Below are 72,089 nucleotides of genomic sequence, written 5' to 3'. Positions count from 1 at the left end.
TGTATATCAGTCGGTCTAATTTTGTTAAAGTCTTCTTAATTGTATCCATTTCACTACTTATTGAACGATTGCAATTAATATTAATAAATTATATAGAATATAACATCGTGTGCTTTCACCAGAAGCATTTTCTGTACTAAATGATTTTTTGTAATTTCTAGTGAAGTTACATCATTTTTTTAGTTTTATTTTTCTTGTAATTTCATAAATTGTTATGAATATTAGTAAAAAGGACATCATATTCGATTTTTTTCAGAATAACTTTATAATTTACTACTTCTTTCCATATTCATTTACCGCAGCTGTGTATGTGCGCGAGCAGTTTATGTAAATTATATTATCCAATTAATTAAATCCCCTTTTGCAATTTAACTAAATAATTTAATAAACACAATTTAATTTCACTGAATTTGAATAACAGTAAATTATTAAAATCGATACCGCCGAAAATAAATATTCAATGTACAAAACGTTACTTTAAAACAATAACGTTTAAGAATTTTATTACCTGCACCTATATTGTAAAACTTTAACGAATATGTACGGCAACGTGCATTTTTACACCTACTTCAAAGAAAACCTGGAATAATTGCCACAGTTTAATAGGGCACTGAACGGCTAAAATGTACACGAAGTTTAAGGACCCAGATTGGTAGATTATAATCCATTAAATACATTACATCCTTATAGGATAGCAACATCAGGGTTTTTTCTTACTATCATTGATTAGTTTTTAAGCCCTACGTTTATAAATTTTAAGTACATAATTTTAGCTTAAAAATTAATTGAAAAACCAAAACAATATTTTAATATTATTCCATAAAAGAAAACTTTCTTTCTTCACCGAAAAAAAAAATTAAAAATGACATTTTTTTAATGACAATTCTTACAAAGTTTTATATTAAAAACATATATTATAAAATTTTTTATCACAAAAATATTTAAAATTAATGTAACACTAAATGTAGAAAGTTATGGTTTTTTATCACCTTTTTTGTAAAGAGGAATAACTTCAGACACATTAGTACGGTCAATGAACTTAACTGACTAATAATTATTTATAACTTATTAGAAGGGTTAAAGTAGTGAAGAGGAAAAAAAATTCTACGTTCTTCTTAATGAATCAGTAAGAAAAAGTCATTTTTATCGTGGAATTTAGAAATAAATTTCTTTAGCTTCTATTAAAATATTCTCTTCTTAATCATTTTTAACAGATGTAATAAGAAACTTGTTTAATTGATCGAAATATATGGATAACCTATTGTCTATTTTTCAATGTCATACATATATATTAAGAAAATTAATTAAATATTTAAACCTCTCATTCCATTAAGAAGATGTATTTTTCTAGCTTAATGTAACATAACTGAAATCAATGACTGAATGTTCGCGTGTGTATATATGTGTATGGCGTGTGGATTGCGTGTGTGTATGGTGTATCTCTCCCTCGCTCTCACTCAAACTCTCTCTCTCTCTCTCACTCTCTCACTCACTCTCTCTCACTCTCTCTCCCTCGCTTGCTCACTCTCTCTCTTTCTCATTTACGATGTAATGCTTAATTTGATTGAGAATAATGCTAAATAAAATTTATTACTATCATCGATCAGCATTTCACAGTTTATTATTTTCATGTGTATTAATCATCCATTCTATAAAATACGTGCTAGTTTGCTCATAGAAAATAGGATAATTAGCTGGTTATACATTTTATTGTTTAAAAATTAAATTAATTTTTATTTAAAATTAATATTCAGACAAATACGTTTATTAAAATTGTAGCTGAATCTAAGTTAGCTTTTTCTATGGATTTCTTTAGAAGAGACAGTCACTTATTTAACTTGTTGTTGTATTGTTGATAATTACTGAAGATAATTATTAGTAGTTAATATCATCCGGTCGTCATTTACCTTTATATGTCTTAACCCGTTATCATTTCCTTTACTTAATAAAGTATTACCTTTAATGGAGCTCCTGGATACTCCGCGGAGTTTATTCCTAAATTATCGTTATTTAGTATTTTTCATACCTAATATTCTGTTCATCGACTTTTTGCAATTATAGTTTAATTCTTTCTATTTTTAAATAAGGCGAATCAATTCTATTAGGTGTGCAGGAAGCTTTTTAATTACAATTAGCTTTTCAAACCTTAAATGGCAAATTATTTTTCATTTAAGCGTGAGCGGGACTCTCATAACAATAAGTTTTCAAAATTTTATTCTGTATCTAATCGGTTATATGCGTTTCACTTTTTGGAAAAAACATTGAAACGATACTTCTACTATCACACTCCGAACCAAGTAATATAAAATTATTTAGTGACATATTTTATTCTGATATTTTATATAAAGTTTAAAATTTTTGGATTTGAAAATCGCAATAGTTTTTCTCTTGTTACGCAACTAATGTAATACCTATCTCGACCGGTGATCGATACTGTAGTTCCATCGGTACTGTAGAACAGAAATTGGATTTTATTTCCTTAATTTCTGATTCATTTTTGTGTACTTTCGGTCGATAAATCAACGCGCAGATATTTTCAATACTTGTTATTTTGGAGGATTAATTAATAAAACGTAAATTAATATATAAATAAGTTATAAATCAATACTCACAGCGCAGTTGATATCTTGTAGATTTAAAAACATAATTATCATGAAGATTAGTTTATTGAATATACTCAGGATGAAAATGGGCGGTATTTCGACGTAGGACATGATATGCATTATATCTTGCAGAAACAGTTGTACGAAAAATAATGTGTGTGAACCTACACAGTTGCAAATCAGATCGGCAGCTTTAGTCAGTTGAACGTATGCTATTCGGTACTTTTCTAGACATTTTGTTCTGATAATAATCGGACACCTGTTATTCGTTCTTGAACAGAATTCTTCAACTTGATTTTTTACAATTTTTGCTCGGATATTCAATTCGTATCCTAAGTACAGTTGATACAAAGGTAGCACATATATCATTAAATTGAGTATTATACATTTATATATCTGCAGAATACCAGAACAGTATTTCAAAAGTCTGTGTTCACCGCTTAGTAACTCGAATATCACCACCCAGAATTGATACGGGCAGAAGACCAACGTAATCAATTGCCATACTTCGTTTCGTAATTTCTTGATCGGTTTTAGATTCTTTTTAATCACTGCAGGAAAGTTATCTATCAAGATATCAGTTGATTCTATCGTTTCAATTATCGATCGGCAACGTTTTTCTGTATTTTTTACTATAGTAATCACGTTGAAAGTAGTCGATAAATTGTAAAATAATGACAAACAAATGCCAACAATCTGTTTTAGATTGCTGATAGCGTTCTGTTCCTTTAAACTATTCCAAGCGACCGTGAGCAATGAAATTATCAATATTACTTTTGAAATGATGCTCGTTTTATACAAAACCGTTTTTGATTTTGTAAGTATTTTTTCGTTTGGTATTACCGCTAATAATTTAAACAGCATGTTTGTTTTCACATCATCGTAGAACATATTTTTATGTTCAGTGTATATCAGTCGGTCTAATTTTGTTAAAGTCTTCTTAATTGTATCCATTTCACTTATTGAACGACTGGGATTAAAATGAATAAATTACATAAAATATAACATCGTGTGCCTTCACCAGAAGCCTCCTCTGTACTAAATGATTTCTTGTAATTTCTAGTGAAGTTACATCATTTTTTAAATTTATTTGTCTTGTAATTATATATATTATTATGATAATTAGTAAAAAGGCCATCTTATTCGATTTTATTCAGAATAAGTATAATTTTCTACATATTCATTTACCGCACTTGTGTGTGTGTGTGTGTGTGTGTGTGTGTGCGCGCGCGCGCGCGCGTTTGTGTATTTATGTGAGCGTGTCCCTATATTTGTTCAGTTGTTTCTATATGCAAATTATATAACTCAATTAATGTAATACCCTGTTGCGATTTAAACAAAATAACTTAATAAATACAATTTAATTTCAGGGAACTAGATTAAAAGTATTGCTTTGCTTGGCATTTCTCCCGCCACAACCCTATTCGGTCGCTCTAAAGTCTAATACCGAATATGTGTGCCACAAACGGCTACTGAGCCTCGAAACAGTTAAGCGACAACTCCTAACTAGCTCCTGGAGCTAACCTAATTGCGTGAGTGAACTAAGCGTGGTGTCACACACTACTCGCTTTGTGTGTCCCACCGCTTACTTTTCATATATTACTAAAAAAAAAAAAAAAAAAAAAAAAAAGGTAGGCGCACCCCATCATACGACACTCAATAAATTAATTTACATCGTCAAGACAGTTATTCGTTGCCGCGCCTAGGTTACTGAATACCAGCAAGTACCTGTCCACATATTAAAGTGCTTGTGGCTTTATTGGATGGTGCCTAGCCATCACTGTTGGTTACTTTCACACTGCAGCAGGGTAGGAGTCATTTTCCCCGAAAAACTACTGATACCGATTGAACAACACAACGGCATCAAGGAACACCCACACGGTTCGACAATGGGGTTCTCTTCACATTGACTCGACTCGCCGCTTATGAGTGGCCAATTTTCTTCTTGATCTCTAAGTTCCAGGGTGGCTTGTATTCTGGTTTCCCCATGAGCTGGGCAGTCGAAAATCATGTGTTCGTTAGACTGGACCTCCCTGCAGACGCAAAATTCATCAGCTGCCAGGCGGAACGGGACAATGAGTCATGCTTTTTCGTGCGTTCTGTCGGCGTTCATCGATTTATAAGACGTTGTCACGTCAAAAATTGAAGTAGAAACGGGCTGGTCGTCTTGCAATATTGGAAGATAGGAGGTGGACAAGAGAGGATATACGTTTAGTAAAGTTTTCTATGGGAAAAGAAATGAGACAAAAGGAACTGTGGGAATATGTTTTGATTGAGGCGAGAAGATTATGTCAGTGTAAATTAGATTTAGAAAGAAGAGTGTGGAATATTTCGGCAAACTTCCGATATAGCTCAACACAATTATTTAACGTACGATGAAGTGCAAAATAAATTATCTATTTTAACTTAGGCGCTAAAAATTATTTTAAAAATATAGTAATAATTAAATGTCAGAAAGTTTTACTTAATTTTTTTTTTTATTTATTAAAAATAATGATGTAAAATAAAAGTTTAGTAATTAAAAATTCTTAAAAACGTTTAGCTTCTTCAATAAAGTACTTTATAAGAAATAACACTTCCAGGTATTTTCCCTTTTGAGAATGCTATATTGCTTATAAAGAAAAGTTATTTTTATAAATTTATACAGTATTTAATAAAATATGGAAATAAAATAAATTATATTCTCAGTTAATGTGCACCAACTGAGTAATGGAAATACATATTTCAAAAATAATACATAGTTTAGTAAAATAATTCTAATGTTAAAAAATGTTAAAAATATATAAACGAAATTAAATGTACATAAATTAAAGTATATATGAAGATTTAAAAGAAGAAATAAAGGAATATTCGTACTTTTTCTTGCGTTAATTTCTTCCAGGAAAGTTTAGCTATTTACGAGATCCCAGAATAAGAAGTATGTTATAATCAAATTGAGAAACTGTAAACAAATTAAAAACAAAACATAAATATAAACATTATATAAGGAGTGGCTATTAAACAACGAGACTAATGCTGCTGCAGAACTGCGCATGCACCAAATTCGTACGACCGAAACTGCTTTGTAGCGTTGCCACTCTTTTCATTGTTGTCACTCCAGTTTTTGTAGACATATTAATATGGCCGTGGCCTTTCTTTGGATAACGTCTATTTTTTTGTATTGCCGAAAAAATGATAAGCGTTTTATTAGAGGAAAGAATTGTCGTGAAATTTCATGTGAAACTTGTTAAAACCGCTACTGAAATTTATCTTTTATTAAAAACAGTATATGACAATGAATTTTTATCACGTGTACGGATTTTTGAGTGGATTAAGCGTTTCCAAGACGGCCGAGAAGCCTCCGTGGCTCGAGTGGTAACGTCTCGACCTTTCATCCGGAGGTCCTGGGTTCGAATCCCGGTCAGGTATGGCATTTTTCAAACACGCTGCAAAAAATTCATCTCATCCTCTGCGGAAAAAAATGCTTAACTGCGGACCCGGAGGTTAAACAAAAAAAAAAAGAGAAGAGGTTAAAAGTGATGTTCGCCCGCGTCGCCCATCCACATTAGAAACTGATAAAAATATTGAAAAAAATTGATAATCTGTTCCGATCTGACCGTCGATTAACTATTCTTGTCTTTATTCAAGGTCCTTGCTTAACTCCGTGAAAAAAAAACAAAAAAAAAACGACCCGAATTGTGAAAAAACAAGTCATGGGTTTTTCATCAGGACAACGCACCGGCTCACACTGTATTGTCTTTCAAGACGTTTCTAGCCAAGTATAACATCCCAGTGTTTAGACAATCCGTCTTATTCGCCTGACTTGGCAACTTTTATCTGTTTCTCAAGGTCAAATCTGCACTAAAAGGAACAAGATTTCAGATCGTTGAAGCTGTGAAAGAAAAAGCGACACGCGTCATGAAAGAGCTTACAGAAAAAGACTTCCAGCAATGTTTCGAACAATGGAAAATTTCGCATGGAGCATTGTAGGGTGAGAGGAGGGGTGTATATTGAAGGGGATGTAACTAAATATTTATAAATTTTAAATAAAATATTTTACAGCATTTGTCTCTTTATTTAATAGCCACACCTCGTATATAATATAAAACAACTGTTGCTAAATTTATAAAATATAAATTTATTTTTATATTTAATTAAATCGTTTATCTCTATATATAAGTATTTTATTGAAGTACTCGTACTTGCTTTGTTTTCAGTTTTAAAGCGTACGGACAAACTGAAAAAACTGAATTTGTAGTTTTTTTTTTCAGAAGATTGAATGAATCGCATTGGTTGCGGTTTATCCATCTTATATAATTATATATATATATATATATATATTACAGGATGTTTGTTAGTCTATAAAAAACACCCATCGGGTTGGTCTAGTGGTTAACGCGTCTTCCCAAATCAGCTGATTTGGAAAGTCGAGAGTTACAGCGTTCAAGTCCTAGTAAAGCCAATTATTTTTACACGTATTTGAATACTAGATCGTGGATACCGGTGTTCTTTGGTGGTTGGGTTTCAATTAACCACACATCTCAGGAACGGTCGAACTGAGAATGTACAAGACTACACTTCAGTTACACTCATACATATCATCCTCATTCATCCTCTGAAGAATTATCTAAACGGTAGTTACCGGAGGCTAAATAGGAAAAAGAGAGAGAGAGAGTAGTGTATAAAAAGAAAAGTGAGCGAAATGTGCGTGAAGTTTTAGGCTACGACGGTCAAATACTGCCTTGCACAGATTTTATCAATTCAAACATTAATGATCTGACTTTTTGTTTTATAATAAAATAGTTACATTTTTTATAAAACAATGCAATAATGTACTAACACGATTAGAGAACTTTTTTATAACTAACCAAGTTGTTTAATGTTCTTAAGATAAATTATTAATATATTATATATTATTAACTTATATATGTATATTATATTATAATTATTACTATTAATATAATGCACCTTTGAGTGTACCAGTAGGATCGGACAGTCGTGACTGTTTTTAAATTTTAACTAGGATTTTTTAAACTTGAGACTTTATGAATTAATTTTAACTTCTGATGATGGTTTCCAAGTAAGCCGAAAGATCTAATAGCCTAAAAGACGACCTAACAGGCTATAGCTGAAAGACTAATATGCTAATGTTAAATAAAAAATTATACTTATAGCAGAAGTAAAATACACTATTACGTAAGTAATCTTTGATTACTTTTCAATTTTTATTTTAAAAAAAAAGTTTGATCTGTTTTAATGCGAGATTAAAGCCTTAAAATTAAACATTTTATACGCATTTGCTAACTTTAAAAAATTTATTATGAAGTCTAGAGGTTGTAACTTAGTTGCTTACTTAAAGATTAGCTTTCTTACTTAACTTTAGTTGCTGTAACTGATAAAGGAAAATTAAAAAAAAAATTGTAATAATAAAAATTAAAAGAATTAACAGCAAAAAAAAAAAAACAAGATATATTTTTTGGGGATGAGGAGTAAATTTTAAGATATATTTTTCTAAGAATATTCATACATAGGCTAAACTTAACAAATTTGCAAAAGTAATGTTTTCTCTAAATCTACCAACCCCTTCAGTAAAGGCTAAGAAACACAAAATTTTCGAAAAACAATTTCTGCATTTTAGGTCCGGGGTCTGTAATTTTAAAAAAATAATCTGATGTGGACATCACAAGACTTCCTTGAACGCCTATTAAATTACATACACGCAATTTTTTTAAATGAAAAGTACGTAAAATTTTATTTTACTAATAACTTCTAATCTTTTTTCATATTTTTTTTTTCGTTATTGATACTATAATTTTTTTTTTACAATCAGAGGTTAATAATTTATTAATAAATGAATATATTTAAATTTATAAAAACGTTAAAAAAAAAAGGAAATGAAATCGTATTTGAACCGATGTGCCTTCCCCTTGTAAGATCCAACTATTTCATTAATTAAAATTTTATCTGGCTGTAACTCTGGAACCAATGAAAATAAGTGCCAGTTATTTTAGCTCGTTGAAAAGCTTTCAATGGGGGCTTATTACTGCAGTTAAGAAAAATTCCAAAATCAAAAAAAAACTTGATTTTGGGCTTTTTTGGTCCTGTCGATTGCAATCAAAAGGGAAAGTGTACTACTAAATGTTAAAACAATCCTAAATCCAAAATTTCAACATTATACGGGTAATCGTTTTTGAGTTATTCGAGATACATACGTGCGTACAGACGTCCCGCCGAAACTAGTCAAAATAAATTCAGGGATGGTTAAAATGGATATTTCCGTTGAAATCTGAAATTTTTTCGATTACAATACTTCCCTTATTTCGTACAAGAAAGTAGAAATTGTAGATATTTCTTGATAGTTCTACATGTGAAGTATTGACCTTCAAAAAATGTTTGAAAAATATTTAAACCGAAGAGAGACAAAAAACATAAATTTCTATTTTAAAAGATGGGGGTTGACTTTTTGTAAAAAAAAAAAAATTGGGATTATTAATTGTTGGTAACAGACTTGCTTTAAAGTTTTTTCTATCATACCTCTAAAGAATCGAAATTATTTTTTTTTCGCGATATCCCCTACCCCCTAACAAATTTTGAAGAAAAAAAAATGATTATCTGCCTTATATAGTAATATCTGAGATAAATTAGAAGATTGATCCGGTCAATCGTGAGATAACGACAAAAGCAGTGGGACACACATATACATATGTCTTTTGTCTACATCAACTAGATTTATCCAAAAACGTAAAGATTTGAAAAAAAAACTGAAACCTCATTTCTGACATGACCATCATACTTTCCCCTTTAATATAACTATTCAGCATCTCTTTAGTATTCGTCGGAAAAGTAAAAAAAAAATTTGAAAAAATCACAAACTTGATGGTTTTAAAAATGTTACTGCTAGTGAGGGTTTCTTATTGAAAGGGGAAAAAGCGTGATTTGGTTTACGAGATAATAAATTTTATTTAAATGATAGATAATTTAGATTAAAATCATGAGATAACATAAAACTCGTACCGAATTTTATATATGTATATATATATATATATCTGAAAATCTGAAATACCTGTAAATTTATAAGCTGTACAGATTTTATTGTAAATTTTTTTTTAACTTATATTGTATTATGAAAAAATAAACAACACATACAATATTGAAAGAAAATTTTACATATTTTATTCTACTTAAGTATGACGTATAAGGAATTATTGATAATTTTTTTCTTCTGTAGTTGAATTTTCTCACAACATTAAATATGATTTAACAAGAAACGAAAGTTGAATATTTTCAAAAAAATGAAGAACTTCAGGATAAAACCAGCCGTAAAAAAAATGAGTTTTTTAATATTTATTTTTAAAGTAATACGTAAATTTATAAATAAAAAATCTCCTTTCGGCACGCCGGAAGGCGGAGGTAGATTTCACCGGTGCTAAGTTGAGGATAAAAAAAAAACTCCAACTTAAAGTTAAGTAAAACTTCAAATTTACTCAATACGAAAACGGTTGAATGTGAAAAAAGTTTCACATGTTTAGCATAGAAGCCCCGTATTATTCCAGCAACATTTTGATCATCCCTTGCCGTAAGAGTTGGTCATATCAAAAATTGTTTCCGACAAAAGTTTTAGGTAATGTTTAGAGGACCACTTTAACCCGATTCAATACTGTGCCCATTAAGGGAGGTATGCTTTTTCGTCTTCAAAACCCCATTTTTTCTGCCTCCTGGATCAATGGTTGGTGATATCAGGAAACTTTACTTAGATAAGTTTTAGGCTGTTATTCAAAGAATATTAGGAACTTTAAACGAATTCGATATTACTTAATAAGAAAGTTATTTTGTTTTTTCGTAAAAGCCCTTCTCATTTCCATCCCTATGATCCGATTTTGTCCATTAACGAACTCGACCGAGATTTTTAAGGAACAATGTGAAAGTGTTTGGCCCAAAATTACGGCAGTTATCGTGTCCACAATAAAGTGAAATACAGGTTGATTCAAAGAAACGGGAAATTTAAAAAATTAAATATGGTTAATGAAACTTTTTTTTAGAAAATGAATTTTATTTCATGTAATTGTACAAATGTTGCCATTTTAGGATACATACATTTTAGTTTATTTTTTAAAGATGTCATCTTCCAGGTGACCTCCTCTTCTACGTAAATACTCACGAAGTCTCTTTGTTAAATTGTTCATGGTTTGACGTAACAGTTCAACTGGAATTTCCGCAATTGCTTCTCGGATCTTTGTCTTCAATTCTTCCGTTGTAGCAGGTCTACTGTGGTTTGCTTTTAAGGTGACCCCACAAAAAGTAATCGCAAGCTGACAGATCAGGCGATCTGGGAGGCCATCTAAAGTCACCATTTCGTGAAATGACACGTTGTCCAAACAATCGGCGTACAGCTGCCATCGATATTAGTGCAGTATGTGACGTTTCTCCGTCTTGTTGAAACCAGGCTGTATTAAGAATCGGTGGAAATCTCTTTTTTTGTTCCACAATAAAGGTTTCAAGCACGGCTACGTAACGAGCCGACGTCACTGTAATCGCAAGACCGTTGTCATCCTCAAAAAAATAAGGGCCTATAACACCGTAAGATGACATAGCACACCACACGGTCACTTTCTGGCTGTGCAACGGACGCTGGTGTAGCTGCGTAGGATTTTCTTGTGCCCAGTATCTGAAATTTTGCTCGTTAACAAATCAACTGAGGTGGAAATGCGCTTCGTCTGACATCCACAGTTCGTGAACAAACTCTTCGTTATCATTTATCTTTTGAAGCATTACATTACAGAATTGTGCTCGCATAACTGCATCGTTCGGTTTCAGTTCCTGGACGATCTGCAACTTGTACGGATGGTATTGCAAGTCCTTCAATGGACTTCAAGTCCTTCAATCCTTCAGTGGACTTCGTGTGACAGCATCTTGTAAAGCTTGAACATTCTGTGATGTACGGCGGTTCGCTCACGGCCTAGAGGTTTCTTTTTCATTGCCGAACTGGTTTCCTTAAAATTAGATATCCATGTTTTAATTGCATGTGCTGATGGAACACGGTCGTGCCGTCCCAGATTAAAATGACGGCGAAATTCTCTACGCGCTCCCACCACACTGTCATTGTTTTTGTAAAACGCTTTGATAGCAAATACACGTTGCGCACCACTCCAAGGATCCATGACAACTAAATGGCAGGTTAGGTTAGAGAGGCTGGCGCCACTTATCAAGTGGTACCAATCGCCCACGGCTACCAACACAACTTTCAAAATTTCCCGTTTCTTTGAATCACTCTGTATATATATATATATAGATGTATATACATAAACTTTCCAACTGATAGTGGTTTTGGGGTCTGGCAGATGTGAAACGCGAATATATGTCGACATTTTCCGGAAGTGGAATTATGGTATCGGTTACAATTGGTAGTTTTCTTATGAAATCTACCTAAAAAAACGGGATGAAACAACTGTGTCAATGAATGTATTGGAGTCTATTGATAAATATTCATTTCTGTTCTTCCTACAAACCAAAGGCTTTTTCATTACCTATTCTATGAAAAATGTTTATTTTTTTTTGTTTACTTTTTAAAAATTAAATAATTATTACACACACTTACCCCGAGTATAGTTTTCTTATTTATAGTGAAGAGATCGTAAGCAGTAACGTCTTGTTTCGCATCGCGTGCTTGTTCGATAAAAAATGTAATCTGAAAAGTAAAATATATTTATAGTCATTGTACGGCAATTTACACCAAATCAATTAATTTTTAACGTTAACGGAAGAATAGGGAATAATAAGTAATCATTTCTAATGGTTATTTTCTTAGAAAGAATTTACAGAAGAAGAATTAAGAATTCATGCGATAATTTATAGTATAAAAAAACGTCTTTATCGTGTTACAATCATAACTGTTTGTAAACCTAGAGAAGAATAATCTCGGATATAATACTACAAGTGGATTCTAATGACATTATACTTGTACAGTTTGTTTGATTCTACCGGTTTCCAAATAGAAAATTACAAATAAATATAAAAATCGCTTAAAATGAATATATCGTATAAAAATAGTTTTACTTTATATATTTACCAATCGGTACATGAATTTAAGGAAGTCACTTTTTATCTTTTTCATTGACCTTAAATATTACAAATATTAATGAATATTATTTTAACTGAATTGTTTCAATATATTCTACAATACTTGAACTTGAAACCGGTTATTAATTAAGCTCACTTTATTTTACTGGTATATCAATAATTTTTCTCTTACAAAAAATATATCGGTATAGATTTAAAAATTCTATTGAGTTTTTTCCAGAAACGTATCATCTCTTTCTTTGTCAGAAAGAATAAAAGATTATGGAATAATTTGCTTCTAGATTTCAATATGTCCTTCATATTTCGAAATTGTTGATAAGCTTTCTGTTTATGTACTACACGGTATACCTTATTAATGTTAAAAAAAGTTTCATCGATACTTTGTCAGTTACACCAAATTTTTACATTTACCTGTTGTTGAACCTGTTCATCGAGGTGTGAAATCGGTTGGGACAGAAGTACGTTTAGAAATTCTGAGCTCTGAAATACAAATAAAATTAATGAATTAGCAGACAAATTTTTAAAATTTTCACAATTTTATAAAAAAAAACATTTTTTCATGTAATCATATTACACGATTAACTGCTGAATCTGGTTTACTCTTGATGTATGAAACCTATTAAAATTTTATTAATTCTGTTAAAACAGTTAATAGTTTTTTTATTATTGAGTAACGCTTTAGTTTGTTCAGTAAGAAAACGTGTTAATACGAGAAACCAAGTCGCATAAAAGATTTTACAAGCCAATTTATGATGATCTTTCTCAAATGAGATTTACGGTATTATATATAAAAAAAAATTATGCTATACAAAGTGTTTCTAAAACGATGGACTGGATATCATTTTTTGGATTCTATTTGTAAAGCTAAACAAAAAATATCCTTAGGAAAAATGGCAATTTCTCCTTCGATCTCCCGCCATCCGCCATTTTGTTATTTTTATATAAAAATTTATATTCAATTTTGGATAAATGAATCACATTAATATTTCATAAGCGTCTTTGTAATAAAGAACTTGGTTTTAAAATTAGCAAAAAATCAGGACTTAAATACCTTCGCAAATTACAAAATAGCGGCCATGTTTATTCTTCAATCCGTTATATCTCAATAAATATTGGTTTTATAAAAATTCATGGTATTTTCTAAAATATTAAGCGTTTTATTTTGAACAAAATGGCATTTTATTTTTGAAAATCGGTTAAAAAATAGTCGAGTTATGGGAGAAAATTGATGTTGAAATTTTGTCTCGTAATTATTAGGTCTATTGCAGTGAGAAAATTAATTTGATACTAATTTACAATAGTAGAATTAGCAATAAATAAAAACAACTAATATTTTATCGAGTTGAACGTAAAGTGGAGGGTACAAAAACAGGCAGAAAATTGATGTAACAAAAATGATGTAAAATTTCATTTATTATTATTGAAAATTATACACTTTTTCCCAATTTAAAAGAAAATTATTTACATAATATTTTTATAAATATGATGAGCAAAAAAAAGTTCATCGATAGTGTGGGTTTATTAAAAAAATATAATTATCTCCATTTTTTAGAATATTTTCATCAATAAAAACTTTTTTTTAATAATAAAATCGAATCTATTCTTGATCTCTTTTTTAAATATTGTATATAAGTTGTAACGGAATGAGCTAATTTGTAGAAAGTTATGAATAGTTATCTTAAATACTAAGAGTGGTAACCCACCGGGTTGGTCTATTGGTGAACGCATCTTCGCAAATCAGCTGATTTGGAAGTCGAGAGTTCCAAGTTCAAATCCTAGTTACTTTTATATGGATTTCAATACTAGATCGTGGATACTGCTGTTTTTTTGGTGGTTGGGTTTCAATTAACCACACTTTTCAGGAGTGGTCGAACTGAGACTGTACAAGACTACACTTCACTTACACTCATACATATCATCTTCTGAAGTAATACCGACGGTGATTCCCGGAGGCTAAACAGGAAAAACGAGTACAACGCGTGGTTGAAACATAATGCTCGTCGTTTATAAATCAAAAGTAAAGAGAGATAGTTAATGGAAACATATTTGACACTAAAGTAAAGATTACTTGCTACAAAAACTTACATTTAATATTGTACGTAGTGACCGTTTAATGCTAGTCATGTTTCACAACATTGAACGAGTTTTCTCATTCCGTTGATGAAAACACTTAATTTCCCTGCTTAATTGCGGACAGAATTAATAATCGCAGTACGGAAAATCTGGTGGTATGAAAGGTGTACAATAGGATCAGATTTTAACTGCAGAAGATCCTCGTATGTTGCAATCAAAATGTTTGTCCGATTATTACAGCGTAGCAGAATTATCGACTAAGTAGTCAAATACTAATCGTTTCCACGACACACGATACACACGATTCAATATGTTTTAAATGTAAAGAATTTACAGCCGATCTAGCTTCTCGGTAATCAATCGCTTGCATTGCTTTAAATCCCACAACATTATCAAGTGCTCTGGGAATTCTTTTTTTTTGTAGAGAATTATGTTTTGATTTATTTTCATTGAGGAAAGAAACAGTGCTAGTCAATTCTCTGTCGTTTTTCTTCTGAGTCGTAATGAAGCACCTGAGTATAATTTCTCGTGACAATAACGAAGAAGAGATCATCTACCTCGTCACGATAACATTTCAGAAGCTGTTCACAACATTCATTGGGTTGTTGTTTGTGAGTTTACGTGGCAACCACCGCGAGCAGATTTTATGGTAGTCCAGTCGTCCAATAATGCGTCCTACTCTTTTATTTATTAAGGTCATATATGTAGCTAAACGCTTTTTGTGATTCGAGGACCGTTTTTTATATCGATTCATCTAACTCCTTTTGGGGTTTCCAATCAGTCATAGAAACCGGCCGACCGCTCCGAGATTCATCCTCGATATTCTATTTATAGGTTTTGATGCGTGAAATTTTATCGCACACATACTCACTGTACTTCGATTTACAGTTTCATCACCGTAAACGACTTTTAGAACGAATGAATGTCACTAACGTTCAATTTTTATGTTGTTAAAAAGTCAATCGCTTCACGATGTTTTAGATTCATAATTGTAGCAGGCGTACTCGACTACATAGCAATGGCGACTAATAGAAAATTGTGAGAGAGAGAGAACCAACTAGTTTTTGTATGTTAATACTAGAGGAATGAAACTATAAAACAGCATAATATGTCGCTTTTTGAATCATTTTGATCTCCTGTTACGTTTCAGTATGTAATACATTTCAGCTGTCCCTCCTACACGTATATTTTATATTATTAAACGGGGTTGAATTAAATGTAAAAGAATTATAACACAATACATGTAATCGATTTAATTAGATAATTCGATTTATATTAGTTTTAGAGAATTAAAATATTCAAATTTTGGAAGTTTTCTTTACACTTCCGAGTTACGAACGTCTTTCAGAAAAACCCTTAATCGTTTAATTAATTGCTAATCCGTGATGATATTTATTGAGAACTTATTAAAAATTAACAAAAACTTATTAAAAATAAAATAAAAACCAAAGATTTCGAACAGGTTATATGAACAGGTAGAACATCAAAAAGTTCGTTAGAACTTCGAAAGTAATAATCCGCGGAGCTGGATGGCACTGCGAAGTCGACAAACTATGTTTACAATTCTAAACATGACCTAACCTAAAAGTGAAATGGGGTAAAAATTAAAAAATAAGCACGAAAACATTATATTTCAGTTCAATTAGATTAGTAATAAAGAATACTTTCAAAAAATACGTAGAATTTTGTTAGACAACGTTTTTTTCTTCCATTTGATGAACCGCGGGAGTCGAATATTTCCTGCCCTTTTCCTCAAAAAGGTGGGTTTACGAAACGCGCCGCTAGGTAGCAGTACTTGATAGTACTAGGTAGCTTTCAAAAATTTGATAACATACTTGAAGTAATAAAATTTAAAAGAAAATATACTACAGCTTGTTTTAATAGTAAATTCTTTCATGTAAATGAAAGTACTGAAGATGAAACAATTTTTTAATTCCCATCCATTAGTTAAAAAAACAAAATTAGTTTACAAGAGATTATAGCTACTAATAAAATATAAAAAACCTCGAACAGTAGGAAAGTGTGTCAAATGTGGCTACAATGATTTGTTACATAAAACAGAAATAAATTCGGTGGGTAAAACTTTATTCTACACTATTTGAACTAACTGGAGAAATCAAAAAAATTTCATTTAATAATAATATAAAAAGTGTGTCCACGGATACGATAAAAATCGAGAGTTACACTTACAAAGTAATAAGTGCAATATTACATCCCGGACCACGGACGATTCGTGAAGATTATTATACTAATTTTATTAAAAAAGGAAAAATATGGTATGAAGTGAATGATATGACTATTAAAAAAAAAAATTGCCGGAGAAATTAAAAAAAAATGTGTATTTTTTTGTTTTAGAAAGGCAGTAAATTTTAATAATAAATCTGTAAGACAACAATCAGTAATTCATAAAAAAAAATAAATAAAAAAATAATCTAACAAAACGCAGCGATACCCCAAAAAACTACAGTGAAATTGTAAACCGTACGGTAAGAGTCTCGCAGATATTTCTTCCGCTCAAAAAACAAAAATTTCTGTAATATAAATAAAATTGTTTTTAACAAAACGATACTGATATCAAAAAAGGTAAGACACTACATTTCTATTATCAAAATCTGTTGTTATTAATTTAGAATTTTGTTTAAAAGAAAAAAACATTTTAAATACATGTAATAGACAATATATATACAATAATAGATAATACACAATGTTTAAGCGTTCCATATAACAAGCAAAAAATAGAAAAATTTGTTACAAAACTCTTACTGGCCCGATTTAATTTATATGTAATTCATATCACATTTACCGAAATAATACATTTCTTATGACTATTCGTTGTTTAATAAAAGAAATCTGGCCGGTAAGAGTTTTGTAACAAAATTTTCTATTTTTTTCTTATTATATGAAACGCTTAATCATTGTTTATTATCAATTATTGCCTATCACATATATTTTACATGTATTTTTTTTAAACCAAATTTATAAATTAATAACAGATTTTGATAATAGAAATTTAGTGTTTTACCACTTTTGATATCAGTATCGTTTTGTTAAAAATAGTTTTATTTATATTACAGAAATTTTTGTTTTTTGACTGAAGAAATATATTCGCGAGACTCTTACCGTACGGTTTACAATTTCATTGTAATTTTTTTGGATGTTGTTTATTACATATTGTAGTTTGCTACTGTTCGATTGCGATCTTAATTATTTAATCGATTAGGCGTTTACTTAAAAATAATTTCGAATAAAGAAATATATATTAACAAGTAGCAAGCAAGAAAGAATAAGAATTAGTATTAATGGAATCCGCGAGTCGAATTAAAGGAAATGATTATCACTGAAATGATAGAATTTCTTGTGATATTAAATGTGATCAGCTCTGATGATGATTAGAGCGGTATTGAATGGTTAAAATACATTTTTTAAAGGTGACAGTGTTTTCTATTTTAATATATTGATCTCTGTTGTTTAGAAATCGTACTTGCTGAAGTTGAAAGTTCTTCCTATTGCGATTGTATTCTTCACCAGCAAATCCAGATATCGCCATTCGAATTATATGTGAAGTTAAAATTTGAGATAATATCAATACAACGTGGTGAATTTTATTAAAAACGCAAGTGTCTTATGAGAATTTTATGAAATGAAGACCGACATATTAGTATTTTTATAATTGTAATCTATATAATTGGATATCTAAAAAAATGTCTAACGTTTTGATAGGAAACTTATCCATAAATTATTGTGTGCAGTACAGTATGGTAAAGCTTTTACTAAGTATTGGTTAAAAGTATTCAACAAATTGTTGAAATTTTTTTGTATTATTTATTTCAGGTTTCAAAATCTCAAAGCTATTTACGCTAGTAGAATTTAATTTCTAATTTTTTTGTGCGCCTCAAAAGTTATACACCAGCATAATGTACACCGATCTAAGGTGGCTGAAGCTACATACAGTACTTTATACTGATGACATATTAACTTTGCAAAAGTTAAAAGTTTTGAAAGTTATGTATAAAAAAATCGTTTAAAAAGCATTAAAATATACTTACGTTTTCAGCTACACTTGATGTTGTTGAATTAAAAATTAGCAGATAAATCCACAACATAGCAACGAATAAGTACGAAATGGTGGGGGCGCCTTTCGGTTCTTGTAGAATCGAACAAAATAAGAAACTACACATTAAGAAGTTAGCAGCCAATAGCGATAGATACTCAAATCCAAACGAAGAATTAAGAGCTTCGATAGCATTCACGATTTTCCCGTGTATATTTTGATACCGATCAAAATTCAGTTTAATCAATGCGACATCCGTTTTAACCATTATTAATTCCTTATATCTTTTACCAAGTGAGTTTTGTAACATGTCGTTCCGAATTTTCAGTTCGTAGTAGAAGAATGAGTACAGTAAGGATTGAACTACAAAAAATGTCATCGGAACGGTAAACGTAAAGAAATGAATAAAAAAGTAGCTTACGGATAATCCAAAGTGAATGGAAAATAGTGCATTTGTAGAAACCATCAAACTTATGAAAATTAATCCAAGAAAAGGCCATATATATCTATAATATTTTACCTTTTTTAATTCGCACTTTGGTTTTAGTACCTTGCAATGGCTATCAATGTTGTCGACCGTTCCGATAAATTCAGTCGATTTAGAATTTTGTAATAAGCTACAAAAAATTGAAAGTATTGCACACAATAATGAAAGTACTGTGGCTGACGTAACTTGTAAAATGTTATCGTTTACTGTCATGTAGCAACTTCCTATCACAAGAATGCTTCTTATTATTGAAAAAAGAATTGCTCGTTTTTCAAAAATATTTCTTGTTTCATCATCCTCTCTATCAACAACTGTAATCGAAGTGTTTCCAAATATTTTACATAAAACTACAAGAGGACGTATATCTGTGTAGAAAAAACCTAATCTGTTTTCGTAATATTTTTTCCTAAAATATTTAAGCATTTTTCTTTTTAGAATTAAAGACATTAAAATTAACCTAAAAGTTAAATAAATTTAAAAATCATATAAATAAATATTCATGTTATAAATTTTCATAGTTGAAGCCGCTATAAAATTCTACTGATGACTAAATAAAACTTCTACATTGCATCATGGATAGTTTAATATTCCTGTACAAAATTATTAAATAAATTACATTAATGGCAATGTATACTAAATCAATATATCTTTTTCGTTTCCATAAATAAATAATTGATTATTTTACTTTTATTTTAATTAGAAATTGATTTTGTTTATTTAATTCGTTGGGAATGTCGTGGGAATTATAAACTTTGTTATTATTGTGAAAATAAAACCGACTTTCTAATCGCCAATTACTTTTATTAATAACTAGCAGACCCAACAATGCTTCACTGTTGCTTTTATCCCTTTTCCCCATTGTCTTTCTCATTTTCATTTTTACCACATTCCCTTTACCTTCACCAATTTTCCCCCTTACCAGTATTTTCCCTTCCATTTCCTTTTTCCTGTTTCCCCTTTTCTCTTTTACCTTTTTCGATTTTTCCCTTTCTCTCTTTTTCTGCGCGTGTAAATCGGTCCAGTAGTTTTTTAGTCTATAGCGGGCACTCATATCGGAAACATTAAAATGGAGTCGTAAAATATTTAGTTTAGCGTGTGTTGCTTTTACGTCCAACCAATAGGGCTGTGTTTTAAAAAAAATATTTTTACCTGTCACAGGTGTGACATCTTAAGTATATAAATAGTTGGTATATAAAAACAGACGCGAATTCTAATGCAACGTTGTGTCAAAATTTCAAAGCAATCGGTGAAGAACTTTTGGAGATTTAAGATTTTGAACAAACGAACATTTACATTTTTATTTATATAGATTATTTCTGATCATAACTTCAACCTGATATATTGAAAAGGTGCTGATTCACATTACAGGAAATTTGTGTTGTTATTCTGTCTTCTTCATATAATAATTTACGTAGGTATTAATTATCGTCGTATATTTCATAAACAGTATATATAGTTTAACATTTTCCATTAATTTTCATTGTAACAGTAAATAAGGATTTCCACATGTTTTACATTTTCTCTCTCTAGAAGTGTAACTTTTGATTTATTTGCTTTTATTTTCTTCTCGTAATGAAGGAATATTTCTTTTAGATATTGGTAAATTGTTTTGTGTGACCGGTTCTTCAGTAAGTTAGTCAAACGTGTCATTATTTATGGGCAATTTGTTTCGGTTTACCCACTTGGTTGGTCTAATGGTGAATTCGTCATAGTAAATCAGCTGATTTTGAAGTCGAGAGTTCTAAGATTCAAATCCTAGTAAAAGCAATTACTCTTATACGGATATGAATACTAGATCGCGAATACCGGTGTTCTTTGCTGGTTGGGTATCAATTATCCAAATATCTCAGGGATGGTCCACCCTTAGACTTTACAAGACTGCATTTCATTTACACTCATACATATCATCCTTTGAAGTAATACCTTACGGTGGTTCCGGAGGCTAAATAGAAAAAGAAAAAAAGTTCGTTTTGGTTTGTTTCTTTTTTTTGATCGAATATTTATGCTCATTTTCTTGATTGTCAATGTAATATATAAATAATACGATTTTTTAGAATATATTGTCAGTATTTAATAAAAGAAACCCCATTTTTCTTCCTTTAATTTAATATTTCATTATAACGGTTAAATTATGTAATTTTTACATTTTTAATTTTATTTCACATCCCTTTTATCACTAAATCCCCTTTATTGTTTACTTTCATTCAGTAATTTCTTTATTTTTTCAACTTTTCCCAAATTCTTTCGTGCCATTCTCTTTCATTTCTTCCTCCAGATCTGTTAACAATCTGTAGCTCTAAAGCTCGTGTCTGCTATGACCTAGAATTACCATATCTTCAACAAGCATTATGCATTTTTATTTCGTTCTCGTACAGATGTATCTTTTTTCTTCTTATATATTCCTTATAATATATTCAATGCAAGACATCTTCTTCTCTTTAATCATCCTTAGTAGCTCAATGGCATCTATTTTTCCTTTCACTTTCCTGAAGCCATACTGTTCCTTTTCCTTGTTTGCTATCATGTGCCCGTGCAAAATAACTGTTTAACAACTAAAAATCTGATGTGGACATCACATGACTTCCTTATACGCCTATTAAATTGGCATATACATTACATGTACATATTTTTTGCTGCACATCATTTAAACTTATTTCATTTGAAAGTGAGATACGATCCTCCAGTTCTTTAATAAAGTGGACAGTTATCCGATTGCTGAAATATTGGTTTTTATAACATCAAATATTTATATAGTTATTTATTCAACAATCTTTCGTGAAATATTAGCATAGAGTAAAAGTTCCTTTGTTATTCTTATTACTAGATGAGTGTTATTCGTATCTTCGTGAGTTGGTTGCTGATTAATAAAAGTTTCAGATTTCTGGTGTGTCGTATAAATAAAAGTTAATAATAATTAAACTATTCCTGTTAGTGAACTCCTGTATAGTGGTTGCAAATGTTAATTTCGATCTTACTGTGTAAAATATTCCCTTTGTATTATTGGATTGTTTGATGAATAATGATAAATATAAATGAAAGATAACATGAAGAAATATATCTCAAAAAACAACAAGAAGAAGATGATTATGAAGAGGAAGAAAATTTTAACAAGGAAAGAATAAAAAGATTAAGAGATGATGATAAAGAAAAGTAGGAAGAAAACGTTAAGACCAAAGAAATAAAAAAAAGATTAAGGGAGGAAGATGAATATAAAGTGTGAAAATTTGAAAACCAGAGAACGTTTACGCAAATTAAGATCAGAACAATTATATCAAACCAAAGAGCGATTGAATGACTGGCAACAAAAAACAAATAAACGAAATGATGATCAACTCCGACTAACGAAGAATATTGTCCGACAATACCAGATGAGTAGTGAACTAAAAGATAAGATTTTTTTTGCAATTTATTAGAGATCGGGCATGTATGTCTCAATGTATATGTTGTTCTTGTGAGGGTCTATTTTTCAGTCACTATGTAGTTAACTTTAATGTAGATAAACAGAAATTCCAGAATAATTAAATAAAATTAAACAGAAATGAAACTAGAAAATCCAAAAATAATACGATTCTAAATTATAATTTTCAATTAATATTAAATAATCAGACGTTTCACCAAATCAATTACATATACACATATGTAATAATGCCTATTAAAGTACATATACATGTTTTTAAAAGTATATAAAATTTTATCTCGCTAAAAACTTAATCGTAATTATTATTTATTGTAAAATTTGTTTTACTATTTCAGGTTAATAATTATTAATGAATCAATATATTTAGATTAAAAAAAGAAAAGAAGCTGAAGCCCGATTCGAACCGATGTGAGTTCCCTTGTAAGATCCAAATATTTCATTAACTAAAATTTTATGTGGCTATAACTCTGGAACCAATAAAAATAAGTATCACGTATGATATATCGTTGAAAAGCTCTCAATGAGGGCTTAGCACTGCACTTAAGAAAAAGTCCAAAATCCAAATTTTTTGGGCTTTTTTTGGACACTTCTGTTTAAGTCGATTGTAATCAAAAGTGCACAACTTAATGTTACAACACTCATAAATCCAAAATTTCAACATTCTACGGCAAATCGTTTTTGAGTTATGCGAGATACATACGTACATACGTCACGCCGATACTAATCAAAATGGATTCAGGGATGCTCAAAATGGATATTTCCGTTGAAATCTGAAAACCGAAATTTTTCACGATCACAATATTACTTCGTAAAAGGAAGTAAAAATCATAGAAAAGGGAGAAAGGGAGATCGTTACCAGAAGATAATAAAAATATATGTTTCATACAAGAAAAAAAAGTAGACAACCTTTATTTATTAGTCGGTTTAAAATTTTATTTTTTTAATAGCAATTACAATATTTTATTTTACAGTATACTTTCAAAAATATTTTAAATAACATTGAGAAATATTTTACACTGTATTCTTTATAGAATATCTAATGTGGAAACAATTTTTCTTTCAATTTTTTAGTGTAACGTTGAAAATTAAGTACGGCGTTTCATCTGTTACCGCTTATTCTACATAATGTTGATATATGTTATGTAGAATACAATTTTCTATCAATTTGCTACCTTGGTATTTTTTGTAGTATTTATTGTTCCTTAAAAATAACAAAATGTAATAGTGGTTATAAATTACTGTCAATAGATTTTATTGAATTTTATATGTAATATTAACTTATAAAACTGTTGGTAATTTGAACTCCATTTTTTTTTTTGTATATCTTACATTCAAAAGTAAATTAGTTTAAAGATAAAAATTAACTATAATATTGTGTAAGTTACATATTAAATTTGGTACGATTCCCGGTTATATAATTCAATAAATATGCCTTTCATCATCGACAAAACATCCTGAAGAAATTATAACGGTATTTACATCCTAGAAACCTGGTTTAAATTAAAAGGATATCATAATGTCATTAACGGACCGTTATAATGTCCGTCAAACGTCAATTAGGTTTTGGTTTGTAAATAAAAATAAATTTCATAAATATTCATTAATTTTTTTTTTGTATTTGAAGTAGTTTCAAGCACCTAGCTAGCGATAATAAATAGATTTTATGTTTCCTTGTTTACTAGGCGACCGGATTTTAATCGCTATTCGCTGATGCTATAACATATGTTAATTCTACGATGTAGACTAAGGTATTTTAAAATTAATTTTCTGATTGGTTAATTGTAAATAAATAGATCTGTGTGAATATTCTGAGGTAGGTTATTTTTTTTTAAGCGTAATTCTTCTATTTATTGTCGTAATCATCATAAATTGATATTTTGCTATAATTGAGCCTATCGTTCGTTTATCAGTTTTGTACCATTAAGGACAAGAAACAAAACAAAAAATAAATAAATAATAAAATGAGTAAAGTCAAAAAATTATAATAAGTTACCGAAAATATTTAAAGAAAAATTACAGTAACCTTTAAAAAAAATACCTTTGATAAAACATTATCCAGGGTTTAGAAATTTTTTTCTACGGCTGTATTACAACGTTTAAATTTCGCGGCTGGAGTCTGTATCATAATGACAGTAATTATGAAACTGATTTTCATCGACTGCTATTTTACTTTGATTTTAATCCGATTTAATAGTTAGAAAGCAGAGGTTAATTTGAAAGTACACAGGAAGGTTTAAGGTTGTTTCTATATTAACATTGTTTATCCTTTGTTTTTTGGCTAATTACGTCGGATTCACAGGAGGAAATGTCTAACACCGATCGATATTAAAGAAAAGTCAAAACTTATGACTAGTAATAACCTAACGCCACAGAAATGTATTTTTTGAAAATTAAAAACAAATTCCATAAAGAATGTATTCTATCATTGATTTAAATCAATTATCCAAATGTTTTCTGCGCAGTAGAAAAAATACGGTATTCAGTTCTATAATGGCCATTAATGTACTTTTGTTAAGTTAACGAAATTAGCCAAAGCTCGTATCGTAACTTACTTTCTACTCTTTCATTAATGGCTATCATTGTAAACTCGTAGTCATTAACGGATTGAAATAAAATATCAGTTAGGTTTTGGTTCCTAAATAAAAATAAATTTCAAAAATGGATGTAAGAAACTGCCTGTAAAATTTGTTAATTTTTATTAGATAAATTATCATTAAGAAATATTGATTTCATATTTTTAATTATAAAATATATATATTTGAATTTGTGAAAGGTAATAATTATTTTTCCAATATAAATCTAAAATTAGTAAATATACATATACATATATATGAATATTCGCTTAAATTTAGTTTATTTAAGTTTATTTTGTTAAATTCAACAAGTCAACGTAGTGTACAGCTGTCCGTGTAAAGTTTGTAACGCGGTGTACATTGAACAAACATCTCAATACCTTAAAAAAACAATACAAACCCATCAATATAGAAAAAAGTAAGTGAAAGCGTGCACAAAACATACAGTAGAACATAAACACTCGTTTGATTTATTTTTTTATTTATTTTTTTTTTTTTCTTGTCTTCAGTCATTTGACTGGTTTGATGCAGCTCTCCAAGATTCCCTATCTAGTGCTAGTCGTTTCATTTCAGTATACCCTCTACATCCTACATCCCCAACAATTTGTTTTACATACTCCAAACGTGGCCTGCCTACACAATTTTTCCCTTCTACCTGTCCTTCCAATATTAAAGCGACTATTCCAGGATGCCTTAGTATGTGGCCTATAAGTCTGTCTCTTCTTTTAACTATATTCTTCCAAATGTTTCTTTCTTCATCTATTTGCCGCAATACCTCTTCATTTGTCACTTTATCCACCCATCTGATTTTTAACATTCTCCTATAGCACCACATTTCAAAAGCTTCTAATCTTTTCTTCTCAGATACTCCGATTGTCCAAGTTTCACTTCCATATAAAGCGACACTCCAAACATACACTTTCAAAAATCTTTTCCTGAGATTTAAATTAATTTTTGATGTAAACAAATTATATTTCTTACTGAAGGCTCGTTTAGCTTGTGCTATTCGGCATTTTATATCGCTCCTGCTTCGTCCATCTTTAGTAATTTTACTTCCCAAATAACAAAATTCTTCTACCTCCATAATCTTTTCTCCTCCTATTTTCACATTCAGCGGTCCATCTTTGTTATTTCTACTACATTTCATTACTTTTGTTTTGTTCTTGTTTATTTTCATGCGATAGTTCTTGCGTAGGACTTCATCTATGCCGTTCATTGTTTCTTCTAAATCCTTTTTACTCTCGGCTAGAATTACTATATCATCAGCAAATCGTAGCATCTTTATCTTTTCACCTTGTACTGTTACTCCGAATCTAAATTGTTCTTTAACATCATTAACTGCTAGTTCCATGTAAAGATTAAAAAGTAACGGAGATAGGGAACATCCTTGTCGGACTCCCTTTCTTATTAGGGCTTCTTTCTTATGTTCTTCAATTGTTATTGTTGCTGTTTGGTTCCTGTACATGTTAGCAGTTGTTCTTCTATCTCTGTATTTGAACCCTAATTTTTTTAAAATGCTGAACATTTTATTCCAATCTACGTTATCGAAAGCCTTTTCTAGGTCTATAAACGCCAAGTATGTTGGTTTGTTTTTCTTTAATCTTCCTTCTACTATTAATCTGAGGCCTAAAATTGCTTCCCTTGTCCCTATACTTTTCCTGAAACCAAATTGGTCTTCTCCTAACACTTCTTCCACTCTCCTCTCAATTCTTCTGTATAAAATTCTAGTTAAGATTTTTGATGCATGACTAGTTAAACTAATTGTTCTGTATTCTTCACATTTATCTGCCCCTGCTTTCTTTGGTATCATAACTATAACACTTTTTTTGAAGTCTGACGGAAATTCCCCTTTTTCATAAATATTACACACCAGTTTGTATAATCTATCAATCGCTTCCTCACCTGCACTGCGCAGTAATTCTACAGGTATTCCGTCTATTCCAGGAGCCTTTCTGCCATTTAAATCTTTTAATGCTCTCTTAAATTCAGATCTCAGTATTGTTTCTCCCATTTCATCCTCCTCAACTTCCTCTTCTTCCTCTATAACACCATTTTCTAATTCATTTCCTCCGTATAACTCTTCAATATATTCCACCCATCTATCGACTTTACCTTTCGTATTATATATTGGTGTACCATCTTTGTTTAACACATTATTAGATTTTAATTTATGTACCCCAAAATTTTCCTTAACTTTCCTGTATGCTCCGTCAATTTTACCAATGTTCATTTCTCTTTCCACTTCTGAACACTTTTCTTTAATCCACTCTTCTTTCGCCAGTTTGCATTTCCTATTTATAGCATTTCTTAATTGCCGATAGTTCCTTTTACTTTCTTCATCATTAGCATTCTTATATTTTCTACGTTCATCCATCAGCTGCAATATATCGTCTGAAACCCAAGGTTTTCTACCAGTTCTCTTTATTCCGCCTAAGTTTGCTTCTGCTGATTTAAGAATTTCCTTTTTAACATTCTCCCATTCTTCTTCTACATTTTCTACCATATCTTTTTTACTCAGACCTCTTGCGATGTCCTCCTCAAAAATCTTCTTTACCTCCTCTTCCTCAAGCTTCTCTAAATTCCACCGATTCATCTGACAACTTTTCTTCAGGTTTTTAAACCCCAATCTACATTTCATTATCACCAAATTATGGTCGCTATCAATGTCTGCTCCAGGGTAAGTTTTGCAGTCAACGAGTTGATTTCTAAATCTTTGCTTAACCATGATATAATCTATCTGATACCTTCCAGTATCGCCTGGCTTTTTCCAAGTGTATATTCTTCTATTATGATTTTTAAATTGGGTGTTGGCAATTACTAAATTATACTTCGTGCAAAACTCTATAAGTCGGTCCCCTCTTTCATTCCTTTTGCCCAGCCCGTATTCACCCACTATATTTCCTTCCTTGCCTTTTCCAATGCTTGCATTCCAATCTCCAACTATTATTAAATTTTCATCTCCCTTTACGTGTTTAATTGCTTCATCAATCTCTTCGTATACACACTCTACCTCATCATCATCATGGGCGCTTGTAGGCATATAAACGTTAACAATCGTTGTCGGTTTAGGTTTTGATTTTATCCTTATTACAATGATTCTATCGCTATGCGTTTTGAAATACTCCACTCTCCTCCCTATCTTCTTGTTCATCACGAAACCTACTCCTGCCTGCCCATTATTTGACGCTGAGTTAATTACTCTAAAATCACCTGACCAAAAGTCGCCTTCCTCTTCCCACCGAACCTCACTAATTCCTACTATATGATTTGATTTCAACAGCACCAAAATATTACTCAAAGAACAAAATACACATAAAAGGACCACTCTAGAAATGATATATATCACGAGAAATACAAACGCTGTCAACAATAGAACGGGCATAGCCGGATTAAACAACATATATGTTAATTTAATTCACAAAAAATTATATTAATATTGTAGATTTAGTTTTAAGGAAAATAATGTTTAATGCTTGTAATTTTTGATAAAAATATGTGCATTGTAAAGGTTTCAATACACAGGATATAGCGATCAGGGTATATAAAAAGATACATATAATTACCTAAAGGTAAGATGAGTCATGTACGAGTAGCGGGATCTATTACAACAAGGGTGGGGATAAAATATTGTTATCTAGGATGGGTAGACCGGTTAATTTCTTAGTATGTAAAAGAATTTTGTATGATGCATGTATGAATGTGTATTGACACCTGAGGAACCTTTTTTTTTCTTTTTCCTGTTCAGCCTCCGGGAATTACTGTTTGGGTATTACTTCAGAGGGTGATATGTATGAGTATAAATGAAGTGTACTTTTACACAGTTTCAGTTCGTCCATTCCTGAGATGTGTGGTTAATTGAAACCCAACCACCAAAGAACACCGGTATCCGCGATCTAGTATTCAAATCCTTATAAAAGTTTATAAGTTTATAACCTTTACTAGGACTTGAACGCTGGAACTCTAGACTTCCAAATAAGCTGATTTGGAAAGATGCGTTCACCGCTAGACCAACCCGGTGGGTTCACCTGAGGAAGCTTAGAGAATTCTAAGTGAAACTTTGTGAAGTTAATTTATAAGTTTGTATTAGTTGATTGGTTAATCCGAGAGATTAATAAAGTTAATATTTTTAAGTAAAATATGTTGTGTGTTTGTATATATACAGGGTGATTCAGGAGGATGGGGCAATACTTTTACAACTCATTCTAGAGGCTAAAAATAAGAAAAAAGTTCATATAAACATAGGTCCGAAAACGCTTCGTTAGCGAGTTATACATGGTGAAAGATTTCGCCCGAGTTTCTGTTTCTCCGGGTAAATTAAGGCTTTCTGAAATTCTGGAAAGGTCAATTAAGGGGCAAATTCAATTGTTTCTTATGGATTTTGAGCTGAGAAATCGAAGAAAATAGATCCCAGAACTGTAGCTCTCCTAGTTTCTAAAATATCCCATGTAAAACGCCAAAAATAGGGTCAAAAAACATTTTTTTCGATTTCCCAGCTCAAAATCTATAAGAAACAATTGAATTTGATCTTTCCTGAATTTCAGAAAGCCTTAATTTACCCGGAGGAACAGAAATCTTTCACCATGTATAACTCGCTAACGAAGCGTTTTCGGACCTATGTTTATATGAACTTTTTTCTTATTTTTAGCCTCTAGAATGAGTTGTCAAAGAATTGCTCCATCCTCCTGAATCACCTGTACATATATATATATATATATATATTCTGAGACGTCATTTATTCGAACTCTGATTTTTACTGATATCTAAATATGCAGACTGCTAACATCCGTACTAGGTAATAAAAAAAAAAAAAAAAATACTATATATAAAAAATCTAAAATCTATTTTTATCGATCTTTATTTTACTAGTTTTTTTTTCTATTCATATAGCACAAAATATACGTAAATTTAGTTCTGTATTAAATCAATTGCAGTATTAATTTCTGAAAATTCAAAATTGTCGAATGGAAACACATTAAGCATGAACTATGATGTAACGATTTGCATCCAGAGCCCCTATACGAAAAATCTCATGAATGTTTATCTATCGCTATGGACTAGTAGGAAAAAATTTGATTAAACAAAAGAAGATTTTTTTATAAAATTAAGAATTTTGTATTGAAAATTGAAAAATTTACTTTAATATTGATAAAAGAACAAATCACAAAAACTTTTAAGACTATTCGTAATTTCTGTCCATAAATTAACCATGAATAATGAAGTGCCTTCTCTGAATAAAATAAATACAATCCATGAATGTAACAGTAGACGGTGTTTTCATATGTATTTAGTTAGTACGTAACAAATTTATTAATTTCCCGGATATATACTTTCATTGTATGTTGTATAAAGAAAAGTTATATTATGCGGGTGAAATGTAAAAATCGAGAAATTTTTGTAGATCTTGATTTAAATTCGTAAGTCCAAATTGATTTTAGGAATACTTTGTATATCAATCACTTATTTGAGAGAGACAAATTAGAATTCCTACACAGTAGCCAGTGTAATCAAATAAACCTCATGTTTAATTGTTTCTACTTTTCTGTTAGGTGATCCCTTTAAGTCAATCGCCGGTCAAGGTGCATACCTTGGTACTGAACCAGGGATAAGGGTACTGTCCAGATGTACCCAAGGAAAGTCGGCTTTCCTGTTGGTGAATGTTATGTAATTCAACTTAGACGGGTTCACCTTTATCTTCCAACTGCGTAAACATTCGTTGAATAAGTCTAAAACAGACTGACGCTGACAACCGCTAAGATAGTTGTGTCGTCTGTAAAGGACTCAAGTGTGGCAGAATCTGGGATGGGAAGGTTTTCAATAAAGATAATACAGAAAATCAGGCCGAGGACTGAACCTTGAGGAACTCCGGACTGAATATCGAAAAAGGATAGTTGCTGGTTACACGTAAACCCGTATAAATCAATCACCTAGGTACTTTCGTAACACTAGATAAAGTATTTGGGGCTAGCTCAACTTTAATCTGTAGAAAAGGCCAGTCAGCCAGTCTTTGTCAAAGGCTTGCTGTACATTTAAGAAAGCCGCTGAACAGTATTTCTTTCTTTCCAAGCAATCGTAGATGATATAAAAACTCTATGTTTTTGCTCGATGGTTCAGTGCCAGCGTCTAAAACCGAATTGGTGATCGGAGATAATGTTCTCTACCAAGATTGGTCGTAGCCTCTGAAGAAAGATTCTCTCAAAAACTCTAAAAAGAATTAAAAGCAAATTTATGGATCGATATGAAGCCTCTTCGTTACAGACTTACCTGGCATTAATATCATAATTAATTGCGATAAATTTTGCTCCGTCGCGTCGGGTACCAAGTTGTTCGAATGATAGGTTTGAAAAGATGGTTTATAAAGATTAGTGCTGAAGGTGACAGCATGATTAACATCTTACCAGAGATAGAGTCAAATTCTGGAGTCTTCTTTGTATCCTTTATTATTTTGAATTGATCTGATATTTCAACTCGAGATCGGTCTCACTGGTAGATATAGAGGAATCAAACTACCAAGGGACTCAAAGATCTCTTCTTCTCCAACCCTTTCACCGGTATGTCGTGAGGCTGGAAAACTTTGCGAAGGTGCGAAGCACCATTCAGTCTTCCGGTTTCGTTGCAGGCCCAACCGCACGGAGACCTCAGAGGAGGAGGTGGAGGTCTCGAACTCTTATAGCTTTCTACAAGGAATAGTCATCCCTGATCAGGGGGACAATTCGTTCAACACAGCTTCTAAACTTATCGTTTTGACTAATTGTAGTCTACTAAGCCTGGGGGCATCCCTATTGAGAGCCTAGTTTTTAAATAAAAAAGTTTTATTTCGTTTTTAAATAAAAAAAAGTATGCACGTTTCCTCATTTAAACTGTTTATTTCTCACCAGAAAAATGTAATTTGTTGTAATACATTACGAAACACTGTATTATAAGGACACTATTCTTATTATTATAATTAACATTTTTACAACCTAGAATGGCCTCATGTTCATTGAAATATTCTTTAATAGATTTCATTTGATTTGCAAAATCAGGACAAAAAAATTACAATTATCGATTTTATCATCAGTTGGTTTTTATGAAATTTCACATAAACGCTTTGTCTAGTATTACCTTATACACTTTGCACAGACATTAAAAAAAATAAGGCATACATTAAAGGATGTGGCATTTAATACGAGAAATATTAAACGTTTTGTCTACAGAAACAAATATTATGTATATGTTTCTACGTAATATATATGTATGTTGTCTTCGATTGGCTTCGACGGCTCGTAATTCATATTCCTTGTGGTGGCTCTGAAAAGGGCTATTTTTTGCGTTATCTCTGAGAAGAGCTGTTAGGTCCGGAAGCTGGTCTCCGGCGAAGTCGAGGAGTTGCGGCTCGTCCATTGAAGTCAGACCGGGCTTTCCCTCAGCGGCAGTTGGGTCCCCACTCCAGCGTGGCAGTCCTCAGAGCCCCGCAGTGTCGGGTTGGTGTCGGTCGTCCTTCGTCGGCGCGGCCGAGGCGGTTCTCCCCGAGCGATCCCCGCTTGGCTGGCTACTGCTGCTGAGTCCGCCGGCCAGGACGATTGAAGCTCGACGAGCTGGAGCGGGAAGGTTCCGCTGTTCCGGCGTGGATGTTGGCATTCGCCAAGAGATCCCACGTTGAGGCAGCCAGGGAACCTTTTCCTCCTCATCCACCTCCTCCTCAAGGTGGTGGTCGACGATAAAAATTCATTCTCGTGCACACTTTTTTATTGGAGCTTGAGAGTGGTGGGCTGAAGCGAGGCGGTAGTGATGCTTGTATCAGCGCGTCCGTATACTCTGCGGCAGCTCACATCTGAGTTGCATCCGTGTTCGTCCGCCGATATTAAATTAGGCATATATGTGGTAAAAATGTATATGTATACGTAATATATATATATGTATATGTTTCTACGAATTTAATTATCCCCTTTGCTTGTGTTTTATATATATATATATATATATATACTCAGTTCGATTCATATATATATTTATATGTAAGTTCAAAAAATTAAGTAAAAAAATGTCATTCATAAATCGGTTATTTTATTTATTCTCTTTTTATATTTGCTGAATATTTTGCAACCGAACAGCTAATTAACATTATTCTTAATCTTAATGACAATAAGCCTATCTTTCACACAAATTTACGTTTTTATATCTTTTTATTTCTCCTATTAAAAACCTTCTTTACACTTTGCGGTGTATCTATACAAGCCGTACTAGAAATTGTAGATGAGAGGCTTAACAATTATTTTCTTTTTCGCAGGAGACCGATTGAATAGATTTCATTTTGTATACGTATTCGTATGAACTTGTTCATGTATACCGAACTTGTGGATGGAATAACAGAAATGAAAAACATAAAATGGTAAATAAGTAAGGTGCGCTAGCTATTATTACGACTTAAAAGAATGTTATTTAGCCATTCAATTGCAAAGTAGTCAGCGAATATTTATAAATAAACAAAACAAGCGATTAAAAACAATATTCATTTGCGTATTTATATATATATATATATATATATATATATATATATATATTTACAAAATGCATGAAAAAAGCATCTAATGAGGATAATTAAATTCATAGAAACGTTTAAAAACTTAACGTTATATCCTACTTTGCATATTAAAAACATATTAGTTCTCTCGTATCCAATGCTACATCATTTAATATTTATATAAAATAAAGTATCTGCTTCTAAACGAGTCCATTTGTTAAACGGTTTTTGATATCTTGTTTTCATTTTTCCTTTTTTGATAGAACGTATTTGTAGAAAGTGTATTTGGTTTACTACAACAAAGCATTTATTTGAAAAAAAAAAAACAGAAAAAACGAAATGATGATAAAATTGATTATTTTTGTAATTTTTTGCACTAGTTATGCAAATCAGATAAAATTCGTTAAAAAAATGTTCTATGAAGCTCATGAAACTGAAGCCATCATACGTTATACAAATTTAGAGTATAATAATGAGGATAGTCTTCTTACTTATGGTACAGTGTCTGGTGATGCATTTCAACAAATTAAATTTATTGGTAATGAAATAAACAATTTGAATGAGGTAACGTATACCCGAATTTTTTTTTTCTTTATTTGGATATTAATTAATTTATTTGGTGTTTTTAAAATTTCTTTCAGGCCATTTATATATATTTTTTTGTCTTCACAGGTTTGATGCAGCCCTCCAAGATTCCCTATTTAGTGCTAGTCGTTTCATTTCGGTATACCCCCTACATCCTACATCCCTAACAATTTGATTTATATATTCCAAACTATATTTTTCCAAATGTTTCTCTCTTCATCGATTTGCCGCAACACCTCTTCATTTGTCACTTTATCCACCCGTCTCATTTTTAACATTTTCCTATAGAACCGCATTTCAAAAGCTTCTAATATTTTCTTCTCAGGTACTCAGATCGTACAAGTTTCACTTCCATATAAAGCTACGTTCCAAACATATACTTCCAAAAATCTTTACCTGACGTTTAAATTAATTTTTGATGTAAACAAATTATATTTCTGACTAAAGGGCTAAATATATAACATTTATTGCTCATGGTTAATTTATGGACAGGAATTACAAAGAGACTAAAACTTTTTGTACTGTTTTAATTATTACGGTTAAGAATTCTATTGAAAGATTCGTATACACCCTGATAGAAACATATTTATGCTACATATAATCTGTAGCCATAAATTTAATTACCAGTTGAAATTTTCAAACTGGTATTTAAAATCAAGATCTGGATTTTTCAAGTTCTACAAAAACCGGCGTTCAAAATGTCAACCGATTATCATCTTTCCCTTTTATATATATTTATCAGCTATATATACAGTGTAAGTTTGGAGCCGGCAAAGTAATAAATGTATTATATGGTAGGTGTATACAAAAGATTATTTATAAATAAACTAAATACAAACTTGTATAAGGAAATTATAGAATGACACCGTCTACTGTTACATATATGTACCGTATTTATTTAATTTCAGGAAGATACTACATTATTCATGGTTAATTTATGGACAGAAGTTACGGATAGTCCGAACACTTTTGTGATTTGTTCTCTTATCAATATTGACGTAAGTTTTTTTAAGATTCAATACAATATTCTTAGTTATATAAACATTTTTCTGCTTCTTTTTAAAAATAATTTTTTTTTTTTTTTTTAATTTTCTATTAGTATTATTGTACTATCTACATTTTTAACATTTCATTTCATTTTATATACAGAGTGTTTCACGAAGTTCTCCCAGGAGTTTCATAACCTATACTACTCGTGAAAATAATGGAAATTTAACTTACAGCATTTTGTTCAAAATTAAATTCTTTACAATTTTTTTTTAAACTTTTTATGTGTCTATTACCGATTTAACAAACTTATTTACATTAAACATAAAGAACAACGTTTTTTACCCTACTTAGTTGGTTTTTCATCTCTGGTTTCTCAAAAAATATTGTAGATACGATTTTGGGATTAGTTATTAAATTTTTTTCAGCTCAAAAACTATAAGAAAGCACTAATTCTGCTTCTTAATTAACGTCCTAAAAATTTCAGTACGACCTCATTTCACCGGGGTAGCTGAAATCCGAGCGAATTCTTTCATTAGCCGTAACACGCAAACGATGCATTTTAGGACATGTTTATATGAATTTTTTCCATTATTTTCACAAGTAAAATAGGTTATGAAAATCTCTGGAGAACTTTGCGATACATTCTGTGAACAGAAATATTCACGATAAACGTTACAAACTTTTAAGGCATATTGAAAATATTCAGGACTGATGAAAATAAAGAAGAAAGTTCACGTAAACATAGGTTTCAAGTTCAAGTAGAGAAAGTTTTCGCCCTGAATTTTTCCGCCTTCGGATATTATCTGATAATTGCTATTTTATGTCATTAAAAAATATAATTTTACTCATAAATCTTGATACACAATTTTCACAAAAAAATAAAATAAATAAATAAATATACGCTGCAAAATAAATAAAGTTTTATGAATATGAACAACAAAAAGTTAAAAATATCCGTCTTCAGAAATCCGTGTATATAAATATATATTTATTACGACTCAATATCTATTATGTTTACAACACTTAATTGCATTGAACGATGACTGACTGAATTAGATACTACACGCATGTGCGTGCAGACTGATCCACTTGGGCCTGCGCAAATCTTCATGGTGTGTTACATCGGCGCGCGCAACTTCTGTAACTTGCTGAAAATACTGATCAGTATCTCCTAATGCGCGAAAACAAGTATAACTTCAAAAACATGTCAAAATGTGGTAGTTTTTAATGAAACTAAATTTTCAATCTTAAAAAAAAGAAATATTTTATAAAAAAACAATCAAAATTAAAAAAAAAAAAAAATTAATAAATCTATTTATTAGACTTTTTTGAAGGAAATTAAAAATTGATTTTAAATTTCTTTCAAATAACCTTTTCATAAGTTGATGAGTACTTACAGCCGATTCCAACAATTAAGTTTTTTGTATTACATTTTAACAGGAATAAATATTTTAAATAAGTGAGTAGAATATTGAGTGTATGAAATTATCTAATAATGACTCACACATTTTCCTGTAAAGAGTACCCAGACGTAACTTTTGTCATCAAGATCATCTTTGAATCATCAAAGATTTCCGAATGGGAGGTTTTCAAGCAGCAGAAGCTTTTCGGTATTATTTCGGCAGTACCTTTACAAGGTATCTGACTTTTGGCCTACTATCCGCGAAGAAAATTGAAATCATTTGACAGAAAGCCGCCTAAAACACTGTTCGTCGGGTAGAGTTGCTATTAACCTCTGAGGATATTTTTCAGGAGTTTATTTTTTGTAAATCACTTTTATTGTTTGTGCTTGTATTTTAGGTAGATTTCATAAGAAAACTACCCATTGTAATGTGTATCATGATTCGATTTCCGCAAAATTTCAACATATCTTCGCGTTTCACATCCTCCATACCCGAAAACCACCGTCAGCTCAAAAGTTGATATATATATATATATATATATATATAAAATCACTTTCTTGTGGACACGATAATTTCCGTCATTTTGCGCCCATCTCTTTCAAATTATTTCCTAAAAATAACTCGTCCCAAAATCTCGGTCGAGTCCGTTAACGGCCAAAATCGGACCATCGGCAAAGAAGTGCGGGGGGGGGACTTTTTCAAAAAAACAAAATATCGCTATAATTTTCTTATTAAGTAAAATATCCAATTTGTTTTAAGTTCCTACTATTCTTTGGATAAGGGCCTAAAACCTATCTGAGTAAAGTTTTTTTATATCACCAACCATTGGCCCAGGGGGTGGAAAAGTGGGGTTTCGAAGCCAAAAAGAATCATACCTTCCTTAATAGGCACAGTATAGAATCGGTTTAAAGTGGTCATTAGTCCTGTAAACATTACCTAAAACGTTTGTCTAGAACAATATTTGATATGACCAACTCTTACGGTAAGGGATGACCAAAATGTGGCTGTAATTGTAAGAAGATGGGGCTTGAAATCTTTTTTATCCCCTACTTAGCACCGTTGAAATCTACTTCGATTTTTACTTCACAAAAATATTTAATTTTTTTGTAACGTCAATAATTTAATTTTATTTAATACCTAGATAAAATCTGCCACGTTTGATATGTTTTCTTTTTAATTAACTTCGAAATACTAACGTTTATATTTAATTCCTGTAAACTTTATTCATAACATTTTACTGAGAATTAGATTAGCTACTAGTTTTATTTAAAACGTTTGTATTTATCATCCAATGAACGAGGTTCTTTTACGTCAAACATAAAGTAGTACAATTTTGGGACACAAATTCGACAAAAATATTTTATTATTTGTAGATCGTGACATAAATTTCCTTTAAATTCGGTAAACTTTATGTCTCTTAATAAATCGTAAAAATTTAGTCAAAAATGATTATCGCTGAATTTTTTTTTATTGAACCGCCTTGATAAACAGAACCAAAGCACTGTTAGTAAACGCAGAAAAGTTAATTTATCGATCGTTTTAGCTTAAAACAGAATTAATGAATACGGTGTGATTTTTATTGCCTTTTTTTGTTTAATTATCAGTATAAGTATTTTGAATGTTTATGAATAAAGTTTAAGCTTCTATATCACGGTATTTAGCGACCTGTAAAATTATCTAATTTTGTAAAACAGTTTACATAACGCTAGGTAAATCTATTACGAAGAAGAAATTAAAAAGGCAATATTTAGATTTGCCTTCACGTTACAAAGAGTGATAAACGCTTAAGAAATTTTAATAAAGTCATCATATTAATAAGGGTTGCATTATTCTTTTTACTTGGTTATGTACATTTGGCCTTTCAGAAGACGGTGGCGCCGCTGAGTGTTCACCCTTCACACAATCTATTATTTTCTAATTCCTTCATAATTTGGTAATTTACTTTACAACGAAACTCGATTTTTCCTGATTCTACGTGCCTTTTTCATCTGATCTGCAAGAAATTTAGTGTAATATTGTTTTATCGGTCAGAATAACGAACGGTTCATTTAATATTTTTTAGTTAGAACATATATTTAAAATGATTAATATTATTTTAATATTAACTGGAGTTATAAATCTATTTTTCAGGTTAAACAGCTGAAAACTGGTGTCCTATATCCTCGTTTGGATTCAGGTCAACAGTTTATATGTAAGTTTATTTAAGGTGTACATTAACGTCTTATTCGATGCATACATTATATCTTAATAAGTTATGTTGTATTATTATATTTGGAAATAACTTGCTAAAAGAATATCTAAAACTTCAAACGAATTTACTAAATATATATAAAATTTTATACGAATAAAAAATGTTAATTAATTCTTTTTCTCTATAAATTTAGAACTGACCCAAACTTCTTTTGTTATAACAATAGGGATTTAAAAAAATAAGTGTCTTTCTATTTGTATAGAAGGGGCATAAATAAATGTTACTTTTATGAATATTTGTTGTAGATTATCGTAAAAAATTGAAATTAATCACCAATCTTACAAAAACTATATTTTAACCATAAAAATATGCAAGAAAATTAATTATGAAATTGGGAAACGAAAGCCTGACATGAATTCAGGAATATGATCTACTTATGAGACCAAATGCTTTAAAAAGTATTATATTTAGTCAAAGTAATTAAAATTAAAATTATTATATTAATTTATATTTCACCTTCGATAAATTATAGTTAACAATTATTATAAAAATCAGTGTTGTTACATCCTGAAACCATGTGGCTCTTAACACACAATATTAAAAAAAAAAAAAAAAAAAAAATATATATATTTATATATATATTTTATTAAAACAGTGCTTCTAAAGCCCAAGGATTTTTCCATGTAAATTCCTTAATTTGTCAAACGTATTTCTTATTTTATTTTTCTCTTACCATTGTATCTTATTTTTAAAACTGCCCACCTTAGCCATTAACTCTAAAAAACGTTTTCAGTACTGTAACGTTATGCATTTTATTACTATCGGTTAACGTATTCCGAACTTTTCACTTCTGTATAAACTTACACAAGGATCTTCCCTTAATTATGGTGTCCCATTCTAGCTGCTATGCTTCCATCGCGAGGCTCTGCAGCCTCTTCCGCAGGCGGGATATGGCAAACTGAACGAAATTTATGTCCGGAATCACCGTTACGCTCCGGTACTGGCCCGGCTCGAAACCGCATCCCAAATACCTCTCGGCCTTCCGGTCTTTTTGCAATCTTCACATGGCTGCCCGAACTTTCACTACTAAATCGATAGGGGGAGCCTTTCCCAATACGGTGGTAGCCTCGTAGGAGGTTGTTTTAAAAACACCAGTGCATACAATTAAGGGTCTGAACTGGGTACTCCTGAAATTTGGAATAAGTGCTCTGTTCATATCCAATCTATGCGCCCAAAGGGGCACCGTGCAAGAGGTAATGCTTTCAAAGACGCCTCGGTACACCATGTACATTTGACTGTTTAACATGAAGTCCACTAGGTCGTCTGGTGTACACTGAGCAATTCCAGCCCTATTCTGCCATGTGTCCCATAGTCGATCTCTGAAGACTGTGTGTTCCACAGAGTCATCCTCCTCACTAAACCTATGTGGTCGATGACTCTCCTTTACCATTTTATTTAGGTAATCTTGAAAATTACCGTGTTCCGTTAAAATCTGTGCTGTGTAATATTTCACATCTCCAAATTTCCTTCCGTTCCACGCTTCTAAATTATGTATGTTCCTCCTGGTCCACTGTGCCACTCCTTTGCTCTAAACCTGTTCTTCCATTCGGTGATCAATCTTGTTCTGGCATCTTGCTTACTTAGGCCTTCTGCTATGTCTACCCTTTCATTCACTTGCAACTCGATTGGCGGGACCGAGGCAAGAACGCATAATGCTTCGTACGAATTCTTCCGATAGTCAGAAACTACTCCTATCAGGGCTCTTATATGCACAGTATTCACACGTGATAGGTTTCTTTTGACTCGTAAGGCTTTCCTCTACACTGATACTGCATATAAAATAAAGGAGGTCACCGTTGATATTACTTTCTCTTAGATGCCCGTGGAGCGCTTTTTGACGTTAGTATTGCGTTAAGTGCTTTAACCGTTCTTCTGCCTTCTTACGGCTGTTGGTGCTGTCACTAAATTTTCCACTTTTATCTAAAAACACTCCTAAATATTTAAGGAGTTGGTTTCACAAACCGGTTCTCCACTTACCACCAAATTTATCGGTCGGATTTTTCGTTTATCGGTCATTTATTTACCTAATAAAAATCAATGAAATTTATTGGTAGTAAATGTATAACTACTATTGAGTTTTGTTATTGTTAGGAACAATACTTAATCAAAATTTGACAGATTGAAAGAAAAAATGTTACAACGGAGTAATACTATGTTTATGCAGTTATAATTAAGAATAAAGAATGACTTTTCCAGTACCCAGCAGTTTTTTTTTTGTTTGCTTTTTTTGTTTAACCTTCGGGACCACCGTTAGGTATTGCTTCAGAGGATGAAATGAATGATGTATAGCGTGTGTAAAAATGCCATGTCTGACCGGGATTCGTACCTGGGACCTCCGGATAAAAAGCCGAGATGCTACCACTCGCGCCACGGAGGCCGGCAAGTACCTGCACATTGTCATCCTGGGATAGTAATAGATAACGTAGGTAATCGTTCTTGCGTTGATTCTATTTTGGAAGCTAACGTTTAAGAATCAAAAGATTTTTCATCGGTCAAGGTATAGAGCTGATTAAAAAAATATCGGTTAAAATCCTTTTTCTTAATTTCTAATCTTTTTTATGATTACTTATATACTTCATTTTTAGGAAAACTTTCAAGCTCATTTTTCATGTAATTTACAGATTATTATTATCCCGGCAGAAGTATCATTGCTAGGAGGACTGGCTCATTGAACAACTTATACGAGTATTCAACTATGCATATTTCAATTTATAAGCAAAAATCCAGAATTACAGTAAATACCTCAGCGATTATGGATAATGGACCTAAATATAGAAGATTACCATCTATAGATCAGATAATAATATTACCGGAAATAAATGGTAACATAGATGAAAAGCTATGCTTTATTTTCAAATTTAAAGTAAAATATTGAAAGAAAAAAGGTTTCTACATTTGATATTCTACAACTAACATGTTGTAAAATATTCTGCAATAATATCTAAAATTTTGTTTGCATATATATTTTAAGATAAAAATTATACAATTTTAAATTAGCTAATAAATGAAGTATTAATAAATTTAATGTTTTCTACGCTTTTATTTTTTTACGTATGTGAAATTTTACGTTCGACCAAATTGACGGTCCAATAAAGCAAACAAGTTTTTCCATTTTCTGAAAAATGTATACAACTGAATTTCGAAATATTTTTAAATACTTTGTTTTAATGTTTAACCCCCAAGGAATTACAAAAAGAGGTTGATTCCATTTTAAATTAATCTTCCCCTTTGTTTTCGACTGCTGAATTTAAATGTGGTTCGTACATCCATCCAAGATGATGTACGCTCTATATCAAAATCCGCTATGAACGACGGTTGTAACTTTCTTTTAAAAAAAATATGTACGAAATTTGTTTATCCAAAAATTAAATTATCAATATTAAACTACTGTAGACAGTTTTAATTTTTGATGATCACTATTTATAAAAGTTTTGTGTACTAAAGAGCGAAATAAATTTTAGGTTTTGCGATAGAAGAATGTAAAATAAAACCGAACATTTAATAAGTCTCGATCGGGTTTAAGTGATCGTTGTATACAACATAAATCATTCGCCGTCACCGGTTAAAAGACGCTAACATTTAAAGGAATTTTTAACGCTAATGACTATAACTAGATCCAGGAAGCCGACTTAATTCCCTTTAAGTCGACGTCCAAGGTGCTGCCAAAGAACGTGGATCATATAAAAGTACACGTTAGACAATGTGTCTCTTGTCTAACAAGAGAAACATTAACAAGGTTAAAAATTTTTTTAATCGTTTTTAAAAATTAATTTATATAAATTTATTTGGTATTCTTTCTCAAAATTTAAACAATTTTTTTGTTTAAATTAAAAACGGAAACTTAAATGATACATTACTTTCCCGACAAATAAAGCTGCAATTAAAAGGGAAATTATGGTGATCATGCCAAAAAAGGGGTGTCGGGTTATTTGTAAATATTTACATTTTAGAAATCGGATTGCTTTGGTGATTCAGGGGAGATCCCATGAGGGTCTCTGGGGTGGCCAAGACAGGGTAGAGAAATCTGCTGCCACGACACTCGGGAGCAATTGAGGTAATGCTAAAAGACGGATGCCGGTTGCTCCTGGGGTGTTTAATAAGTTTGAAAAAAAATTATTATATTTTCTAATTTTATTTTCTTATTTCAATATAGCGTTTTAGTGGTGCTATATAAGAACTAACTACAGAAGCGTTGTACGTATAACCTTCCAACCGTAGTGGCGCTGTTATAATACTTAAATACCTGATTAAGAATAACTTAGCTAATTACAATTAGTTGATAATATTATTGTTTATACAATGCCGGCGAACACTGATAAGTAGGCGAGTCGATGGCTAGTTGATTAGTTACCTATGTTACAACAATTTGCAGAAATGCATCTATAGATTATGAATTGAAACACAATGTAGCCTTTCACCATGTGCATATGAAGTTATCCGATGCACGGGGTTTGCGATTATCTGATGTATCAAAATCACAAGAACAGGAAGATTTACAAGATCCGGCCCGGAGGACCAAAACAAAAAGATGTTGGAGAAAGATGTAAACATGGAATAACATGTGGACTGTATCAATATTCATATATTAATTAGTAGGTGCTACTTCATTTCCGCCGGGTTTGTAAATGTAAAGTTATAAATTAAGAAAGAGACTGTTAGAAAACAAATATAATGTATTAACACTAATTATTCACAAAAGAAAAACAATTACATCATGTTGAAGCTAGCAACCACGAATAAGAAGTTATTAAAAAAAAACACAAAAACAGATGTTTCTATTTATTTATTATTTGGTACCTTTGGTTCACGCTAAACCATAGGTATGCCAAATGGCAAACCCTTCTGTGTACCTTTCAGCCATCCTCTTAAATATATAGAACAATTAGTACATAATATATGAGGAGTCCACGTCTTATCCTGATCACCAATTTTACAGTGAAAATACAAATGATATGATTTTTTAATTAAAGGTGTAACTCTTTCTGTTTGATTTTACGGTAAATTCACCAAATACATAACAAAAGGCATCCATATCGTTTACACTACACAATTTCGAGGCATTATGACAGCGCACTGTTAAACTTATAATAGCAAAAAACTGAACAAAATTAATTCATTCCTAAATCCCGTGCTTAATACAAACAACACAGCTGTGTTTTCAGCTACATGTTTTGACTTGCACAGATATGATTAATCTTCTCTTGCTCACTGTTCAGTATTAGATTTGATGTCATAATACGTGACTATGATATGATTTAATTCTTTGTCTAGTATTGTTCGTTTATTGCTTACAAATTATATTAATAAAGTTAAACGATAAAAAATGAGCTAACAACATACAATATAGGAGCTTAAAATGATTACTACGTTGAAAAATGAAAATAAAACCTTTAAAGAAAATTTAAAATTTTTTCAAAAATGGTGGGTGATAGAAATATTCTGAGTTCATATTCGTTTTCAGTATAAAAAAATAATTAAAATCATGCATCGCATGTTAGGGAACAAAAATTGTGTTTATCACTGTAATCGGCTTTTGTTAAGCATGTATCTCATAGAAATAAATTTGTATTATTTATGATCGTTTGGAAAGTCGAAGATTTTTGTTGTTATATTCTTGAATTTATATAAGATCGATTCTTATTACTTCTCTGTGCGAAGTAAAGGAAGTACTTTGATCGCGAAAAATTTCTGTTTTCAGTTTTCAACGGAAATATCCATTTTGACTAGTTTCGGCGTGATATCTGTACGTACATATCTCGCATAACTCAAAATCGATAGGCCGTAGGATGTTGAAATTTTGGATTCACCGCTGTAACAGCTAATTGTGCAGCTCCCCTTTTGATTGCAATCAACTGAACCAAAAGTATCCAAAAAAGCGCAAAATCCCCCCAAAAAATTGAATTTTGGACTTTTTCATAACTGCATTAATAAGTCTTCATTGAGAGCTTTTCAACGATACATCTTAAGTGGTACTTATTTTCATCGGTTCCAGAGTTATAGTCAAATAAAATTAATGAAATATTTGGATCTTACAATGGGAAGGCATGTAGGTTCGAATCGGACTTTTATTTTTTTCCCTGTTTAGCCTCCGGTAATTATCTTTCAGATAATACTTCACAGGATGAATGAGGATGATATGTATGAGTGTAAATGAAATGTTAGTCTTGTACAGTCTCAGTTCGACTATTCCTGAGATGTGTTGGTAATTGAAACCTAACCACCAAAGAACATCGGTATCCACGATCTAGTATTCAAATCCGTGTAAAAATAACTGACTTTACTAGGATTTGAACGCTGTAACTCTCGACTTCCAAATCAGCTGATTTGGGAAGACGCGTTCACCACTAGACCAACCCGGTGGGTTTCGAAACGGTTTTAATCTCCTTTTTTTTAATTTAAATATATTGATTTATTAATAATTATTAACCTCCGATTGTAAAAAAAATTTAAATAAATAATAATTCAATAATAAAAAAAAAAACTTGAAAAAATATCAGAAGTTATTAATGAAATAAAATTTTAGGTACTTTCCATTTTAAAAAAACGTTTTTATGTAATTTAATAAGCGTACAAGGTAGTTTTTAAAAATGGTAAGATAATCATGCAAGCATAAAGCACAGAGCTTAATTTAAATGAGTTTATGTTCACAAAATTTTGAGAAAATTTACCCAGAAAAAGCCATACTGTCTACCTGAAGTTATTGGTTCCAAAATTTTACCGACAAACTTCCCAATACACATGAGTATCTGTACAAAATTTCATCAGAATCGATTTGTCCAGTCGAAATTTGTTAAGTTTCAAACACGCCAACACACCTACAAAAACGTTAGTCTCCTTACTGCTTTGTTTTATCGGGTCACGAAACTTCGGAAATGCAAAAAAACTACTCTCCATTTATGGATTGATTACCATACCTTCCTTCTTGCGCATAGTTTAGTGGTGCCGGAAAAATTAAAAAAGAAGCAGTGGATTTTTAAAAAAAACGTTTTCTCATGGGTTCCTTATATTTCAAGAAATATAAACACCCGAGTGTTATTCTTTCTTTGAAAGACCGCAAGGCTTTACTTGTGTTAATTTAATATATATATATATATGTTATAAAATGAATAATTCGTAAAAATTATATGTCCTATGTTTTTTACCTGGGTTCCTGTATTTTTAATCTAATGAGGCTTACGTATGAATATTTGATGTTACTATATGTTATGAATATTTAAATAAATTGATAAACGTACGAGCATATCGTGTCGAAAATACTGTCAGCTTTTTTCCCATAGATAGTACATACTGATTTATTCATGAGGTCATGAATTTAAAATAATTTTGTTTATCAATTGATAGGGACAGAAATACTTTTTATTCCCTTGAGAACTTCGGTACAAATATTATTCAACTTTTTTCTGAAAATTTGTATTGAACTTTGATTTGAACAACTTCTACGAATGTTACATTTATCTATAATTACATTTCGAACGGTTAGTTTTTATAATTTTTTGTAATACAATTATTTAATTATAAGAGATAGTGTGAAAAGTTTTAACCTTAAGTTTTTTCTATACGTAAAACCTCTGCATAATTTAGATTAAAATTTTAGATTCAGCCGTAGACTTAATAACACTTTTATTAATTTTTAGATACGTTGTATATTTATGTAATAAGTACGTATTCGACCTAACTCCATAAAGATTAGTTTCAAAAAAATAAAAATGTTAATCGGTAGTAATTTAAGAATTAAAAAACTGTCAAAAAAATTGTTAGAAATTGAAATATATATATTAAAGTAATTTGTTTTTTTAATTCCCTGACATCATAGCTCTAGAGCTATGCTGAAAGAAGGAAAGTATGGTAATCAGTAAAAAAAATGGGGTATTTTTTTGCATTTCGCGACGTTTCACGAACCAGGGACACCAAAATACAAAAAAAATTAGTGGTCATACTTACGTACGTGTGCACATGTATTGGCGTGTTTAAAGATAATTAATTTTTGATTGAATAAGCCGATTTTGATGAAATTTTGTAAGAGGCTCATGCATATGGGGCAATTTGTTTGTAAAATTTCGGGGTCAATATCTCAAAAAGGTGGAGTAGACGGATTTATTTTATAATTTTCTCAAAATTTTGTAAACATAACCCCAATTTATATTATGCTCTGTACACGGGTCCATGCATATCTTATAATTTTTAAAAAAATTTGCCCCTTCTCCGAAAGTCAAAAAAGATATCTTTTTGTTTTCCGTTTTTATTTTATTTATTTTAAAATCCGGCACCATCGTTAGGTATTGCTTCAGAGGATGATTTACAGCGTCTGAAAATGCCATACTTGGCCGGGATTCGAATCCGGGACCTCCGAATGAAAGAGTGAGACGCTACTACTCCCGGCACGGAGACCGGGATTTTTTTTCGATTGGGCCATCTAAGGATCACGTAGCACAGCTTTAGATTCTTCCTAATTTTTCAAAATTGTTTCATTCTTTCCCTGTGTTTTTTATTTCTCTACTACATTTTAATTTTTCATTCTTAGTTTTGGGCTTTTCTGGAAATTTAGACTTGTCTACTACTTTTCTAAATGTGTTCCTATCTTCAGTTATTTGTTTCGAGATATTTAATATTTTTAAATCCTTATCAACTTCTTTATACCGTATAATTTTTGTTTTTCTGTTTTTAAAATATGTAAATAATCGCTTAGATAGTCCGTTCTCATCCATTCTGTATAGATATCAAAAAAATTAAGTCTTCTTTTTCTTATTACTCGTACGGGTAGTTTCCATTATTTCCAAATTTAAGTAAATCTCTTCTGAGATTTGTAAGCCTACATTCTCCGTTGACGATTTTAGGCCCGTGAATTTTTCTAAATATGTTGTTCTCCATTTTAATTATGTTAATTTTTGAAAAATTTTGCAAACTTACTGCTCCGTATAGGGTTTCCCGTAAAATGACTAATTTATAATGTCTAATTTTCGCATTTATTGTGATGGGACCCAGGAACGTCATAGCCGAGCCCGGTTAGCACGCCTCGTCGGTGCGAGGCAGGCAGCTAAGGAAGATCTAACCGGCGGGCCGAATGACCATGCCGGACGAACTGCCGGTAGGTGGGAACGCCGTTAGAATAATGGACACTCCCCTGGGCTGAGTTATACTTGATTATAGGTCCAGCCCAGGGGAGTAGGGGAAAATATAAACTATTTTATTGTACAAGCCTTTATGTCTCCACACTTACAAAATTCAACTTAAATATCAAATTAAATCTACGGACCGTTCTATACGTGTAAAATTCGCAAGTAAATTGCTTGATAACATTGAAGATAACGAGAAATTCTTAAAACGTGTTATGTTTACGAATGAAACGACTTCCAAGTTAGTAATTATATCGAACGGCATAATTGTAGGATATTGGGTTCTCAGCAACCTAGTGAAATTATTGAGTATGTCAGCGATTCCCAAATAATAAACGAGTGGTACGTTTTGATTTCCTATCGTGTGATAGGCATATTCTTTTTTCATGAACCTACTAACACAGGGAATTTTTATTTAGATGCGCTACAACTGTTCATTTTCCCGCAAGTCGACAAAATTGTACAAGAAAGTAACGTTGCTGTAATGTTTCAACAAATCGGTGCGCCCCCAGACTTTATCCTAGGCGCGCTCTCAATGAAAGATTCCATAATCGTTGGACTGGAAGGGCCGGTCCTTTGCTTTGGCTTCTGAGAAGCCCAGATTTGACACCCGTAGATCTTTTTCTACGGGGTTACGTTGAAAATATTGTCTACAGTAAAAAAGAAACAGGGATGTACAATATTTAAGGCTATTTACCGCTGCTATTGTCGTAGTCAGCCTAGGATGATTCAGCGAACCTGGGCAGAAGTCGATTGTCAGCTGGATGGTTAGCAGAGCGACCAACGAAACTCATATTGAATCTTTCTCAGGTATGTAAAAAATCGTTTTGAATTTTTAAATTAAATACTTGTTTTATTATCTTTAGTAGTTTCTGAGATACGATTTTTTAAATTTCTGCATACTTTTACCGTGATCCTAGCATATTAGAATCACAGTTTCAAAGATGTGTTTTCGACGTTTTGACAGTTTAGAGGTATTGCATGAGTCGGCTTTTTTTTAATGAATAAATGATTCAGTAGAACTGATTTTAAATAAATTAAAATAGAAATTTAAAATAATTTATTCCATTTTTTTTTTTTTTTAATTTGGAAGCTCCCTATCAGAGGAAGAGTACTAACTATTTTAGTTACTCTACTTTTAACAAAATACGTCTTGAGGTTAAAGATTTGAAAATGTGAATTGTGTTTTCATTTTGGGGGCTCCCGCACTAAAAGGGAATCATTCGGCTAAAATAATTTTTTAAGAAAGTAATCCCTAAGTGGTGATAATAAATTTAAAAAATAATCTTTTAAATTTGTTTAAAAAATATAAAAATACAGCAATAATTCTAAATAAACAAATTATAATTTTCCAGGAAGAGGTGAAAATATGTGGCTAAATCCTTTTTCATGAAATACTAAAGAATACAGGCTAAAAAATTAAGATCTTTTTTTTGTACCTTTTAAATACCTATTTGGGATATTGATTTAAATTTAAAATAAATTGAAAGAAAGATTCTTCAAATGTTAAAAAAATATATTTTGTTATTACAGACGATTGGAATGACAAGAACAAAAAATTTTTAGTTTGATTATGTTGGCAGAAGTGACAGCAGTTCGTGAATATTAGTCTTTTCCTTTTCCGAGTGCGCTGTTTGTGTAGCGTTCCAAGATGGCTGACAAAGGAAGACTGACTGTCGGACAGCGCGTAAAGACTGTCATTTTTTTTATGAAACAAAAAATGTAGTGCTTACACTAAGACGGTTTCATACAAATTTTCAAACTCGGTCGGTGGTCGCCCTCATTTTAAATAATACGCGTAGACTTTACGAAAAATTTAATAGTGACGGTTCAGTTTTCAAGAGTAATCGCGATCGGCCTGCCGATGTTCGTTCTCCACAGAATGTCGAAGCTGTCAGAGAAGTGTTGCTGAGGAGCCCTAGCAAATCAATAAGAAAAGCAGCAGTACAACTTGGGATTTCTATGCGATCTATGTAGCGAATTTTAAAACCTGATTCTCATTTGTGTTGCCACAAATGAATAAGAGTGTTGCCTAGATTAACGGTTGACAATGACATCAAACAATGATATTAGCTTTGAACGGGCTGGGAGACGTATTGTTGAACGATGTTTTTTTGTTTTCAGATTTCATCTAAACGGAGTTGTTAATGAACAGAATGTGCGATTTTGGACTTGCGAAGATCTACACGTGCTTCATGAGGTACAGCACGCTCCATGAATTACAGTACGGGACGCTATCTCAAGTCACGGGATAATAAGGGCAGTCTTTTTTGAACAGACAGTGAACAGTGAACGTTATCTAAACATGCTGAGTAATAATTTTGTTCCTCAACTCCTTGCAATGGGTTTTGATTTGAAAACGAGTAGTTCATGCAGGATGGACCCAGATCGTACATAGCTAATGTTGTTTTAGATTTTACACGTTCTGCAAGAAACTTTTAACGCAAATGTCATTTCAAACAGATTTCCTAATTGTTTAGTGTCTGGATAGAAATAGTCCCCGAACAGTCCTGTTTTGAATTCGCGGACGGTGATGGAACTGCGAATGCTGATCATGTAGACGTTCAACAATAACCGAGAATATATGTCGTCGAGTTATTAACAACATAGAAATTCGCGTTAATGAAGTAGCTGCAGCTAGACGTGATGGTGGACGTAATGTGATAAGCAGAACATAATCTCCACGTATGTAGTAAACACATTGTATTTTATTTTTCTTATTACAGTTTAAATAAATATTTTTTAACAGAATGTTGAATTATTTCGTGCACCCCTCTGTATATAAAAAAATATAAATATATAAAGTAATATTTGTGGGAGGCTGTGTGAATACTAAATAAATGTTATTGGAATTTGTGATCTCAATAAAAGAAACTTAACATTTTTTGAAAAACTTTTTTTGTTAAAGCGCCCAAGAAAGATTTAAAATTATATTTCATTCAAAATACCCCCTATTCTAATTTTTGTAAAAATTTAATAATTTTATCCTCCCTAAGGTAGTACAAGTCTACCAAGTTTGAAAAAAATCAACCGCGTCTGGGTTATAAGATCAAACACAGACCATAATTATATATACTTGCATACGTAGTTCAAGCGTCCGTTAACAAAAATTTTGTTTTTTTTTTGCTGGATCGTTGGAATGAAAAGTATTTCGCAGATTATTTACGATTTATTAATATCTATAGCCATCGTTAAAAAAGTTTTTCTTAGATTCTCGTTAAGGTACAAAAATTAAAAATACCAATTTTAAAAACTTTTTTTACCGATCAAAGTACTTTACCGTTACATCTCTAGTTTCTGTAGACAGAAAATCAAAAGCTTTAAAATAATCAGTTAAATCATTTTTTTAAATTCACCGTAACTGTCTGTGTAATTAACAGCAAAAAATTGAAAAATTTATGGAATCAAAATACGAGGAGTAAGTAGTACTTAAAATACGAGGAGTAAGTAGTACTACGAGTAGTACTTCTTGGATCAAGAAGTAAATTACTATATTAGTAAATCACCGCTAGGTATCCGCGCTCTGATTAAAGCTACACGAGCGCTTCGTTAACACCGCAAGGTATCCGCGCCCCGATTAAAGCTACACGAGCGCTTCGTTAACACCGCAAGGTATCCGCGCCCCGATTAAAAGCTACACGAGCGCTTCGTTAACACCGCTAGGTATCCGCACTCTGATTAAAAGCGATGAGTGCTTCAACACCGCTAGGTATCCGCACTCTGATCAGTATCAACATTATTACTTGTTGCGCACCAGAAGTAGAATCAATATGTCAGAATAAACTTCAACCCGCGGTTTCTTTGTGGACAATGTTTTTAACCATTTTCTGAAGGGTTTAAAATCAATAGCATTTAAGAGTCAACTAAACGCAGTTTAGTTATCTGTATTAGTTACCGCTATCTATAATAGTTCCAAGCAGTTCATAAAATTCTCTCGATGATGTTAGAGATACACGCCCTACACTTACACAATGGCGTACTGAGCGGCCGGGAGGTGAAACCAGACACTACCGCAAGATTGATTCCGTGGCTGCAGTGCGCTGATTCAGAATAGCCTTACATCGGTTAATAAATAGTCGAGTTATGGGAGAAAATTGATGTAGTAATTTTGTTATAATTATTAGGTCAATTATTGCGAGAAAATTATTAGTTAATTTGAAACTTATTTACAGTACTAGAATTAACAATAAATAAAAAAAAGAATATTTATGGAATTGAACGTAAAGTGGAGGACATGAAATCAGACACATAATTACAACATCAATTTTCTCCCATAACTTGCTATTTGTTAACCGATTTTCAAAAATAAAATGCCATTTTATTCAAAATAAAAGGATTAATATTTTAGCAAAAACATAACTTTTAATAAACTAACATTTATGGAGATATAACGAATTGAAAAATAAACATGGCCGTCATTTTGTAATTTGCGAAGGTATTTAATTCCTGACTTTTTTGCTAATTTTGAAACTTTATTACCAAGACGCGTACCAAATTTGATTCGTCTATCCGAACTTGAGATATAAATTTTTATATAAAAATAACAAAATGGCGGACAGGGATGAGAACGAAGGAGAAATTGCCATTTTTCCCAAGGATATTTTTTGTTTAGTTTTACAAGTAGAATCCGAAAAAGTATAGTCAGCCCACTATTTTTGAAACGCTTTGTATACATAAAAAAAAAAATTAAATATAATAATAAATAATTAATTTATTCTATTCCTGTCCAAGACAAATTTTAATTAGGTATATTTGGATACTGGAGTTCCTTAACGTTGATTTTACCACGCAAGCACAATGAAAAGTTCAGGTTATAGACTCTTAAGTCTAAAACATGTTTTTTCATAAATTTAATGTCATTTTATTTTTAACTTTAAAGATAATTTTTGCATACACGTTTTTGAGAAAAATTTTACGCTGGAAAAAACATTAGAAATCCTACAACAAAAGAAAATTAGTTGAGTTCTAGAAAAAATAAAATTTTGTAAAAGAGTCATTTATAGGAAAAAAAGAATAGAACACCTTTACTTTTTTAATATTTTGTTTATTAGTCAATTTAAAATTGCTTGTTATTTAATTATCAAGCTTTGACATTTTTTGTCACACAGTATATTTTTAAAATATTTTTTGATAGCACTGAAAAATATTTTACAAACATTGTCACAGAATATTTATTGTAAAAATATTTTTTTCTTACAGTAATTTACTAGAACGTTAAAATTAAAGTATGGATTTTCTTCTACTTCACCATTTATTTCAGGTAATGATTGTATTTGTTTTATAGACGATAACCTTCTATATTAAGTGCTTTATCGAAAACCGTTTTAGTATTTAATACGTATAATTTTGGATATTTGCTTATAAATTGTTACGTATAACAATTGTAATACACAAAATTGAATTGTTAAAGCTTTCATTCCAAGCAATGTAAAATTTAGCGGGATAGAAATAATATTTAATATATATATATATACATACATACACGCTTTCAATTTATTATTTCCTTGTCCTTGATAGTAATAGACGTTATTATAAAAAGTCTGACGTGGACACCTTCCTTGAACGCCTATTAAATTACATTACACATTTTTAAAAGTACACAAAATTTTATTTCACAAACAACTTCTTCATATTTTTTGTTGTTGTTATTATTGAATTATTATTTATTGTAAAACTTTTTTTTCAATCGGAGGTTAATAATTATTAATAAATCAATATATTTAAATTAAAAAAAAAAAAAAGTTAAAAAAAAAAGTAAATGAAGTCTGATTCGAACCGATGTACCTGTAAGATCCAAGTCATTAATTAAAATTTTATTTGCCTATAACTCTTTTTTGGGACACTTCTGGTCCAGTCGATGGCAATCAAAAGGGGAGGTGTACGACTAAATGTTACAACAGTCCTAAATCCATGCAACATCCTACGGCTTATTGTTTTTTGAGTTATGCCTGATACATACGTACGTACAGACGTCACGCCGAAACTAATCAAAGTGGATTCAGGGATGGTCAAAATGGAATTTTCCGTTGAAATCTTGAAACCAAAATTTTTCGCGATCACAATACTTTCTTTACTTTGTACAAGGAAGTAAAAAATCTTCGAAAACAATGTACAGATAAACTTTAACGATCAATTTAGTGACAGGATTCAAGTTTTACTTATTTTATACGAATTTTACCTCAAAATGTACAATTTTATAAAGTAATAGTCAATTTGTGGTTGATAAAGTCTAAATTTTAACGCACATATTTTATGCTAAAATAACTAAAATTAAAAAAAAAATCAATTATAAATTACGTTATAAACGTATCTTTTTTAATTTTAACAAATAATATAATACTAAAAGTTTAAATGATACAAGAACGTGAAAAAATAATTTTAATTAAACAAAAAGGGAACATTTCTTTTTTTATAAAACTAACGCTATTGTCTTGAACGTAAAAAACTTACTTCAATATTGATTAAAGAACAAACTACAAAAATGTTTTTATTCTTTCATTCTGTCCATAAATTAACCATAAACAATGAAGTGTCATTCTGAAATCAAAAAAATACAATATATGTACATAAATTTATATATTTAGTTAATTTTTAAGGTTAATATAACTAATTTATTGCTTTCCGGAGGAATGGAGTTATCCGGGCTTTAAGGAATACAGTATAAAGCAAAGTATTTAAATCGTGTCAGATTTTCAAAAAGGAGTTTTTGCAGATCTAGATGTTTTCATAACCAAGGCAGTTTTGTAGATTTACTTATTCCAAAACATTTTACTTTTTTCAAGAAAATCTTTACTGATATTTAATTTTATGGCTGGAAATTACATATAGCATAAATTAAATATATTTCCATCGGCGTGAATATGAATATTCCCGTAGAACCTACACAGTATTATCTCTAGGTAATTGTTGGTTAGCTGGCATCTCTCCCGCCACCACCCCATTCGGTCGCCCTAGAGCATAAACCAAATGTCCGTGCCAAGAAACGGCTACTGTGCCTCTAAAACAGTATAGCGACCTCGATCCTACATGCTCCTAATGAGCTACCTAACAGCGTGAGCGGATTAAGCAGGGTGCTGTACACCACCCGCTTATGTGTTCCAACCGCTCACTTGTCAAAATTAAAACTAAATCGGGGAGGCGCACCCCTTGTTACAATTAAAAACTATCGGAAGTTAAACATTAAAAGACAGCAATTTAAGCTGCCACGCCTCGGTCGCTGTATGCCAGCTAGTACCTGATCACCATTAACAGCGCTTGAAGCTTATCTGGCTGGTGGCCAGCCATTATCTCAAGAAAGGCTTCCCACAGCAGCGCTATAGGAATCCATATTACATTATACTAACCCTTAAAACTACCGATGACGGTTGAACATCGCAACCTCATCGAGGAACTCCCACACGGTCCGACAGTGCGGCTCTCGCCACACTGACTCGCCGTTTGTGAGCGGCCAAGTTTCCCCCTGACCTCTAAGTTCCAGGGTAGCTCGATCTCTGGCCCCCCCAAGATATTCTTGGGGGGGGGGGGGCAGAGATATCATCTTCCAAGATGATATTTCTATTTCTAGGTAAGTTTTAATTTAAATTTAAGTTTCTTTAAAAATATTATTCCTTTATAATTTCATTTATCTTTTAATTTTACAATAAAATATGTATACCACAAATGATTTCATGATAATCATTTAACGCTGAATTGATTTTCATAAATGTCACTTATGCGTACAATCCGAAATTTGGGGCCTCAAAAAAATTAAAAGTTTTAAATTAACTATTCATTAAAACTGGTTAAAAAGAATAAATACTAACTAAATTAATTTATATTACAATTTTAAAAAAAAACGCATTACCGCATTCAAATTTTTTATTTCGTTATCAAGAAATGTAATTTGTTGAAATGCAAATTATATATAAGGACATTATCCTTTTATAGTTAACATTTTTATAACGAAAAATGGCCTCATGACGTTCATTGAAATATTCTTTACTAATTCTACTCTGATTTGCAAAGTTAATGCAAAAGATTACAAGAATAATCGATTTTATCATAATTTCTTTTTTATTATTCTTTTTTCATATAAACGCTTTTTCTAGTATTATCTTATACACTTTGCATAAACAATAAAAAAAAAAAAATAAGTAAGATAGAAAAAATTGGTTTAATAAATGCACTAGTGTAAAGCTGATACTTCAGTTAATATATATATTAAATAATGAAGCACTCGATACGAGAAAAAATTACGTTTTTAATATGCAAAGTAGGATGTAATGTTAAGTTTAATTATACATATCTAAGAATTTAATTGTACAATTATTCCATGAATTATATATATATAATTATTTGTGATTGTGTGTATGCGCGCGTGAGATTAATTATGCAAAAGCATAATTCGTTAGCGTGGAAAAAGAACGTTTGCCTCCTCACCAAGAGAATGATCCCCACCCCTCGAGAACGAATCCCCTCACACTAGAATGTCGAGGACAAATCCCTTATCCTCTAGATGAGCTCTCTTTCTTCAAAAATAAATTCTTACTTTTATCCGTCCTTGGTTTGCTTGTAATTTTAGTTAATATGTTTGGGGGTTGTCTTATACCAGTTTTATTTTCATATTTTTACAAAAACATGCTTGTTGAAATTTTATTAATTATAATCAAAAAAAATAATCATTTAAAATAATGTACATTTAAAATATTTTTAAGTTTTCACTTTTGCACAACTCGCATTACGAAGCTTTTAAATGTCAAAATTCAAAAAAAGTATCAAAGAATATCATATTTACTAAGAATAAATCTGACTACTAACTTTAAGATTAAGTTTAAAGTTCAACAATTTCAAAAAATGAGTCTTTACTCGGCTTCTTTGACAAGTCATCCAATACCTCATCTGCAATCACTGCGATATCTCGGTGCATGTTCAGGATTGTCAATCCCGTCGTTCTGTCTGATTCCCCTGTACTTCTAAGGTAAATCTTCCGTCCCCTCAAGGTGCCGAACGACCTTTAACAGGTTGCAGTTGTGACTGGGAAGCTATCATTACCTTGAAAATTTTTCTTACGTGAGAAAATGATGAGTTCGTACATACTTTGAGTGTTTTGAAAGTATCCGATATATCGAGTTTTTCTTGAAAAGCAAATTGTCTCCGTAAACTTGACTCCACCCAGCCATGCATTTTGCGAACACTGAAGCAAGTCTTCATATGTGTTATACAAATACTGTGTATGGTTGTTAAAATATTGAAATTTTGTAAAATATTTTTACGCTTAAAGAATTTGTTCTTCAGGTGCTTGATAAATTCTCCAACAAAAGGAAAGCCAGAATTATTCTTCTGGATTCTTTGCAGGCACGTTATTAAAAGAGTTTGTCGTTAAATTTTTCGTGACAAGTTTATTTCAATATCGTACTTTTGACAATGCTGCTTCATATTATTAAAGATTTTCTTGAACTCAGAATTTTCATCTACACGTATCTTTTTTAAAGTACAGGTAGACGCATTAGCTAACTTAACAGCCTGTGACAATCTATATTTTTTTGTTTTTAAGCTGTTGTACTCAATGGTAGGATAAAATACACTGTACAGACTGCATCGCTCTGCAAGAAATTTGAAATTCAGCACTTTTCAAGTATTAAAAAGTCTGCAAGCCACACTTTAAAGTAGTCGACATTTTTTCAAGTGCTTTAAAAAGAAAGGGCTGTAACTCGATATATTTTTCAACAACCACATGACGTTCAACCTTGCGTGTTGGAAATAATTTCTTCAACTTTTTATGCTTAGGCTTAAACGTTTTACTTCTTTCTTCAGTTTCAGCTTCTCTGTCAGCTGCAGCCCACAAACTAACAATCAAACTGTCTTAAAGTAACTAACTAATTTAAATTAACAAAAGCTCACGAACACTAACTAAAAAGCCTAAATAATTAACTACCTTAAACTAACTAACTATTTTGAAATTACTTTAACTAATTAACTAACTATATAACTCACTAACTGACTAAAACTTACAAAATAACTAATTTAAACTAACAAACTAACATAAACAAAGTAACTAACTTACTCACTAAAACTAATACTAAATAAATAACTAAAACTAACTAACTTACTTAAAACTATCCAACTAAAACTAACTTAGCCTAACCATAACATAGTCTAACCTTATATAGCATAACCGTAACTTAGCCTATTACCTTTTTTCCCTGTTTAGCCTCCGGGAATCACCGTCAGGTATTACTTCAGAGGATGATTGATGATGATATATAAGAGTGTAAGTGAAGTGAGTGAGTGTACAGTCTCATGTCGACCATTTTTGAGATGTGTGGTTAATTGAAACCCAACCACCAAAGAACATCGGTATATTTTGCTTAACCTCCAGGTCCGCCGTTAGGTATTGCTTCAGAGGATGAGATGAATGATTTGTAGCGTGTGTGAAAATGCTGAACGGGATTTGGACCCGGGACCTCCGAATGAAATGCCGAGACGCTACCAGTTGCGCCACGGAGGTCGGTAAGAAATGATATCTTCTTTTTCTTTTTCCTCTTTAGCCTCCGGTAATTACCTTTCAGATAATACTTCAGAGGATGATATGTATGAGTGTAAATGAAGTGTTGTCTTGTACAGTTTTAGTTCGACCGTTCCTAAGATGTGTGGTTAATTGAAACCCAACCTCTAAAGAAAACACCGGTATCCACAATCTAGTATTCAAATCCGTGTAAAAATAACTGACTTTACTAACACTTGAACGCTGGAACTCTCGAATTCCAAATCAGCTGATTTGGGATGACGCGTTCACCACTAGACCAACCAGGTGGATTAAGAAACGATATTTTTTATTTCTTTTTACTGTTTAGCCTCCGGTAACTACCGTTTAGATAATACTTCAGACGATGAATGAGGATGATAGAATGAGTGTGAATGAAGTGTAGTCTTGTACATTCTCAGTTTGACCATACCTGAGATGTGTGGTTAATTGAAACCCAACCACCAAAGAACACCGGTACACGATCTAGTATAGAAACTATATCTGCGAGATTCTTACCGTACGGTTTACAGTTTCATTGTAATTTTTCTGGATATCACAGCGCTTTGTTAGATTCTTTTATTTTTTTATGAATTACTGATTGCTATCTTATGGATTTATTAATAAATTTTATTGCCTTAGAACAAAGAAATTGAATTTCACGGCCAATTTTTTTGTTGATGGACATATCATTCACTTCATACCATATTTTTCCTTTTTTAATACAACTAATACAATGACCTTTACGAATCGAAAATCCATGATGTAATATTGCACTTATTGCTTTGTAAGTGTAACCCTTGATTTTTATCGTTAAATTCGATTTTACCAATGGAATTTATTTCTTTTTTATTTACTCCGTTTTTAATAAAATTAGTATAATCTCTTGTAAACTAATACTTATATTTTTTTTTAAAGAAGTGATGGGAATTAAAAATATTGCTTCATCTTCAGTACTTTTATTTACATAACAGCATTTACTATTAAAACAAACTGTAGTATATTTTCTTTTAAATTTTATTATTTCAAGTACATTAACAAGTTTTTGTACGCTACCTTGTATTATCAAGTACTGCTATCTAGCGCCGCGATTCGTAAAGGTACATTAACAAATTAATAAAATGACATATTCGAGTCCCGGGGTTCATCAAATGGAAAAAAAAAACTCTAACAAAATTCGAGGTTTTTTTTTTAAAAGTATTCTTTATTACTTATCTAATTCAACTGAAATATAATGTTTTCACGCTTATTTCCCCCCCCCTCCAATTTTCATTTCATTGTTAGGTTAGGTCATGATTAGAACAGTAAACGTAGTTCGTTCACATCGTCGCCTCTTACCGACGAAGTTCTAACGAACTCCGTAACCGATATGGACATATGAGGTAAAAGTAGGAGAAAAGGTGTTAAACTGGAGACCATCCAAACGAAGTTAAATTGATGTCCAAGATTTGCGAAATAACTAGAACAATCTATAAACGAGATGTAAAATGATGTAGTAGGAATGAAGAGACGGAGGTTTGGTTGGAAAAGATGCTACATTGATACTTTTTTAAGTTAAAAAAATTTTTCTGAAAAATAATAAATAAATTATTAAATGAGGCTATTATTGAACTGTTGCCAAACAATGAAATTTTACATTTTATCGTTATATTTATTCATAATTTAGACATTTACACACATATACGTACATTTTAAAATTTTCTAATTTACAACACAAATTTCACTAACAAACAAATACAAATCTCACAAACATAATATTTTCACTTTCAGACGAATCATCTTGATCAAGTAAGAAAAAATTTATCAAAGTATATAAATTTAAAATTATACCGTAATATTATGAACGTATATATGTTAGTATATTTCCAAGTGTATGTACATTGTAATCACGATTGAACATTGTATTAACTAAGTATATATTTGTATAATATTATATTATTTGAATTATATATAAATTTATAATTTATTCATAACAATTTGTACGAATGAGATATCTCTAAAGTAAAGACTGTTTCATTATAAAAAAATTTATTCTGAAAACTTTATACATATTTTTTTTTTTTGCTATTAAACTATACCTTATACTACTTCTCTATCTAATCGCCACGTGAATTATGACATTTATCGTAGCGATACCCTCACAGCTTCAATATACCCTCACCGTATTCTTCTACCGCCAGTCCATTTAGCTACTGATTAACAGCATTTTTAAGTTCATCGGTACCCGCGAATCGTTTACCGTTCAAAAATTCTTCCAATTTCCCAAACAAATGGCAATCAGAAAGGGCTAAATCAAGACTATGGTGGGTGATCGTAAATTTTCCATCAAAATGTTTTCGGTAAATTACGTGTCTGACTCGCAACATGTGAATGTGTATTATCGTGCAGCAGGACTCCGATTTTGAATGGTGCCCCGTAACTTACGTAGAGTTTCGCAGTAGGCTTCTGCACTTACAGTCGTTCCACGCGGCGTGAAATCGATCAGCAGTATGCCGAACTGGTTTATTTTGCTACAAAAGGTTACATTTATTTTTCCGTGGAGTCATCGTTTACAGAAATACATTTCACCTGACGGTGAACCAGTTTTCTCATTCTGTCAATCTTTAGTCTTTCCTTGATCCACAACTCAGTCCATCCTTCAGTTCATCACCTGTGGTGAAATGGATTCCCTTAATACTCCTTCTTTCGGTTTTTGTGGATTTTAATTTGTTTTATTTCGAATGTTATCATACTTAAAGACATTTTTATTTTGGCTATTGATTTTACATTTATAAATTTTTTGAAATTCATTTTCAAGTAAATTGTCTGTTAATTTGTATGATCCAGAATCTATTGTTTTTTATTCCTTGTAAGAAGTAAAGGAAGTATTGTGATGGCGAAAAATGTCGGTTTTCAGATTTCAACGAAAATATCCATTTTGACTATCCCTAAATCCATTTTGACTAGTTTCGGCGTGACGTCTGTACGTACGGACGTATGAATATATCTTGCATAACTCAAAAAACGATTAGCCGTAGTACGTTGAAATTTTGGATTTAGGACTGTTGTAATATCTAGTTTTGCAGCTCCCTTTTTCATTGCAATCGACTGAACCAAAAGTGTCCAAAAAAGCCCAAAATCAAAAATAAATTTGGATTTTGGGCTTTTTTTCAATTGCAGTAATAAGTCCTCATTGAGAGCTTTTCAACGATATGTCATAAGTGGTTTTTATTTTCATTGCTTCCAGCCAAATAACATTTTAATTAATGAATTATTTGGATCTTAGGGGAAGGCACATCGGTTCGAATCAGACTTCATCTCCTTTTTTTAACTATTTTTACTTAAATATATTGATTTATTAATAATGAATGATTAACCTCTCATTGTAAAAAATAATACGATGAATAATTCAATAACAAAAAAGAAGAAAAATATCAGAAGTTTTTAATGAAATAAATTTTTATGTACTTTTGATTTTAATAAAATGAGTAAATGTAATTTGATAGGCGTACAAGAAGTCATGTATTGTCGACATCAGATTTTTCATGTAATTCTCTTGTCGTCATTTCAGTCGCTTGAATTACATGTTTTCTGTAATTTTTGCCTGCAGTATTTTCAATTTCTTGCATTCTTTTCTCTATTGTTGCTTCTAATAGTTTAATTAATAATTTTTCAAGGTACTTTGAACGATGTTAATCAGTTCCGAATTGCTATTTCGTTACTGTATACTTCGTGTTGTAAGTTACTTTGTCTTGTGTGTTTTGAATTCACTCATCTTAGATTAGGTACTATTGGCACTAAAAATGCTTACTAATAACTGTTAAATGATAACCTAAAAACAAAGTTAGGTAAATTCATAACCTAAAAACAAAGTTAGGTAACTTCATAACCTAAAAACAAATTTACTTTCTTATTATTCTAGAAAAACCTAGGTTCCTCTAGATTCGGGTTTGCTTACATAAGTTAGTAAGTTTACTTACTACTAACTGATAGAGAATAAAGAGTTACCCTCTTGTTGAAGCAGGTAGAGAAACTATAACTGTTACTTAGGGTAACGACATACCCAGGTAAGAAATCTCTCTCTTCAGTATATTACAAAAAATAGAACACAATTTTTGCCAGTAGTGATGAAATACTGTTCTTAAATGTTTAATTGTAAAATACCTAAAAGATTCATTTTTAAAAATGAATAATTAAAGAAATAAAGTAAATTGTGAGTTCTGCGCCGCTTGTACCCGAGTTTGGTACTCTTGAGTGTTAATATTCGAAAAATTTAACACAGTCATTCTTAAAAACAAACATTTTCTGATAGGTTTATTAGAAAAAGTAAGAAGTAAGCTATCATTCTGTTAACTGTGGGCAATAATGAGGCATTATTACTCTCTAATAACTATATCCGAAGAGTATCTGAGAACATCATTACTTTGTCATAGTAACTCTGACTGATCCCTGTTGTACTTATTGCTTATATGTATCACAATCGAATGAATAACTGTGATAAATATTGAAAAGTTAAGAAATTTAATTTAACCATTTTTGTTGAGAATTATGTAAAACACATATATTTGTTGCAAGATGTGTATGTATATATATATATATATATATATATAAAGGCTGGAGTAATTTTAATTTTTTTTTTTACTTGAATGAGAATTTGAATTGAGAATAAAGTTACAATATTTGTTCAGCAGATCTAAAATGGATGTTAATTCTTTTGAAGATCACTTGTATTTACTGTTAGTGTATGAGTTTTTCTCATATACTAATTTACAACATATATTTTATATTTGTCACTATTATAGTAGGATTTAAGTCTGGTTTTATTTGTGCCTTCACAAATAAAATTTCAAGCTTATTAGTTTGACCTTATAAGCATGTCTCAAATAAGAAAACAATAGCCCCTGGACAAAGGAATGGTTTTCTTATTTTCTACTTTCTGGAATATCAAATTCAGAAATATCTGTGATGCACAGCATCGTAGATAGAGCCAGGAGGATATCTGGTGTCCCTTTGTACTTATTATTGTGTTAATATAAATTTTATGTCTGATATAACATTTTATTTCTTCTGTTTCAGTTTCAATCATCAGTACCTAAACAAGTAAGTATTGAATTTGATTTTTAATTTACATAATTTCATGATTATAAAAATTTTCATTCTGCAAAAACTTATTTTCCTCTGTCAAAATTGATTCAAGAGCCTTTAGCAAATTTCCTGTCAGGCCTGTTCCTGATTTTGGGTTGAAAATCCTGAAACCCACCTTGCCCAGACAAGGTACTACACCCTACATGCTTTGTAGTAATAGAAAGGGTACTAAAGTGACTGGTACCAAAAAAATGTCATCAACCATAAGGTGGTGATTGTCTTCAATGAGGTCATGGAATGCATATTGTGACTCATTTTCTACATCTGGCCATTTGACGTATTTGCTGGTCTGGTTATAGACTTGGGTTCTTGATGTCATATCCCTAAAATGCATATCCATCTAGTCTAACACTTTGTAGATTTTATGCTCTAATTCGTGAAAGATATAATGATAGTGACTTGTGCAATGATATTTTGAACCTCTTCCTTTGATAGGTGTTACTAACCAGAGAGACACAGATGCCTAGGTGAGTGAAGTATCCCTATCCCCTTCCACCAGCTCTATTGTCAGTTTCTTTCATCATCAACACTTGTTCATATGTGAGCTGTGAAACCAGAAGTCAGTTTATATTTGATTAAGCCATGTAATCTTTAGAAAACCAAAAATATCATTCTTAATTATTATGAAAAAAATTTTGCATGTGATGAAGTATCATTGTTTAGAGCTCACTATTAGGCAAATTTAATAGATACAGGGTTATTAACATTAATGAAAAAGGAAACTATTGGTGATCACAGGAATTCTGATTTCCTATGAGTATTAAATGTATATATATATATATTTACTACTAAACCAAAGTTATTTTTAAACTCTTATTATGTGTTTGTGCATAAATGTTTGCTTAAACCTTGGGAAGTGACCTGATCTAAAAAGATTTTCTTTAATAATTGTTTTTATTAAATTCTGAGGATGGTTTTAGGAGTAAATTTATCCAGATAAATTATTTTCTGATAGTTATAGCCTTATAATTAAGTTATACTGTGGCTTAAACCAATAGTATGTTATATAATTATATTTTTATGTAGTTCTATTTTTGAGTTGCTGATTAAATCACATTATTTATCAAATAATATTTGGTTCCCATAAATGAAATGAAGAAAAAAGATTGAATTCTATTTTGGTTTGTATTTATAAAAATTTATGGTGACTGCAGAAAGTTAATGAGGAATTAAATATTAAGGCAGGAGAATATACTATTCTCAGAGATAAAATTACAAAGAATTCATTACATAATGTAGACTTTAAACAAAGATAGATAAAAAAAGCTGTCAGAATTAGAAGAAAATGCTTGAAATACTATGTAAGATGTAATACTTAGTGCAGTGAAACATGGACTACAGGTAAAACAGTAAGGAAAAGGATGGAAACCTAAATGTGGAGTGTTAAAGGAGGTCATAGAAAATCAAATGTGACCATCAAACTCATGTTCACTGTACATAATTTAAATGGAAAAATCTTTGATGCCATCAAATTATTAAATTAAACATTGATGTCACCATCTGGTTCGATGAAAATGCATAACCTGTAAAGAGTAAACAACAAACCATAGTCAGGTTTATTTGGAACTAGCAGACCTGGCAATGCTTTGCTATTGCTAGACTTTCATTCAATTTCTATAGACTTCATTCATACAGTTTACTCAGAATCAAATTCTCTAAAAGTCTTATTTTAAAGCTGAATGTGTTTTCACCCATTTAAGAGTGGTTTCATGAAAATTACCAAAAATACAATTCTGGAACCTATTTTTTTTTTTTTTTTTTTTTTTCAGGTCAGATTTTATATAAAACCACCAAAATAACTCCTTAATTAGGGTACCAAGAAAACTAGTTTAATTTTACTGAAGATGCAAAATCAGGAGGAAATTTTTCGCCAGCTTATAATCAATTATAAAACATTTCTGAACCGCTGTTTATATGAGCTTTGTTCTTGTTATGAAAATTTGTTACATTCTTCATAACTCCTACTGTGGACATATATAAATATATTTCTGATACACAAGTACTGAAGGATTACAGAGAATGAAACAAACTCACAGGTAAATATGGTGGAAAAAAGTCAATAGTGAAAAGTGGTGAAAGTAAAGAAGAAAGTTCTTATAAACAGAAGGTCAGAAGTGCTGTATGTAGTTTCAGCTAGTACTGCTGATTTACTTTTCTTACGGCCAACAAGTACACGAAATCATATAATTATATTTGCCAGATTTCAGCAAATTTTGATAAAATATTAAATTTTGTAACTGAATTAAAATGAGTTTGGTAGAAGTCAACAGTATTATTATACTTTTAGCAAGAAGATTTAATTTTCTTGGTAAAATTATTTTACCGAATTATAACCGAATTATACTTTACTGCACCTTTATCATTACAGGTGCAGAAAAATACGTTAAAAATGCAACAGTCACAACAGATTTCATTTTGTACTTCATTAATGGTGTCTCAACAGCAACCACCACCTGACTCGTGTCTTCCAGATTCACCAGTAATGGAGTGCATGGACTGCAGCTGTGCTCCTGAAGTTGTAAATGAACCAGTGCAAAATTCTGGATGTGCACTAGCTGTCAATCCTCCTAAAGCGCTGTGTGAGCCACCTTGTTGTTCGGCCAATAGAAGGTTACCTTCGACAACTCAGCAACCATCACAAGGGCTTTCTTCAAGGCCTTGTGTGAATGGACAATGTGCTAAAATGAATTCGTTTGCATATGGTTCAAGTGCCTTACAGCAATTGTCATTTCCAGCAGTGAACAATCAAAAACAAAACAGATCAATATCATTACTAAAAAATTCAGTACCATCAAATTTATCTACAATATATAAATCTAATATGCAGAAGCCAAATAGTATGAAAAAATTACAAAATCAGTTTCAATCGATAACATCCAGTTTATCAGGAAGACAACAGGTAACCAATTTTTTGTGAAATAATATAAATTTAGGTATTGTTAATGTCACTAACATGAGACCAAAGAAACAAATAATCAAACTCATGAGGTCAAAAGGTACAGCAAGAATAGGTATGTTTTTATATCCTGTGTGAGCTTTATTGGCAGTTGGCTTACATTAGTTACTAGTGAAAATGTATTTGGGCACATTTCCCAATTTACTATACTTTCTGTAGCCCATGTTAAAAAATGTATTTAAAAGTATATTACAATTATCTTTTACTGTTAAGCACATGGAATTGATAGTGAAGTTTTTTTGTGTATTTCTGATTGATTTTGATTCTAGATATATACGAGTATATATCCACACTCGAACAATCCCTATTCTCTTGTAACTGGACAGCTCTGTGGCAGCTACATCTTTATGATAACTTTGACAAGTGAGCAACCCATGAAAATATTAAAGAAATTTTTTCTCTTTAGGAAGATACTTATGTGAATTAATGACAAGTAGCTTTAGAATGTGATATATTTTGGCTGTGATAATATTAATGTTATTTTTGTCCACCTCAAGAAAGAAATGAATGAGGTTGAATAAATCAATCTATGGCTAGGATCATTAGCAAGAAAAAGTAAAATTTCCCCATTACACACTCAAGTTGAGAAAAATTGCTATTATGCTAATATCTTCATTTTTAATATAATTATTTTTTATTCCTGGAGTTCAAGTAAATTTATTGTATATACATTGTGCAGTATTCTCTAACCATTTCATTTAAAGTTAATTGATTATTATAAACTAAAAATTATAATTTATATAATTATATTAATTGTCTATGAAGTATTAAGTTTATTAATGCCATAGATAGTGGATGTTGTGGGCTTCATGTTAATTTTATTTTTCTAATTTAACATTCATCCCAAGCAGTTAGTGTTACTATCAGTACTGATCACTTAATGTCCAAATAAAACTTCATATTATAGTATCAGTGTAATAACTGGTTGGTTACAAATGTATGAACATTAATTTACCTGTTTTATTTTAGTCTAATAATTGTTATTTAAATAATTTTTGTATATAATACAAGTTTTTTTATTCTGTTTGTTTTTCAGAATGGAAATGACAGTTTGTCTACAGGAAACAATTGTGTAGTTTGTGGAATTGAAGTGAAAAATGTAAATAAATTTACAAGTTCATTTGCAAATGTAAGACTTAAAAACATTTATACAACAGTTATAGTATCTAAAATATCACTACCAATTTCTTTGTCTTCACCAAATTTCTTAAAATAAAAGAAGAATACTTAATACAGTAATTTTGAACAATATTTTTTGAGTAAAAAGGTGTCAGACTGGCAGTATAATATAAGCAAGTCTAAACAGTCAATACAGATTAGGATAATAATAAGAACCTACTTATATATTCTATAACAGTCTAAATTCTAGGATGCTGGCTGTAATACAGATTGTGGAGAAAAGAATAACAGGGCTTTAAAGCTATTTAATATCACTTAGTCGCAACGTACAATAATAAATCAAAAATAAAATGAAAGACTAATTATTACAATAATGAACCACAAATAAAATGAAAGAGTAACTTAAGTTTATTGTAAGTATTCAATGTGAGCACTTTTTATCACATGGCCCACATACTACTTTAATCAACATGTCTAGAGTAATAGAAACGACAGCTGCTGAATTCCAAATCGAATGGGTTTATTAGAAGAGGCCCATATACAAGATCCTTATTAAAACCCCAAAGAAAAAATCAAATGGGTTGAAGTCTGTATCCCTTGGAGGCCACTGGAAACAAGCTCTGTCGTTAGATCCATGCCGACCAATCCAGCAGTTGGGTAGAATGTCGTTGGACTGATCCCAGACTGGTATATCTGATCCCAGATAACTAAAGAATGTTTAGCAAGTGTACTTCAAGTTATATATGGAACTTAACTAAAAAACATCTTTTTAATAATATTTGTTACATATTTTAATCAATATTGTCTTATAAAAAGTTTGTAAGATTTTTATAAACTTTAAATCTTTATAAAGCAAAAGCATTATTCTAGAAATGATGAAATGCCACTGGTTATAGCTGTATTTATTTAGTAACTTTCTTTAGTGCAGCACTGTATGTAGTTTTCATGCCACAATAAAACTGTGGAAAAGTAAAATTATTACTAAACACAGCTGAGTAATGATATAATTGGTGTAATCATTTTTATTTGACTAATTCATTCATTTCATGCTTGTTTAAACTGCATAGTTCTACTATTTCTTTTTAAGGAGTAATAGTTTGTATTAATTATATCTTTATTTATTTATTTTATTATCATTCACTGATATTTTATGTATAAGCCTTTGATTTCATTTTTAGAATGGAAATAACTCTTACGAAAATGGAGAACTAAGTTTTGAAAACGGATATGGAAATGGATTTGTAGATTCATGCGGATGTGTAAGTTGTGTAACATTTGTATTAAAAACATTAATAATACCCTAAATGCACATTTCCCATTTCTTTTATGAATTATAAGCAAAAAAAAACCGTGAAAAGTACTGCTTGCTAATGTTATGCAACAATGGAGTATTACTTAAGAAAAAAATAACATGAAACTATGTGCATTAGTAGAATATGATTCCTACTAGTAATTAATAATTATTATAATATAATATTATTATACAATATAATAATTATGATTATTACAATTTTGAAATACAGGACCCGTAGGTAGCTGTATTCCTCCTTCATCAATAATAATAATTTAATTTCATAAAAAATCAATTGATCCATTATAAAGATTTCCAAGAAAACATCAGAAAAAAGGCCAAAAATATTAGCCTTATTAACCTCTACCTCTGAATAAAATAATTGCCTAGATATAGAGCTAAAATGGCTAGATAAAATTACAGATTTATCTAGCTGTTGAAATGTTTACTAGAGCACAACCCTGGATTGTATTCACTAGTTTTATATAAAAAATGAAGCCTTTTGTTATTTATAAAAGCATTTCCTGCATTGCTTTCATTTCCTGCTTTTCAATCATCGATCTTTGGTTTTTGTAGTGCCGTGTGCTCTGTGCTGCAATGTGGTGTTGGGTTGTTAACTTTTGACGTTTCTATCGATTGAAGAAGTCATTGCCAGCTGAAAAACGCAGTGAAATTTTTTTTGTATTTATGTTATAAAGTAACTGGCTATTGACCAGCACAATTTGATGAATGTGAAGGAAAATCTTAACATCCAAGTGTTTTATGTTCCTGAAGATAGTAAGAAAATAACTAATCTCCACGATATACACCTTTCCTAAAATTTTCATGCTTCACAATTGGAAGTGGTTTGTCACTTTTATATCACTTATGTATAAAAATGACCGTACCATTTTTTGAGTTTGGAGTATATATAATTAACCCTTCTCACAACCTTCTTTATCAATCGTTACTCAATTAGCAATACTACTGTTTGGCTTTCTTAGTTTGAACGTCACTGCTGGTAGGTATATTTTTTTATCACCATGCAGTGTACAAGTACAATAAGTTTCTATGTGGATACAAGTCTGAAACTGTTATGGAAATTGTCCTTAGACAAATTGAGTAGAAAATTCTGTAAAAGATACATGACCACTACTGTTGTTTGTATGATTCTTTCCCAACAAAGGATAATTTTTTACATCATAATTATTAGTTAATAATTATGATGTAAAAATTTTTAATTTTAGTTAATAAAAATGATGTTAATAATTTTCAGCCCTGTGGTTTCACAAAGGAATACATTATAATTCCGTACTTATTTTTTAAATTTATTTTTACATTCTACTCTCCTCACGTACGCAATCACCACAAAACCATTGGCCCCATAGAAGCAAGTTCTCTTGTAAAATAGTAAATTTCAAGAATTTTATTGTTCAAGTGAATTATTCGTGGCCTTACTTTATGGAGATAATGTGACACATTGTTTTTTATGGAATGTACACACATCATAATTAAAATGAATCAATTGAGATTCATAAACTGGCAAAAATATTACTGATTAAATAAGTGATATAAATCTTGCAAGCTGTTCATCCTTTTAGTTCCAGTAAGCAAAAGTACACCAGTATGAGTATGTAGTAGTAGTACAACTACTGTCATAATTTTGGGTCTTTGGTGGCAATTTGTGATCCATTTATATTTTGTTACAAATATTTTCAATAAAATATATAGCATGAAGTTTTTTAATAGTTTATTGGTTGTGTGTCTGCAGCAAATGTAAAAAGAAATTGATTTTTCCTGAAAAATGAGATATTTGTAATCTTACTTATGACCCAATTCTGGGTCATTAGCGCTCAATGTGATATACAAATTAATGTATGATAGTAAGTACATGACAGAAGAATTTCCATTTATGAGAAAAAGCAATAAAACATGATACTGATTAAAAAGGAAAGACTAATTTCATGCATGATCCTGCTTCTTCTGTATGATCTCTGATAGGTTGAGGTTTTCCACTGAGTGCATGGGCTTGCATTTTATGAAGTTTAGTTTCATGGTTATTAGACTATGTTCACCAATCCTTAGGGTGTTATATATTCCAATTACTGGACTATCTTAAGTTTGTTACAGTCACTGATACCATAAAGTTGTCTGAGTTCTAAGAAATTTTGAAACTAGCTCTTAGTCGGCGAATAGAAATCCTCATAGAATTGACTTTATTGAATGATCATAATTTATTCATCGTTGAGATTGTTTAATGGTTGTGAGTTAACTAAATGTACTAGAAACCGTACGCTCTTTGAATGTATCCTTAGAGATACCTATGACAGAGAAACTCATCAGACATCTAGAATTTGTAGGCATTCATGACAGCATTTTCATCAGTAAACCAGATAATTCTGCTCCAAAATCTATAATTTTCTGAACCTTGAAAATGATTCATACACAGGGTCAGTTAAACTTAAGATAATTCAGCAAATTATTTGAAACCAGGTATTTATTTTTGTGTCAACTCAATGTACATGTAGAGAGGTACCATGTATGAACTGTTGAATATTTAATATTATTTTATTTCAATCATTAACGATTAATTTTATCTTATATAATTCTTTTGCTTTATTTTAAGAATGGAGATTGTGGTTGCAACTCAAGAGAGGTTTATGATTTGTGTGAAAATGGAAATGCCAATGAATGTGAATCGGCAGCAAGTTCATATTTGAATGTAAGACAACAACGTTTACATTAATATGGAAATAATAAGCTAAATATTATAATTAATTTCCTTTTAATTTCAGCCGTTTGATCTGCTGTGAAACCTTTATTTCAGAGAATAATTAACCTTACCAAAAAAAATGTAGTGTTTAAATCTTCCAATAAAACTAGCTGAAATTTTTTAATTTTTTTTTTATCCAGTTGGTAACATTGAAAATATTTATTATATATTGTAGTCAATGTAGAACAATAATTGTCATACTCTTTTACAAATTGTGAAAATAGAAGCGGGTAAAAATCCCATGAG

The 72,089-nt window shown here is 31.0% G+C and overlaps 1 protein-coding gene across 1 annotated transcript; it reads left to right on the top strand.

The window, feature by feature from the left end:
• The first annotated feature begins 33,959 nt into the window (after window positions 1-33,959).
• LOC142333165 (uncharacterized) lies at window positions 33,960-42,021 on the top strand. Its single transcript, XM_075380111.1, has 4 exons — window positions 33,960-34,322; window positions 35,252-35,341; window positions 38,867-38,927; window positions 41,609-42,021. Exons 1-4 carry the CDS (start codon window positions 34,098-34,100, stop codon window positions 41,860-41,862), a joined length of 630 nt encoding a protein of 209 aa, XP_075236226.1. The 5' UTR covers window positions 33,960-34,097; the 3' UTR covers window positions 41,863-42,021.
• The last annotated feature ends 30,068 nt before the right edge of the window (window positions 42,022-72,089 follow it).

Source organism: Lycorma delicatula, chromosome 12 (assembly GCF_047948215.1).
Source record: "Lycorma delicatula isolate Av1 chromosome 12, ASM4794821v1, whole genome shotgun sequence".
Classification (NCBI taxonomy): Eukaryota; Metazoa; Arthropoda; class Insecta; order Hemiptera; family Fulgoridae; genus Lycorma; species Lycorma delicatula.
The sequence above is the reverse complement of the archived record's forward strand: the minus strand, read 5'-3'. Positions and strand labels throughout refer to the sequence as shown.

Bases quoted from the DNA above. Each gene is read 5' to 3' on its own strand.
- LOC142333165 (XM_075380111.1), top strand. From the start codon at position 34,098: ATGATGATAAAATTGATTATTTTTGTAATTTTTTGCACTAGTTATGCA. The intron at 34,323-35,251 runs GTAACGTATACC...ATTTAATTTCAG, and splicing joins AAATAAACAATTTGAATGAG to GAAGATACTACATTATTCAT. The intron at 35,342-38,866 runs GTAAGTTTTTTT...TCTATTTTTCAG, and splicing joins GTTCTCTTATCAATATTGAC to GTTAAACAGCTGAAAACTGG.